Below are 72,089 nucleotides of genomic sequence, written 5' to 3'. Positions count from 1 at the left end.
TCCCATGGAGGAAAGTGCGCATGGTGACTATTGTATTCAATCCCGATGCAATTTCTGTGTTTCATCAACACACTGATAGTCCACAGATTACAGAATGCCTCCAGATGTGCATCTGAAACTACTACTGGTCTTCCAGGGAACGATAAAATCGTAGACTGATTAAGACATTACTCACATGGAGGAAAGTGCGCATTGTGACTGATGTATTCAGTACCGAAGCAATTTCTGTGTTTCATCAAAAGTTTGAAAGTCCGCATATTACAGAATGCCTCCAGATGAGCATCGGAAACTACTACTGGTCTTCCAGGGAACGATCAAAACGTAGACAGTTTGAGACATTACTCCCATGGAGCAAAGAGCGCATGGTGACTGATGTATTCCATACCGAAGCAATTTCTGTGTTTCATCAAAAGTTTGAAGGTCCACAGATTACAGATTGCCTCCAGATGTGCATCGGAAACTACTACTGGTCTTCCAGGGAACGATCAAAGCGTATGCTGTTTTAGACTATACTCCCATTTAGGAATGTTCGCATGGTGACTGTTGTATTCAATCCCGATGCAATTTCTGTGTTTCACCAACACTCTGATAGTCCACAGATTACAGCATGCCTCCAGATGTGAATCGGAAACTACTACTGGTCTTCCAGGGATCCATCAAAGCGTAGACTGTTTGAGACATTACTCCCACGGAGGAATTGCGCATGGTGACTGTTGTATTCAATCCCGAGGCAATTTCTGTGTTTCATCAACACTCAGATATTCCACAGATTACATAATACCTCCAGATTTGCATCGGAAACTACTACTGGTCTTCCAGGGAACGATCAAAGCGTAGACTGTTTGAGACATTACTCCTATGTAGGAATGTGCGCATGGTGACTGTTGTTTTGAATCCCGATGCAATTTCTGTGTGTCATCGACACTCTGATAGTCCACAGATTACAGAATGCCTCCAGATGTGCATCGGAAACTATTACAATGAATTCCAGGGAACGATCAAAGCGTAGACTGCTTGAGACATTACTCCAATTGAGGAAAGTGCGCATGGTGACTGTTATATTCAATCACGATGCAATTTCTGTGTTTCATCAAGACTCTGATAGTCCACAGATTACAGAATGCCTCCAGATTTGCATTGGAAACTACTACTGGTCTTCCAGGGAACGATCAAAGCGTAGACTGTTGAGACATTACTCTCATGGAGGAAAGTGGGCATGGTAACTGTTGTATTCAACCCCGATGCAATTTATGTGTTTCATCAACACTCTGATAGTCCACAGATTACAGAATGCCTCCAGATTTGCATCGGAAACTACTACTGGTCTTCCAGGGAACGATCAAAGCGTAGACTGTTTGAGACATTACTCCCATGGAGGAAAGTGCGCATGGTGACTGTTGTATTCAATCCCGATGCAATTTCTGTGTTTTATCAACACTTCGATTGTCCACAGATTACAGAATGCCTCCAGATGTGCATCGGAAACTATTACTGGTCTTCCAGGGAAAGATCGAAGCGTAGACAGTTTGAGACATTACTCCCGTGGAGGAAAGTGCGCATGGTGACTATTGTATTCAATCCCGATGCAATTTCTGTGTTTCATCAACACTCTGATAGTCCACAGATTACAGAATGCCTCCAGATGTGCATCTGAAACTACTACTGGTCTTCCAGGGAACGATAAAATCGTAGACTGATTAAGACATTACTCACATGGAGGAAAGTGCGCATTGTGACTGATGTATTCAGTACCGAAGCAATTTATGTGTTTCATCAAAAGTTTGAAAGTCCGCAGATTACAGAATGCCTCCAGATGAGCATCGGAAACTACTACTGGTCTTCCAGGGAACGATCAAAACGTAGACAGTTTGAGAAATTACTCCCATGGAGCAAAGTGCGTATGGTGACTGATGTATTCCGTACCGAAGCAATTTCTGTGTTTCATCAAAAGTTTGGAGGTCCACAGATTACAGAATGCCTCCAGATGTGCATCGGAAACTACTACTGGTCTTCCAATGAACGATCAAAGCGTATGCTGTTTTAGACTATACTCCCATGGAGGAATGTTCGCATGGTGACTGTTGTATTCAATCCCGATGCAATTTCTGTGTTTCATCAACACTCTGATAGTCCACAGATTACAGAATGCCTCCAGATGTGCATCGGAAACTACTACTGGTCTTTCAGGGAACGATCAAATCGTAGACTGATTGAGACATTACTCACATGGAGGAAAGTGCGCATGGTGACTGATGTATTCAGTACCGAAGCAATTTCTGTGTTTCATCAAAAGTTTGAAAGTCCACAGACTACAGAATGCCTCCAGATGAGCATCGGAAACTACTACTGGTCTTCCAGGGAACGATCAAAACGTAGATAGTTTGAGACATTACTCCCATGGAGGAAAGAGCGCATGGTGACTGATGTATTCCATACCGAAGCAATTTCTGTGTTTCATCAAAAGTTTGAAGGTCCACAGATTACAAAATGCCTCCAGATGTGCATCGGAAACTACTACTGGTCTTCCAAAGAACGATCAAAGCGTAGACTGTTTGAGACATTACTCCTATGTAGGAATGTGCGCATGGTGACTGTTGTTTTGAATCCCGATGCAATTTCTGTGTTTCATCGACACTCTGATAGTCCACAGATTACAGAATGCCTCCAGATGTGCATCGGAAAATATTACAATGAATTCCAGGGAAAAATCAAAGCGTAGACTGCTTGAGACATTACTCCAAAGGAGGAAAGTGCGCATGGTGACTGTTGTATTGAATCCCGATGCAATTTCTGTGTTTCATCAGCACTGTGTTAGTCCACAGATTAGAAAATGCCTCCAGATATGCATGTGTAACTAATACTGGTCTTCCAGGGAACGATCAAAGCGTTGACTGTTTGAGACATTACTCTCATGGAGGAAAGTGCGCATGGTGACTGTTGTATTCAATCCCGATGCAACTTCTGTGTTTTATCAACACTTTGAAGGTCCACAGCTTACAGAATGCCTCCAGATGTACATCGGAAACTACTACTGGTCTTCCAGTGAACGATCAAAGCGTAGACTGTTTGAGACATTACTCCCATTTAGGAAAGTACACATGGTGACTGTTGTATTCAATCCCGATGCAATTTCTGTGTTTCATCAACACTTTGAAGGTCCACAGTTTACAGAATGACTCAAGATGTGCATCAGAAACTACTACTGGTCTTCCAGGGAACGATCAAAGCGTAGACTGTTTGAGACATTACTCCCATGGAGGAAATTGCGCATGGTGACTGTTATATTCATTCCCGATGCAATTTTTTACGTTTCGTCAACACTCTGATAGTCCACAGATTACAAAATGCCTCCAGATGTGCATCGGAAGCTACTACTGGGCTTCCAGGGAACGATCAATGCGTAGATCGTATGAGACATTACTCCCATGGAGGAAAGTGCGCATGGTGACTGTTGTATTCAATCCCGATGCAATTTCTATGTTTCATCAACACTCAGATAGTCCACAGATTACATAATCCCTCCAGATTTGCATCGGAAACTACTACTGGTCTTCCAGGGAACGATCAAAGCGTAGTCTGTTCGAGACATTACTCCCATGGAGGAAAGTGCGCATGGTGACTGTTGTATTCAATCCCGATGCAATTTCTGTGTTTCATCAACACTCTGATAGTCCACAGATTACAGAATGCCTCCAGATGTGCATCAGAAACTAATACTGGTCTTCCAGGGATCGATCAAATCGTAGACCGTTTGAGACATTACTCACATGGAGGAAAGTGCACATGGTGACTGTTGTATTCAATCCCGATGCAATTTCTGTGTTTCATCAACACTTTGAAGGTCCACAGATTACAGAATGCCTCCAGATGTGCATCGGAAACTATTACTGGTCTTCCAGGGAAAGATCCAAGCGTGGACAGTTTGAGACATTACTCCCATGGAGGAAAGTGCGCATGGTGACTATTGTATTCAATCCCGATGCAATATCTGTGTTTCATCAACACTCTGATAGTCCACTGATTACAGAATGCCTCCAGATGTGCATCAGAAACTACTACTGGTCTTTCAGATAACGATCAAATCGTAGGCTGATTGAGACATTACTCACATTGAGGAAAGTGCGCATGGTGACTGATGTATTCCTTACCGAAGCAATTTCTGTGTTTCATCAAAAGTTTGAAGGTCCACAGATTACAGAATGCCTCCAGATGAGCATCGGAAACTACTACTGGTCTTCCAGGGAACGTTTAAAATGTAGACAGTTTGACACATTACTCCCATGGAGGAAAGTGTGCATGGTGACTGATGTATTCCATACCGAAGCAATTTCTGTGTTTCATCAAAAGTTTGAAGGTCCACAGAATACAGAATGCCTCCAGATGTGCATCGGAAACTACTACTGGTCTTCCAGGGATCGATCAAAGCGTAGACTGTTTGAGACATTACTCCTATGTAGGAATGTGCGCATGGTGACTGTTGTTTTCAATCCCGATGCAATTTCTGTGTTTCATCGACACTCAGTTAGTCCACAGATTACAGAATGCCTCCAGATCTGTATCGGAAACTACAACTGGTCTTCCTAGGGAACGATCAAAGCGTAGACTGTTTGAGGCATTACTCCCATGGAGAAAAGCCTGCATGGTGCCTGTTAAATACAATCCCGATGCATTTTCTGTGTTTCATCAATACTTCGAAAGTCCACAGATTACAGAATGCCTCCAGATGAGCATCGGAAACTTCTACTGGTCTTCCAGGGAACGATCAAAGCGTAAACTGTTTGAGACATTGCACCCATGGAGGAAAGTGCGCATGGTGACTTTTGTATTCAATCCCGATGCAATTTCTGTGTTTCATCAACATTCCGATAGTCCACAGATTACAAAATGCCTCCAGATGTGCATCGGAAACTAATACTGGTCTTCCAGGGAAAGATCAAAGCGTAGACTGTTTGAGACATTACTCTCATGGAGGAAAGTGCGTATGGTGACTGTTGTATTGAATCCCGATGCAAGTTCTGTGTTTTATCAACACTTTGAAGGTCCACAGCATACAGAATGAATCCAGATGTACATCGGAAACTACTACTTGTCTTCCAGGGAACGATTAAAGCGTAGACTGTTTGAGACATTTTTCCCATGGAGGAAAGTGCACATGGTGACTGTTGTATTCTATCCCGATGCAATTTCAGTGTTTCATCACCCCTTTGAAGGACCACAGTTTACAGAATGCCTCAAGATGTGCATCAGAAACTACTACTGGTCTTCCAGGGAACGATCAAAGCAAAGACTGTTTGAGACATTACTCCCATGGAGGAAAGTGCGCATGGTGACTGTTGTATTCAATCCCGATACAATTTCTGTGTTTCATCAACACTTTGAAGGTCCACAGTTTACAGAATGCTTCCAGATGTGCATCAGAAACTGCTACTGGTCCTCCAGGGAACGGTCAAAGCGTAGACTGTTTGAGACATTACTCTTATGGAGGAAATTGCGCATGGTGACTGTTATATTCATTCCCCATGCAATTTCTACGTTTCGTCAACACTCTGATAGTCCACAGATTACAAAATGCATCCAGATGTGCATCGGAAGCTACTACTGGTCTTCCAGGGAACGATCAAAGCGTAGACTGTTTGAGACATTGCACCCATGGAGGAAAGTGCGCATGGTGACTTTTGTATTCAATCCCGATGCAAATTCTGTGTTTCATCAACACTCCGATAGTCCACAGATTACAAAATGCCTCCAGATGTGCATCGGAAACTAATACTGGTCTTCCAGGGAAAGATCAAAGCGTAGATCGTATGAGGCATTACTCCCATGGAGAAAAGTGCGCATGGTGACTGTTGTATCCAATCCCTATGCAATATCTGTGTTTTATCAACACTCTGACAGTACACAGATTACAGAATGCCTCCAGATGTGAATCGGAAACTACTACTGGTCTTCCAGGGATCCATCAAAGCGTAGACTGTTTGAGACATTACTCCCATGGAGGAAAGTGCGCATGGTGACTGTTGTATTCAATCCCGATGGTATTTCTGTGTTTCATCAACACTCTGCTAGTCCACAGATTACAGAACGAATCCAGATGTGATGCGGAAACTACTACTGGTCTCAAAGGGAACCATCAAAGCGTAGACTGTTTGAGACATTACTCCATGGAGAAAAGCCTGCATGGTGCCTGTTGAATACAATCCCGATGCATTTTCTGTGTTTCATCAACACTCAGATATTCCACAGATTACAGAATGCCTCCAGATGTGCATCGGAAACTACTACTGGTCTTCCAGAGAACGATCAAAGCGTAAACCGTTTGAGACATTACAACCTTGAGGAAAGTGCGCATGGTAGATGTTGTATTCAATCTCGATGCAATTTCTGTGTTTCATCGACACTCTGATAGTCCACAGATTACAGAATGCCTCCAGAAGTGCATCGGAAACTACTACTGGTCTTCCAGGGAACGATCTAAGCAAAGACTGGTTGAGACATTACTCCCATGGAGGAAGGTGCGCATGGTGACTGATCTATTCCATACCGAAGCAATTTCTGTGTTTCATCAAAAGTTTGAAGGTCCACAGATTACAGAATGCCTCCAGATCTGTATCGGAAACTACAACTGGTCTTCCAGGGAACGATCAAAGCGTAGACTGTTTGAGGCATTACTCCTATGGAGAAAAGCCTGCATGGTGCCTGTTGAATACAATCCCGATGCATTTTCTGTGTTTCATCAACACTTCGAAAGTCCACAGATTACAGAATGCCTCCAGATGAGCATCGGAAACTACTACTGGTCTTCCAGGGAATGATCAAACGTAAACTGTTTGAGACATTGCACCCATGGAGGAAAGTGCGCATGGTGACTTTTGTATTCAATCCCGATGCAATTTCTGTGTTTCATCAACACTCCGATAGTCCACAGATAACAAAATGAATCCAGATGTGCATCGGAAACTAATACTGGTCTTCCAGGGAAAGATCAAAGCGCAGACTGTTTGAGACATTACTCCCATGGAAGAAAGTGCGCATGGTGACTGTTGTATTCAATCCCGATACAATTTCTGTGTTTCATCAACTCTTTGAAGGTCCACAGTTTACAGAATGCCTCCAGATGTGCATCAGAAACTACTACTGGTCTTCCAGGGAACGGTCAAAGCGTAGACTGTCTGAGACATTACTCCCATGGAGGAAATTGCGCATGGTGACTGTTATATTCATTCCCGATGCAATTTTTTACGTTTCGTCAACACTCTGATAGTCCACAGATTACAAAATGCCTCCAGATGTGCATCGGAAGCTACTACTGGGCTTCCAGGGAACGATCAATGCGTAGATCGTATGAGACATTACTCCCATGGAGGAAAGTGCGCATGGTGACTGTTGTATTCAATCCCGATGCAATTTCTGTGTTTCATCAACTCTTTGAAGGTCCACAGATTACAGAATGCCTCCAGATGAGCATCGGAAACTACTACTGGTCTTCCAGGGAACGTTCAAAATGTAGACAGTTTGACACATTACTCCCATGGAGGAAAGTGCGCATGGTGACTGATGTATTCCATACCGAAGCAATTTCTGTGTTTCATCAAAAGTTTGAAGGTCCACAGAATACAGAATGCCTCCAGATGTGCATCGGAAACTACTACTGGTCTTCCAGGGATCGATCAAAGCGTAGACTGTTTGAGACATTACTCCTATGTAGGAATGTGCGCATGGTGACTGTTGTTTTCAATCCCGATGCAATTTCTGTGTTTCATCGACACTCAGATAGTCCACAGATTACAGAATGCCTCCAGATCTGTATCGGAATCTACAACTGGTCTTCCTAGGGAACGATCAAAGCGTAGACTGTTTGAGGCATTACTCCCATGGAGAAAAGCCTGCATGGTGCCTGTTGAATACAATCCCGATGCATTTTCTGTGTTCCATCAATACTTCGAAAGTCCACAAATTACAGAATGCCTCCAGATGAGCATCGGAAACTTCTACTGGTCTTCCAGGGAACGATCAAAGCGTAAACTGTTTGAGACATTGCACCCATGGAGGAAAGTGCGCATGGTGACTTTTGTATTCAATCCCGATGCAATTTCTGTGTTTCATCAACACTCCGATAGTCCACAGATTACAAAATGCCTCCAGATGTGCATCGGAAACTAATACTGGTCTTCCAGGGAAAGATCAAAGCGTAGACTGTTTGAGACATTACTCTCATGGAGGAAAGTGCGTATGGTGACTGTTGTATTGAATCCCGATGCAAGTTCTGTGTTTTATCAACACTTTGAAGGTCCACAGCATACAGAATGAATCCAGATGTACATCGGAAACTACTACTTGTCTTCCAGGGAACGATTAAAGCGTAGACTGTTTGAGACATTTTTCCCATGGAGGAAAGTGCACATGGTGACTGTTGTATTCTATCCCGATGCAATTTCAGTGTTTCATCACCCCTTTGAAGGAGCACAGTTTACAGAATGCCTCAAGATGTGCATCAGAAACTACTACTGGTCTTCCAGGGAACGATCAAAGCAAATACTGTTTGAGACATTACTCCCATGGAGGAAAGTGCGCATGGTGACTGTTGTATTCAATCCCGATACAATTTCTGTGTTTCATCAACACTTTGAAGGTCCACAGTTTACAGAATGCTTCCAGATGTGCATCAGAAACTGCTACTGGTCTTCCAGGGAACGGTCAAAGCGTAGACTGTTTGAGACATTACTCTCATGGAGGAAATTGCGCATGGTGACTGTTATATTCATTTCCCATGCAATTTCTACGTTTCGTCAACACTCTGATAGTCCACAGATTACAAAATGCATCCAGATGTGCATCGGAAGCTACTACTGGTCTTCCAGGGAACGATCAAAGCGTAAACTGTTTGAGACATTGCACCCATGGAGGAAAGTGCGCATGGTGACTTTTGTATTCAATCCCGATGCAATTTCTGTGTTTCATCAACACTCCGATAGTCCACAGATTACAAAATGCCTCCAGATGTGCATCGGAAACTAATACTGGTCTTCCAGGGAAAGATCAAAGCGTAGATCGTATGAGGCATTACTCCCATGGAGAAAAGTGCGCATGGTGACTGTTGTATTCAATCCCGATGCAATATCTGTGTTTCATCAACACTCTGACAGTACACAGATTACAGAATGCCTGCAGATGTGCATCGGAAACTACTACTGGTCTTCCAGAGAACGATCAAAGCGTAAACTGTTTGAGACATTACAACCTTGAGGAAAGTGCGCATGGTAGATGTTGTATTCAATCTCGATGCAATTTCTGTGTTTCATCGACACTCTGATAGTCCACAGATTAAAGAATGCCTCCAGAAGTGCATCGGAAACTACTACTGGTCTTCCAGGGAACGATCAAAGCAAAGACTGGTTGAGACATTACTCCCATGGAGGAAAGTGCGCATGGTGACTGATCTATTCCATACCGAAGCAATTTCTGTGTTTCATCAAAAGTTTGAAGGTCCACAGATTACAGAATGCCTCCAGATCTGTATCGGAAACTACAACTGGTCTTCCAGGGAACGATCAAAGCGTAGACTGTTTGAGGCATTACTCCTATGGAGAAAAGCCTGCATGGTGCCTGTTGAATACAATCCCGATGCATTTTCTGTGTTTCATCAACACTTCGAAAGTCCACAGATTACAGAATGCCTCCAGATGAGCATCGGAAACTACTACTGGTCTTCCAGGGAATGATCAAACGTAAACTGTTTGAGACATTGCACCCATGGAGGAAAGTGCGCATGGTGACTTTGTATTCAATCCCGATGCAATTTCTGTGTTTCATCAACACTCCGATAGTCCACAGATAACAAAATGCCTCCAGATGTGCATCGGAAACTAATACTGGTCTTCCAGGGAAAGATCAAAGCGCAGACTGTTTGAGACATTACTCCCATGGAAGAAAGTGCGCATGGAGACTGTTGCATTCAATCCCGATACAATTTCTGTGTTTCGTCAACACTTTGAAGGTCCACAGTTTACAGAATGCCTCCAGATGTGCATCAGAAACTACTACTGGTCTTCCACGGAATGGTCAAAGCGTAGACTGTCTGAGACATTACTCCCATGGAGGAAATTGCGCATGTTGACTGTTATATTATTTCCCGATGCAATTTCTACGTTTCGTCAACACTCTGATAGTCCACAGTTTACAAAATGCCTCCAGATGTGCATCGGAAGCTACTACTGGTCTTCCAGGGAACGATCAAAGCGTAGATCGTATGAGGCATTACTCCCATGGAGGAAAGTGCGCATGGTGACTGTTGTATTCAATCCCGATGCAATATCTGTGTTTCATCAACACTCTGACAGTCCAGAGATTACAGAATGCCTCCAGATGTGAATCGGAAAATACTACTGGTCTTCCAGGGATCCATCAAAGCGTAGACTGTTTGAGACATTACTCACATGGAGGAAAGTGCACATGGTGACTGTTGTATTCAATCAAGATGCAATTTCTGTGTTTCATCAACACTTTGATGGTCCACATATTACAAAATGCCTCCAGATGTGCATCGGAAACTACTACTGGTCTTCCAGGGAACGATCAAAGCGTAGACAGTTTGAGACATTAGTCCCACGGAGGAAAGTGCGTATGGTGACTGTTGTATTCCATCCCGATGCAATTTCTGTGTTTCATCACCCCTTTGAAGGACCACAGTTTACAGAATGCCTCAAGATGTGCATCAGAAACTATTACTGGTCTTCCAGGGAACGATCAAAGCAAAGACTGTTTGAGACATTACTCCCATGGAAGAAAGTGAGCATGGTGACAGTTGTATTCAATCCCGATACAATTTCTGTGTTTCATCAACACTTTGAAGGTCCACAGTTTACAGAATGCCTCCAGATGTGCATCAGAAACTACTACTGGTCTTCCAGGGAACGGTCAAAGCCTAGACTGTCTGAGACATTACTCCCATGGAGGAAATTGCGCATGGTGACTGTTATATTCATTCCCGATGCAATTTCTACGTTTCGTCAACACTCTGATAGTCCACAGTTTACAAAATGCCTCCAGATGTGCATCGGAAGCTACTACTGGTCTTCCAGGGAACGATCAAAGCGTAGATCGTATGAGGCATTACTCCCATGGAGGAAAGTGCGCATGGTGACTGTTGTATTCAATCCCGATGCAATATCTGTGTTTCATCAACACTCTGACAGTCCAGAGATTACAGAATGCCTCCAGATGTGAATCGGAAACTACTACTGGTCTTCCAGGGATCCATCAAAGCGTAGACTGTTTGAGACATTACTCCCATGGAGGAATTGTGCATGGTGACTGTTGTATTCAATCCCGATGCAATTTCTGTGTTTCTTCAACACTCAGATAGTCCACAGATTACATAATACCTCTAGATTTGCATCGGAAACTACTACTGGTCTTCCAGGGAACGATCAAAGCGTAGACTGATTGAGACATTACTCCCATGGGGGAAAGTGCGCATGGTGACTGTTGTATTCAATCCCGATGCAATTTCTGTGTTTCATCAACACTCTGATAATCCACAGATTACAGAATGCCTCCAGATGTGCATCGGAAACTACTACTGGTCTTCCAGGGATCGATCAAATCGTAGACTGTTTGAGACATTACTCACATGGAGGAAAGTGCACATGGTGACAGTTGTATTCAATCCCGATGCAATTTCTGTGTTTCATCAACACTTTGAAGGTCCACAGATTACAGAATGCCTCCAGATGTGTATCGGAAACTATTACTGGTCTTCCAGGGAAAAATCCAAGCGTAGACAGTTTGAGACATTACTCCCATGGAGGAAGTGCGAATGGTGTGGATTGTATTCAATCCCGATGCAATTTCTGTGTTTCATCAACACTCTGACAGTCCACAGATTACAGAATGCCTCCAGATGTGAATCGGAAACTACTACTGGTCTTCCAGGGATCCATCAAAGCGTAGACTGTTTGAGACATTACTCCCATGGAGGAATTGCGCATGGTGACTGTTGTATTCAATCCCGATGCAATTTCTGTGTTTTATCAACACTCAGATAGTCCACAGATTACATAATACCTCCAGATTTGCATCGGAAACTACTACTGGTCTTCCAGGGAACGGTCAAAGCGTAGACTGTTTGAGACATTACTCCCTTGGAGGAAAGTGCGCATGGTGACTGTTGTATTCAATCCCGATGCAATTTCTGTGTTTCATCAACACTCTGATAGTCCACAGATTTCAGAATGCCTCCTGATGTGCATCGGAAACTACTACTGGTCTTCCAGGGATAGATCAAATCGTAGACTGTTTGAGACATTACTCACATGGAGGAAGGTGCACATGGTGACTGTTGTATTCAATCCCGATGCAATTTCTGTGTTTCATCAACACTTTGAAGGTCCACAGATTACAGAATGCCTCCAGATGTGCATCGGAAACTATTACTGGTCTTCCAGGAAAGATCCAAGCGTAGACAGTTTGAGACATTACTCCCATGGAGGAAAGTGCGCATGGTGACTATTGTATTCAATCACAATGAAATTTCTGTGTTTCATCAACACTCTGACAGTCCACAGATTACAGAATGCCTCCAGATGTGCATCGGAAACTACTACTGGTCTTCCAGGTATCGATCAAGTCGTAGACTGTTTGAGACATTACTCACATGGAGGAAAGTGCACATGGTGACTGTTGCATTCAATCCCGATTCAATTTCTGTGTTTCATCGACACTCTGATAGTCCACAGATTACAGAATGCCTCCAGATGTGCATTGGAAACTATTACAATGACTTCCAGGGAACGATCAAAGCGTAGACTGTTTGAGACATTACTCCCATGGAGGAAGATGCTCATAATGACTGTTGTATTCAATCCCGATGCTATTTCTGTGTTTCATCAACACTCAGCTAGTCCACAGATTACAGAACGAATCCAGATGTGATGCGGAAACTACTACTGGTCTCAAAGGGAACCATCAAAGCGTAGACTGTTTGAGACATTACTCCCATGGAGAAAAGCCTGCATGGTGCCTGTTGAATACAATCCCGATGCATTTTCTGTGTTTCATCAACACTTAGATATTCCACAGATTACAGAATGCCTCCAGATGTGCATCGGAAACTACTACTGGTCTTCCAGGGAACGATCAAAACGTAAACTGTTTGAGACATTACAACCATTGAGGAAAGTGCGCATGGTGGATGTTGTATTCAATCTCGATGCAATTTCTGTGTTTCATCGACACTCTGATAGTCCACAGATTACAGAATGCCTCCAGAAGTGCATCGGAAACTACTACTGGTCTTCCAGGGTGCGATCATAGCAAAGACTGTTTGAGACATTACTCCCATGGAGGAAAGTGCGCATGGTGACTGTTGTATTCAATCACGATGCAATTTCTGTGTTTCATCAACACTCTGATAGTCCACAGATTACAGAATGCCTCCAGATCTGTATCGGAAACTACAACTGGTCTTCCAGGGAACGATCAAAGCGTAGACTTTTTGAGGCATTACTCCCATGGAGAAAAGCCTGCATGGTGCCTGTTGAATACAATCCCGATGCATTTTCTGTGTTTCATCAACACTTCGAAAGTCCACAGATTACAGAATGCCTCCAGATGAGCATCGGAAACTAATACTGGTCTTCCAGGGAAAGATCAAAGCGTAGACTGTTTGAGACATTACTCTCATGGAGGAAAGTGCGTATGGTGACTGTTGTATTGAATCCCGATGCAAGTTCTGTGTTTTATCAACACTTTGAAGGTCCACAGCTTACAGAATGCCTCCAGATGTACATCGGAAACTACTACTTGCCTTCCAGGGAACGATTAAAGCGTAGACTGTTTGAGACATTACTCCCATGGAGGAAAGTGCACATGGTGACTGTTGTATTCAATCCCGATGCAATTTCTGTGTTTCATCACCCCTTTGAAGAACCACAGTTTACAGAATGCGTCAAGATGTGCATCAGAAACTACTACTGGTCTTCCAGGGAACGATCAAAGCAAAGACTGTTTGAGACATTACTCCCACGGAAGAAAGTGCGCATGGTGACTGTTGTATTCAATCCCGATACAATTTCTGTCTTTCATCAACACTTTGAAGGTCCACAGTTTACAGAATGCCTCCAGATGTGCATCAGAAACTACTACTGGTCTTCCAGAGAACGATCAAAGCGTAGACTGTCTGAGACATTACTCCCATGGAGGAAATTGCGCATGGTGACTGTTGTATTCATTCCCGATGCAATTTCTGTGTTTCATCAACACTCTGACAGTCCACAGATTACAGAATGCCTCCAGATGTGAATCGGAAACTACTACTGGTCTTCCAGGGATCCATCAAAGCGTAGACTGTTTGAGACATTACTCCCATGGAGGAATTGCGCATGGTGACTGTTGTATTCAATCCCGATGCAATTTCTGTGTTTTATCAACACTCAGATAGTCCACAGATTACATAATACCTCCAGATTTGCATCGGAAACTACTACTGGTCTTCCAGGGAACGGTCAAAGCGTAGACTGTTTGAGACATTACTCCCTTGGAGGAAAGTGCGCATGGTGACTGTTGTATTCAATCCCGATGCAATTTCTGTGTTTCATCAACACTCTGATAGTCCACAGATTTCAGAATGCCTCCTGATGTGCATCGGAAACTACTACTGGTCTTCCAGGGATAGATCAAATCGTAGACTGTTTGAGACATTACTCACATGGAGGAAGGTGCACATGGTGACTGTTGTATTCAATCCCGATGCAATTTCTGTGTTTCATCAACACTTTGAAGGTCCACAGATTACAGAATGCCTCCAGATGTGCATCGGAAACTATTACTGGTCTTCCAGGAAAGATCCAAGCGTAGACAGTTTGAGACATTACTCCCATGGAGGAAAGTGCGCATGGTGACTATTGTATTCAATCACAATGAAATTTCTGTGTTTCATCAACACTCTGACAGTCCACAGATTACAGAATGCCTCCAGATGTGCATCGGAAACTACTACTGGTCTTCCAGGTATCGATCAAGTCGTAGACTGTTTGAGACATTACTCACATGGAGGAAAGTGCACATGGTGACTGTTGCATTCAATCCCGATTCAATTTCTGTGTTTCATCGACACTCTGATAGTCCACAGATTACAGAATGCCTCCAGATGTGCATTGGAAACTATTACAATGACTTCCAGGGAACGATCAAAGCGTAGACTGTTTGAGACATTACTCCCATGGAGGAAGATGCTCATAATGACTGTTGTATTCAATCCCGATGCTATTTCTGTGTTTCATCAACACTCTGCTAGTCCACAGATTACAGAACGAATCCAGATGTGATGCGGAAACGACTACTGGTCTCAAAGGGAACCATCAAAGCGTAGACTGTTTGAGACATTACTCCCATGGAGAAAAGCCTGCATGGTGCCTGTTGAATACAATCCCGATGCATTTTCTGTGTTTCATCAACACTTAGATATTCCACAGATTACAGAATGCCTCCAGATGTGCATCGGAAACTACTACTGGTCTTCCAGGGAACGATCAAAACGTAAACTGTTTGAGACATTACAACAATTGAGGAAAGTGCGCATGGTGGATGTTGTATTCAATCTCGATGCAATTTCTGTGTTTCATCGACACTCTGATAGTCCACAGATTACAGAATGCCTCCAGAAGTGCATCGGAAACTACTACTGGTCTTCCAGGGTGCGATCATAGCAAAGACTGTTTGAGACATTACTCCCATGGAGGAAAGTGCGCATGGTGACTGTTGTATTCAATCACGATGCAATTTCTGTGTTTCATCAACACTCTGATAGTCCACAGATTACAGAATGCCTCCAGATCTGTATCGGAAACTACAACTGGTCTTCCAGGGAACGATCAAAGCGTAGACTTTTTGAGGCATTACTCCCATGGAGAAAAGCCTGCATGGTGCCTGTTGAATACAATCCCGATGCATTTTCTGTGTTTCATCAACACTTCGAAAGTCCACAGATTACAGAATGCCTCCAGATGAGCATCGGAAACTAATACTGGTCTTCCAGGGAAAGATCAAAGCGTAGACTGTTTGAGACATTACTCTCATGGAGGAAAGTGCGTATGGTGACTGTTGTATTGAATCCCGATGCAAGTTCTGTGTTTTATCAACACTTTGAAGGTCCACAGCTTACAGAATGCCTCCAGATGTACATCGGAAACTACTACTTGCCTTCCAGGGAACGATTAAAGCGTAGACTGTTTGAGACATTACTCCCATGGAGGAAAGTGCACATGGTGACTGTTGTATTCAATCCCGATGCAATTTCTGTGTTTCATCACCCCTTTGAAGAACCACAGTTTACAGAATGCGTCAAGATGTGCATCAGAAACTACTACTGGTCTTCCAGGGAACGATCAAAGCAAAGACTGTTTGAGACATTACTCCCACGGAAGAAAGTGCGCATGGTGACTGTTGTATTCAATCCCGATACAATTTCTGTCTTTCATCAACACTTTGAAGGTCCACAGTTTACAGAATGCCTCCAGATGTGCATCAGAAACTACTACTGGTCTTCCAGAGAACGATCAAAGCGTAGACTGTCTGAGACATTACTCCCATGGAGGAAATTGCGCATGGTGACTGTTGTATTCATTCCCGATGCAATTTCTACGTTTCGTCAACACTCTGATAGTCCACAGATTTCATAATACCTCCAGATTTGCATCGGGAACTACTACTGGTCTTCCAGGGAACGATCAAAGCGTAGACTGTTTGAGACATTACTCCCATGGAGGAAAGTGCGCATGGTGACTGTTGTATTCAATCCCGATGCAATTTCTGTGTTTCATCAACACTCTGATAGTCCACAGATTACAGAATGCCTCCAGATGTGCATCGGAAACTACTACTGGTCTTCCAGGGAACGATCAAAGCGTAGACTGTTTGAGACATTACTCCCATGGAGGAAAGTGCGCATGGTGACTGTTGTATTCAATCCCGATGCAATTTCTGTGTTTCATCAACACTCTGATAGTCCACAGATTACAGAATGCCTCCAGATGTGCATCGGAGACTACTACTGGTCTTCCAGGGATCGATCAAATCGTAGACTGTTTGAGACATTACTCACATGGAGGAAAGTGCACATGGTGACTGTTGTATTCAATCCCAATGCAATTTCTGTGCTTCATCAACACTTTGAAGGTCCAGAGATTACAGAATGCCTCCAGATGTGCATCGGAAACTAATACTGGTCTTCCAGGGAAAGATCCAAGCGTAGACAGTTTGAGACATTACTCCCATGGAGGAAAGTGTGCATGGTGACTATTGTATTCAATCCCGATGCAATTTCTGTGTTTCATCAACACTCTGACAGTCCACAGATTACACAATGCCTCCAGATGTGCATCGGAAACTACTACTGGTCTTCCAGGGAACGATCAAAGCGTAGACAGTTTGAGACATTAGTCCCACGCAGGAAAGTGCGCATGGTGGATGTTGTATTCCATCCCGATGGAATTTCTGTGTTTCATCACCCCTTTGAAGGACCACAGTTTACAGAATGCCTCAAGATGTGCATCAGAAACTACTACTGGTCTTCCAGGGACCGATCAAAGCAAAGACTGTTTGAGACACTACTCCCATGGAAGAAAGTGAGCATGGTGACTGTTGTATTCAATCCCGATACAATTTCCGTGTTTCATCAACACTTTGAAGGTCCACAGTTTACAGAATGCCTCCAGATGTGCATCAGAAACTACTACTGGTCTTCCAGGGAACGGTCAAAGCCTAGACTGTCTGAGACATTACTCCAATGGAGGAATTGTGCATGGTGAGTGTTGCATTCAATCCCGATGCAATTTCTGTGTTTCATCAACACTCTGACAGTCCAGAGATTACAGAATGCCTCCAGATGTGAATCGGAAACTACTACTGGTCTTCCAGGGATCCATCAAAGCGTAGACTGTTTGAGACATTACTCCCATGGAGGAATTGTGCATGGTGACTGTTGTATTCAATCCCGATGCAATTTCTGTGTTTCTTCAACACTCAGATAGTCCTCAGATTACATAATACCTCTAGATTTGCATCGGAAACTACTACTGGTCTTCCAGGGAACGATCAAAGCGTAGACTGATAGAGACATTACTCCCATGGAGGAAAGTGCGCATGGTGACTGTTGTATTCAATCCCGATGCAATTTCTGTGTTTCATCAACACTCTGATAGTCCACAGATTACAGAATGCCTCCAGATGTGCATCGGAAACTACTACTGGTCTTCCAGGGATCGATCAAACCGTAGACTGTTTGAGACATTACTCACATGGAGGAAAGTGCACATGGTGACAGTTGTATTCAATCCCGATGCAATTTCTGTGTTTCATCAACACTTTGAAGGTCCACAGATTACAGAATGCCTCCAGATGTGCATCGGAAACTATTACTGGTCTTCCAGGGAAAAATCCAAGCGTAGACAGTTTGAGACATTACTCCCATGGAGGATGTGCGCATGGTGTGGATTGTATTCAATCCCGATGCAATTTCTGTGTTTCATCAACACTCTGACAGTCCACAGATTACAGAATGCCTCCAGATGTGAATCGGAAACTACTACTAGTCTTCCAGGGATCCATCAAAGCGTAGACTGTTTGAGACATTACTCCCATGGAGGAATTGCGCATGGTGACTGTTGTATTCAATCCCGATGCAATTTCTGTGTTTTATCAACACTCAGATAGTCCACAGATTACATAATACCTCCAGATTTGCATCGGAAACTACTACTGGTCTTCCAGGGAACGATCAAAGCGTAGACTGTTTGAGACATTACTCCCTTGGAGGAAAGTACGCATGGTGACTGTTGTATTCAATCCCGATGCAATTTCTGTGTTTCATCAACACTCTGATAGTCCACAGATTTCAGAATGCCTCCTGATGTGCATCGAAAACTACTACTGGTCTTCCAGGGATAGATCAAATCGTAGACTGTTTGAGACATTACTCACATGGAGGAAGGTGCGCATGGTGACTATTGTATTCAATCACAGTGAAATTTCTGTGTTTCATCAACACTCTGACAGTCCACAGATTACAGAATGCCTCCAGATGTGCATCGGAAACTACTACTGGTCTTCCAGGGAACGATCAAATCGTAGACTGATTGAGACATTACTCACATGGAGGAAAGTGCGCATGGTGACTGATGTATTCCATACCAAAGCAATTTCTGTGTTTCATCAAAAGTTTGAAGGTCCACAGATTACAGAATGCCTCCAGATGAGCATCGGAAACTACTACTGGTCTTCCAGGGAACGATTAAAACGTAGACAGTTTGACACATTACTCCCATGGAGGAAAGTGCTCATGGTGACTGATGTATTCCATTCCGAAGCAATTTCTGTGTTTCATCAACACTCTGATAGTCCACAGATTACAGAATGCCTCCAGATGTGCATCGGAAACTACTACTGGTCTTCCAGGGATCGATCAAATCGTAGACTGTTTGAGACATTACTCACATGGAGGAAAGTGCACATGGTGACTGTTGTATTCAATCCCGATTCAATTTCTGTGTTTCATCGACACTCTGATAGTCCTCAGATTACAGAATGCCTCCAGATGTGCATTGGAAACTATTACAATGACTTCCAGGGAACAATCAAAGCGTAGACTGTTTGAGACATTACTCCCATGAAGGAAAGTGCGCATGGTGACTGTTGTATTCAATCCCGATGCAATTTCTGTGTTTCATCACCCCTTTGAAGAACCACAGTTTACAGAATGCCTCAAGGTGTGCATCAGAAACTACTACTGGTCTTCCAGGGAACGATCAAAGCAAAGACTGTTTGAGACATTACTCCCACGGAAGAAAGTGCGCATGGTGACTATTGTATTCAATCCCGATACAATTTCTGTCTTTCATCAACACTTTGAAGGTCCACAGTTTACAGAATGCCTCAAGATGTGCATCAGAAACTACTACTGGTCTTCCAGAGAACGATCAAAGCGTAGACTGTCTGAGACATTACTCCCATGGAGGAAATTGCGCATGGTGACCGTTGTATTCATTCCCGATGCAATTTCTACGTTTCGTCAACACTCTGATAGTCCACAGATTACAAAATGCCTCCAGATGTGCATCGGAAGCTACTACTGGTCTTCCAGGGAACGATCAAAGCGTAGATCGTATGAGGCATTACTCCCATGGAGGAAAGTGCGCATGGTGACTGTTGTATTCAATCCCGATGAAATTTCTGTGTTTCATCAACACTCTGACAGTCCACAGATTATAGAATGCCTCCAGATGTGAATCGGAAACTACTACTGGTCTTCCAGGGATCCATCAAAGCGTAGACTGTTTGAGCCATTCTCCCATGGAGGAATTGCGATTGGTGACTGTTGTATTCAATCCCGATGCAATTTCAGTGTTTCATCAACACTCAGATAGTCCACAGATTTCATAATACCTCCAGATTTGCATCGGGAACTACTACTGGTCTTCCAGGGAACGATCAAAGCGTAGACTGTTTGAGAAATTACTCCCATGGAGGAAAGTGCGCATGGTGACTGTTGTATTCAATCCCGATGCAATTTCTGTGTTTCATCAACACTCTGATAGTCCACAGATTACAGAATGCCTCCAGATGTGCATCGGAAACTACTACTGGTCTTCCAGGGATCGATCAAATCGTAGACTGTTTGAGACATTACTCACATGGAGGAAAGTGCACATGGTGACTGTTGTATTCAATCCCAATGCAATTTCTGTGTTTCATCAACACTTTGAAGGTCCACAGATTACAGAATGCCTCCAGATGTGCATCGGAAACTATTACTGGTCTTCCAGGGAAAGATCCAAGCGTAGACAGTTTGAGACATTACTCCCATGGAGGAAAGTGTGCATGGTGACTATTGTATTCAATCCCGATGCAATTTCTGTGTTTCATCAACACTCTGACAGTCCACAGATTACACAATGCCTCCAGATGTGAATCGGAAACTACTACTGGTCTTCCAGGGAACGATCAAAGCGTAGACTGTTTGAGACATTACTCACATGGCGGAAAGTGCACATGGTGACTGTTGTATTCAATCCCGATGCTATTTCTGTGTTTCATCAACACTCTGCTAGTCCACAGATTACAGAACGAATCCAGATGTGATGCGGAAACTACTACTGGTCTCAAAGGAAACCATCAAAGCGTAGACTGATTGAGACATTACTCCCATGGAGAAAAGCCTGCATGGTGCCTGTTGAAGACAATCCCGATGCATTTTCTGTGTTTCATCAACACTTAGATATTCCACAGATTACAGAATGCCTCCAGATGTGCATCGGAAACTACTACTGGTCTTCCAGGGAACGATCAAAACGTAAACTGTTTGAGACATTACAACCATTGAGGAAAGTGCGCATGGTGGATGTTGTATTCAATCTCGATGCAATTTCTGTGTTTCATCAACACTCCGATAGTCCACAGATTACAAAATGCCTCCAGATGTGAATCGGAAACTACTACTGGTCTTCCAGGGAACGATCAAAGCGTAGACTGTTTGAGACATTACTCACATGGCGGAAAGTGCACATGGTGACTGTTGTATTCAATCCCGATGCTATTTCTGTGTTTCATCAACACTCTGCTAGTCCACAGATTACAGAACGAATCCAGATGTGATGCGGAAACTACTACTAGTCTCAAAGGAAACCATCAAAGCGTAGACTGATTGAGACATTACTCCCATGGAGAAAAGTGCACATGGTGCCTGTTGAATACAATCCCGATGCATTTTCTGTGTTTCATCAACACTTAGATATTCCACAGATTACAGAATGCCTCCAGATGTGCATCTTAAACTACTACTGGTCTTCCAGGGAACGATCAAAACGTAAACTGTTTGAGACATTACAACCATTGAGGAAAGTGCGCATGGTGGATGTTGTATTCAATCTCGATGCAATTTCTGTGTTTCATCGACACTCTGATAGTCCACAGATTACAGAATGCCTCCAGAAGTGCATCGGAAACTACTACTGGTCTTCCAGTGTACGATCATAGCAAAGATTGTTTGAGACATTACTCCCATGGAGGAAAGTGCGCATGGTGACTGTTGTATTCAATCACGATGCAATTTCTGTGTTTCATCAACACTCTGATAGTCCACAGATTACAGAATGCCTCCAGATCTGTATCGGAAACTACAACTGGTCTTCCAGGAAACGATCAAAGCGTAGACTGTTTGAGGCATTACTCCCGTGGAGAAAAGCCTGCATGGTGACTGTTGAATACAATCCCGATGCATTTTTTGTGTTTCATCAACACTTCGAAAGTCCACAGATTACAGAATGCCTCCAGAAAAACTACTACTGGTCTTCCAGGGAACGATCAAAGCGTAAACTGTTTGAGACATTGCACCCATGGAGGAAAGTGCGCATGGTGACTTTTGTATTCAATCCCGATGCAATTTCTGTGTTTCATCAACACTCCGATAGTCCACAGATTACAAAATGCCTCCAGATGTGCATCGGAAACTAATACTGGTCTTCCAGGGAAAGATCAAAGCGTAGACTGTTTGAGACATTACTCTCATGGAGGAAAGTGCGTATGGTGACTGTTGTATTGAATCCCGATGCAAGTTCTGTGTTTTATCAACACTTTGAAGGTCCACAGCTTACAGAATGCCTCCAGATGTACATCGGAAACTACTACTTGCCTTCCAGGGAACGATTAAAGCGTAGACTGTTTGAGACATTACTCCCATGGAGGAAAGTGCACATGGTGACTGTTGTATTCAATCCCGATGCAATTTCTGTGTTTCATCACCCCTTTGAAGGACCACAGTTTACAGAATACCTCAAGATGTGCATCAGAAACTACTACTGGTCTTCCAGGGAACGATCAAAGCAAAGACTGTTTGAGACATTACTCCCATGGAAGAAAGTGCGCATGGTGTCTGTTGTATTCAATCCCGATACAATTTCTGTCTTTCATCAACACTTTGAAGGTCCACAGTTTACAGAATGCCTCCAGATGTGCATCAGAAACTACTACTGGTCTTCCAGAGAACGATCAAAGCGTAGACTGTCTGAGACATTACTCCCATGGAGGAAATTGCGCATGGTGACTGTTGTATTCATTCCCGATGCAATTTCTACGTTTCGTCAACACTCTGATAGTCCACAGATTACAAAATGCCTCCAGATGTGCATCGGAAGCTACTACTGGTCTTCCAGGGAACGATCAAAGCGTAGACTGTTTGACACATTACTCCTATGTAGGAGTGTGCGCATGGTGACTGTTGTTTTCAATCCCGATGCAATTTCGGTGTTTCATCAACACTCTGATAGTCCACAGGTTACAGAGTGCCTCCAGATGTGCATCGGAAACTATTACAATGACTTCCAGGGAACGATCAAAGCGTAGACTGTTTGAGACATTACTCCCATGGAGGAAAGTGCGCATGGTGACTGTTGTATTCAATCCCGATGCAATTTCGGTGTTTCATCAACACTCTGATAGTCCACAGATTACAGAATGCCTCCAGATGTGCATCGGAAACTATTACTGGTCTTCCAGGGAAAGATCCAAGCGTAGACAGTTTGAGACATTACTCCCATGGAGGAATTGCGCATGGTGACTGTTGTATTTAATCCCGATGCAATTTCTGTGTTTCATCAACACTCAGATAGTCCACAGATTGCATAATACCTCCAGATTTGCATCGGAAACTTCTACTGGTCCTCCAGGGATCGATCAAATCGTAGACTGTTTGAGACATTACTCACATGGCGGAAAGTGCACATGGTGACTGTTGTATTCAATCCCGATGCAATATCTGTGTTTCATCAACACTTTGATGGTCCACAGATTTCAGAATGCCTCCAGATGTTAATCGGAAACCTCTACTGGTCTTCCAGGGATCCATCAAAGCGTAGACTGTTTGAGACATTACTCCCATGGAGGAATTCGCAAGGTGACTGTTGTATACAATCCCGATGCAATTTCTGTGTTTCATCAACACTCAGATAGTCCACAGATTACATAATACCTCCAGATGTGCATCGGAAACTACTACTGGTCTTCCAGGGATCGATCAAATCGTAGACTGTTTGAGACATTACTCACATGTAGGAAAGTGCACATGGTGACTGTTGTATTCAATCCCGATGCAATTTCTGTGTTTCATCAACACTTTGAAGGTCCACAGATTACAGAATGCCTCCAGATGTGCATCGGAAACTACTACTGGTCTTCCAGGGAACGATCAAATCGTAGACTGATTGAGACATTACGCACATGGAGCAAAGTGCGCATGGTGACTGATGTATTCCATACCGAAGCAATTTCTGTGTTTCATCAAAAGTTTGAAGGTCCACAGATTACAGAATGCCTCCAGATGAGCATCGGAAACTACCACTGGTCTTCCAGGGAACGATCAAAACGTAGACAGTTTGACACATTACTCCCATGGAGGAAAAAGCGCATGGTGACTGATGTATTCCATACGGAAGCAATTTCTGTGTTTCATCAAAAGTTTGAAGGTCCACAGAATACAGAATGCCTCCAGATGTGCATCGGAAACTACTACTGGTCTTCCAGGGAACGATCAAAGCGAAGACTGTTTGAGATATTACTACTATGTAGGAATGTGCGCATGGTGACTGTTGTTTTCAATCCCGATGCAATTTCTGTGTTTCATCAACACTCCGATAGTCCACAGATTACAAAATGCCTCCAGATGTGCATCGGTAACTAATACTGGTCTTCCAGGGAAAGATCAAAGCGTAGACTGTTTGAGACATTACTCTCATAGAGGAAAGTGCGTATGGTGACTGTTGTATTGAATCCCGATGCAACTTCTGTGTTTTATCAACACTTTGAAGGTCCACAGCCTACAGATGCCTCCTGATGTACATCGGAAACTACTACTTGTCTTCCAGGGAACGATCAAAGCGTAGACTGTTTGAGACAATACTCCCATGGAGGAAAGTGCGCATGGTGACTGTTGTATTCAATCCCGATGCTATTTCTGTGTTTCATCAACACTCTGCTAGTCCACAGATTACAGAATGAATCCAGATGTGAATCGGAAACTTCTACTGGTCTCTAAGGGAACCATCAAAGCGTAGACTGTTTGAGACATTACTCCCATGGAGGAAAGTGCGCATGGTGACTGTTGTATTCTATCCCGATGCAATTTCTGTGTTTCATCAACACTCAGATATTCCACAGATTACAGAATGCCTCCAGATGTGCATCGGAAACTACTACTGGTCTTCCAGGGAACGATCAAAGCAAAGACTGTTTGAGACATTACTCCCATGGAGGAAAGTGCGCATGGTGACTGTTGTATTCAATCACGATGCAATTTCTGTGTTTCATCAACACTCTGATAGTCCACAGATTACAGAATGCCTCCAGATCTGTATCGGAAACTACAACTGGTCTTCCAGGGAACGATCAAAGCGTAGACTGTTTGAGGCATTACTCCCATAGAGAAAGGCCTGCATGGTGCTTGTTGAATACAATCCCGATGCATTTTCTGTGTTTCATCAACACTTCGAAAGTCCACAGATTACAGAATGCCTCCAGATGAGCATCGGAAACTACTACTGGTCTTCCAGGGAACGATCCAAGCGTAAACTCTTTGAGACATTGCACCCATGGAGGAAAGTGCGCATGGTGACTTTTGTATTCAATCCCGATGCAATTTCTGTGTTTCATCAACACTCCGATAGTCCACAGATTACAAAATGCCTCCAGATGTGCATCGGAAACTAATACTGGTCTTCCAGGGAAAGATCAAAGCGTAGACTGTTTGAGACATTACTCTCATAGAGGAAAGTGCGTATGGTGACTGTTGTATTGAATCCCGATGCAACTTCTGTGTTTTATCAACACTTTGAAGGTCCACAGCCTACAGATGCCTCCTGATGTACATCGGAAACTACTACTTGTCTTCCAGGGAACGATTAAAGCGTAGACTGTTTGAGACATTACTCCCATGGAGGAAAGTGCGCATGGTGACTGTTGTATTCAATCCCGATGCAATTTCTGTGTTTCATCAACACTTTGAAGGTCCACAGTTTACAGAATGCCTCCAGATGTGCATCAGAAACTACTACTGGTCTTCCAGGGAACGATCAAAGCGTAGACTGTTTGAGACAATACTCCCATGGAGGAAAGTGCGCATGGTGACTGTTGTATTCAATCCCGATGCTATTTCTGTGTTTCATCAACACTCTGCTAGTCCACAGATTACAGAATGAATCCAGATGTAAATCGGAAACTTCTACTGGTCTCAAAGGGAACCATCAAAGCGTAGACTGTTTGAGACATTACTCCCATGGAGGAAAGTGCGCATGGTGACTGTTTTATTCTATCCCGATGCAATTTCTGTGTTTCATCAACACTCAGATATTCCACAGATTACAGAATGCCTCCAGATGTGCATCGGAAACTACTACTGGTCTTCCAGGGAACGATCAAAGCAAAGACTGTTTGAGACATTACTCCCATGGAGGAAAGTGCGCATGGTGACTGTTGTATTCAATCACGATGCAATTTCTGTGTTTCATCAACACTCTGATAGTCCACAGATTACAGAATGCCTCCAGATCTGTATCGGAAACTACAACTGGTCTTCCAGGGAACGATCAAAGCGTAGACTGTTTGAGGCATTACTCCCATAGAGAAAGGCCTGCGTGGTGCTTGTTGAATACAATCCCGATGCATTTTCTGTGTTTCATTAACACTTCGAAAGTCCACAGATTACAGAATGCCTCCAGATGAGCATCGGAAACTACTACTGGTCTTCCAGGGAACGATCAAAGCGTAAACTGTTTGAGACATTGCACCCATGGAGGAAAGTGCGCATGGTGGCTTTTGTATTCAATCCCGATGCAATTTCTGTGTTTCATCAACACTCCGATAGTCCACAGATTACAAAATGCCTCCAGATGTGCATCGGAAACTAATACTGGTCTTCCAGGGAAAGATCAAAGCGTAGACTGTTTGAGACATTACTCTCATGGAGGAAAGTGCGTATAGTGACAGTTGTATTGAATCCCGATGCAAGTTCTGTGTTTTATCAACACTTTGAAGGTCCACAGCTTACAGAATGCCTCCAGATGTACATCGGAAACTACTACTTGTCTTCCAGGGAACGATTAAAGCGTAGACTGTTTGAGACATTACTCCCATGGAGGAAAGTGCACATGGTGACTGTTGTATTCAATCCCGATGCAATTTCTGTGTTTCATCAACACTTTGAAGGTCCACAGTTTACAGAATGCCTCCAGATGTGCATCAGAAACTACTGCTGGTCTTCCAGGGAACGCTCAAAGCGTAAACTGTTTGTGACATTACTCCCATGGAGGAAATTGCGCATGGTGACTGTTGTATTCATTCCCGATGCAATTTCTACGTTTCGTCAACACTCTGATAGTCCACAGATTACAGAATGCCTCCAGATGTGAATCGGAAACTACTACTGGTCTTCCAGGGATCCATCAAAGCGTAGACTGTTTGAGACATTACTCCCATGGAGTAATTGCGCATGGTGACTGTTGTATTCAATCCCGATGCAATTTCTGTGTTTCATCAACACTCAGATAGTCCACAGATTTCATAATACCTCCAGATTTGCATCGGAAACTACTACTGGTCTTCCAGGGAACGATCAAAGCGTAGACTGTTTGAGACATTACTCCCATGGAGGAAAGTGCGCATGGTGATTGTTGTATTCAATCCCGATGCAATTTCGGTGTTTCATCAACACTCTGATAGTCCACAGATTACAGAATGCCTCCAGATGTGCATCGGAAACTACTACTGGTCTTCCAGGGATCGATCAAATCGTAGACTGTTTGAGACATTACTCACATGGAGGAAGTGCACATGGTGACTTGTGTATTCAATCCCGATGCAATTTCTGTGTTTCATCAACACTTTGAAGGTCCACAGATTACTGAATGCCTCTAGATGTTCATCGGAAACTATAACTGGTCTTCCAGTGAAAGATCGAAGCGTAGACAGTTTGAGACATTACTCCCATGGAGGAAAGTGCGCATGGTGACTATTGTATTCAATCCCGATGCAATTTCTGTGTTTCATCAACACTCTGATAGTCCACAGATTACAGAATGCCTCCAGATGTGAATCGGAAACTACTACTGGTCTTCCAGGGATCCATCAAAGCGTAGACTGTTTGAGACATTACTCCCATGGAGGAATTGCGCATGGTGACTGTTGTATTCAATCCCGATGCAATTTCTGTGTTTCATCAACACTCAGATAGTCCACAGATAACATAATGAATCCATATGTGAATCGGAAACTACTACTGGTCTCAAAGGGAACCATCAAAGCGTAGACTGTTTGAGACATTACTCCCATGGAGGAAAGTGCGCATGGTGACCGTTGTATTCAATCCCGATGCAATTTCTGTGTATCATCAACACTTTGAAGGTCCACAGTTTACAGAATGCCTCCAGATGTGCATCAGAAACTACTACTGGTCTTCCAGGGAACGATCAAAGCGTAGACTGTTTGAGACATTACTCCCATGGAGGAATTGCGCATGGTGACTGTTGTATTCAATCCCGATGCAATTTCTGTGTTTCATCAACACTTTGAAGGTCCACAGATTACACAATGCCTCCAGATGTGCATCGGAAACTACAACTGGTCTTCCAGGGAACGATCAAAGCGTAGACTGTTTGAGGCATTACTCCCATGGAGAAAAGCCTGCATGGTGCTTGTTGAATACAATCCCGATGCATTTTCTGTGTTTCATCAACACTTCGAAAGTCCACAGATTACAGAATGCCTCCAGATGTGCATCGGAAACTACTACTGGTCTTCCAGGGAACGATCAAAGCAAAGACTGTTTGAGACATTACTCCCATGGAGGAAAGTGCGCATGGTGACTGTTGTATTCAATCACGATGCAATTTCTGTGTTTCATCAACACTCTGATAGTCCACAGATTACAGAATGCCTCCAGATCTGCATCGGAAACTACAACTGGTCTTCCAGGGAACGATCAAAGCGTAGACTGTTTGAGGCATTACTCCCATGGAGAAAAGCCTGCATGGTGCTTGTTGAATACAATCCCGATGCATTTTCTGTGTTTCATCAACACTTCGAAAGTCCACAGATTACAGAATGCCTCCAGATGTGCATCGGAAACTACTACTGGTCTTCCAGGGAACGATCAAAGCAAAGACTGTTTGAGACATTACTCCCATGGAGGAAAGTGCGCATGGTGACTGTTGTATTCAATCCCGATGCAATTTCGGTGTTTCATCAACACTCTGATAGTCCACAGATTACAGAATGCCTCCAGATGTGCATCGGAAACTACTACTGGTCTTCCAGGGATCGATCAAATCGTAGACTGTTTGAGACATTACTCACATGGAGGAAAGTGCACATGGTGACTGTTGTATTCAATCCCGATGCAATTTCTGTGTTTCATCAACACTTTGAAGGTCCACAGATTACTGAATGCCTCCAGATGTGCATCGGAAACTATTACTGGTCTTCCAGTGAAAGATCGAAGAGTAGACAGTTTGAGACATTACTCCCATGGAGGAAAGTGCGCATTGTGACTATTGTATTCAATCCCGATGCAATTTCTGTGTTTCATCAACACTCTGACAGTCCACAGATTACAGAATGCCTCCAGATGTGAATCGGAAACTACTACTGGTCTTCCAGGGATCCATCAAACATAGACTGTTTGAGACATTACTCCCATGGAGGAATTGCGCATGGTGACTGTTGTATTCAATCCCCATGCAATTTCTGTGTTTCATCAACACTCAGATAGTCCACTGATTACATAATACCTCCAGATTTGCATCGGAAACTACTACCGGTCTTCCAGGGAACGATCAAAGCGTAGACTGTTTGAGACATTACTCCCATGGAGGAAAGTGCGCATGGTGACTGTTGTATTCAATCCCGATGCAATTTCTGTGTTTCATCAACACTCTGATAGTCCACAGATTACAGAATGCCTCCAGATGTGAATCGGAAACTACTACTGGTCTTCCAGGGATCCATCAAAGCGTAGACTGTTTGAGACATTACACCCATGGAGGAATTGCGCATGGTGACTGTTGTATTCAATCCCGATGCAATTTCTGTGTTTCATCAACACTCAGATATTCCACAGATTACAGAATGCCTCCAGATGTGCATCGGAAACTACTACTGGTCTTCCAAGGAACGATCAAAGCGTAAACTATTTGAGACATTACAACCATTGAGGAAAGTGCGCATGGTGGATGCTGTATTCAATCTCGATGCAATTTCTGTGTTTCATCAAGACTCTGATAGTCCACAGATTACAGAATGCCTCCAGATGTGCATTGGAAACTACTACTGGTCTTCCAGGGAACGATCAAAGCAAACACTGTTTGAGACAATACTCCCATGGAGGAAAGTGCGCATGGTGACTGTTGTATTCAATCGCGATGCAATTTCTGTGTTTCATCAACACTCTGATAGTCCACAGATTACAGAATGCCTCCAGATCTGTATCGGAAACTACAACTGGTCTTCCAGGGAACGATCAAAGCGTAGACTGTTTGAGGCATTACTCCCATGGAGAAAAGCCTGCATGGTGCCTGTTGAATACAATCCCGATGCATTTTCTGTGTTTCATCAACACTTCGAAAGTCCACAGATTACAGAATGCCTCCAGATGAGCATCGGAAACTACTACTGGTCTTCCAGTTAAAGATCAAAGCGTAGACTGTTTGAGACATTACTCTCATGGAGGAAATTGCGTATGGTGACTGTTGTATTGAATCTCGATGCAACTTCTGTGTTTTATCAACACTTTGAAGGTCCACAGCCTACAGAATGCCTCCAGATGTACATCGGAAACTACTACTTGTCTTCCAGGGAACGATTAAAGCGTAGACTGTTTGAGACATTACTCCCATGGAGGAAAGTGCGCATGGTGACTGTTGTATTCAATCCCGATGCAATTTCTGTGTTTCATCAACACTTTGAAGGTCCACAGTTTACAGAATGCCTCCAGATGTGCATCAGAAACTACTACTGGTCTTCCAGGGAACGGTCAAAGCGGAGACTGTTTGAGACATTACTCCCATGGAGGAAATTGCGCATGGTGACTGTTGTATTCAATCCCGATGCAATTTCTGTGTTTCATCAACACTCTGACAGTCCACAGATTACAGAATGCCTATAGATGTGAATCGGAAACTACTACTGGTCTTCCAGAGATCCATCAAAGCGTAGACTGTTTGAGACATTACTCCCATGAAGGAATTGCGCATGGTGACTGTTGTAATCAATCCCGATGCAATTTCTGTGTTTCATCAACACTCAGATAGTCCACAGATTACATAATACCTCCAGATTTGCATCGGAAACTACTACTGGTCTTCCAGGGAACGATCAAACGGAGACTGTTTGAGACATTACTCCCATGGAGGAAATTGCGCATGGTGACTGTTGTATTCAATCCCGATGCAATTTCTGTGTTTCATCAACACTTTGAAGGTCCACAGATTACAGAGTGCCTCCAGATGTGCATCGGAAACTATTACTGGTCTTCCAGGGAAAAATCAAAGCGTAGACAGTTTGAGACATTACTCCCATGGAGGAAAGTGCGCATGGTGAATATTGTATTCAATCCCGATGCAATATCTGTGTTTCATCAACACTCTGACAGTCCACAGATTACAGAATGCCTCCAGATGTGAATCGAAAACTACTACTGGTCTTCCAGGGATCAATCAAAGCGTAGACTGTTTGAGACATTACTCCCATGGAGGAATTGCGCATGGTGACTGTTGTATTCAATTCCGATGCAATTTCTGTGTTTCATCAACACTCAGATAGTCCACAGATTACATAATACCTCCAGATTTGCATCGGAAACTACTACTGGTCTTCCAGGGAAAGGTCAAAGCGTAGACTCTTTGAGACATTACTCCCATGGAGAAAAGTGCGCATGGTGACTGTTGTATTCAATCCCGATGCAATTTCTGTGTTTCATCAACACTTTGAAGGGCCACAGATTACAGAATGCCTCCAGATGTGCATCGGAAACTATTACTGGTCTTCCAGGGAAAGATCCAAGCGTAGACAGTTTGAGACATTACTCCCATGGAGGAAAGTGCGCATGGTGACTATTGTATTCAATCCCGATGCAATTTCTGTGTTTCATCAACACTCTGATAGTCCACAGATTACAGAATGCCTCCAGATGTGCATCGGAAACTACTACTGGTCTTCCAGGGAACGATCAAATCGTAGACTGATTGAGACATTACTCACATGGAGCAACGTGCGCATGGTGACTGATGTATTCCATACCGAAGCAATTTCTGTGTTTCATCAAATGTTTGAAGGTCCACAGAATACAGAATGCCTCCAGATGTGCATCGGAAACTACTACTGGTCTTCCAGGGAACGATCAAAGCGTAGACTGTTTGAGACATTACTCCTATGTAGGAATGTGCGCATGGTGACTGTTGTTTTCAATCCCGATGCAATTTCGGTGTTTCATCAACACTCTGATAGTCCACAGGTTACAGAGTGCCTCCAGATGTGCATCGGAAACTATTACAATGACTTCCAGGGAACGATCAAAGCGTAGACTGTTTGAGACATTACTCCCATGGAGGAAAGTGCGCATGGTGACTGTTGTATTCAATCCCGATGCAATTTCGGTGTTTCATCAACACTCTGATAGTCCACAGATTACAGAATGCCTCCAGATGTGCATCGGAAACTACTACTGGTCTTCCAGGGATCGATCAAATCGTAGACTGTTTGAGACATTACTCACATGGAGGAAAGTGCACATGGTGACTGTTGTATTCAATCCCGATGCAATTTCTGTGTTTCATCAACACTTTGAAGGTCCACAGATTACTGAATGCCTCCAGATGTGCACCGGAAACTATTACTGGTCTTCCAGTGAAAGATCGAAGCGTAGACAGTTTGAGACATTACTCCCATGGAGGAAAGTGGGCATTGTGACTATTGTATTCAATCCCGATGCAATTTCTGTGTTTCATCAACACTCTGACAGTCCACAGATTACAGAATGCCTCCAGATGTGAATCGGAAACTACTACTGGTCTTCCAGGGATCCATCAAACGTAGACTGTTTGAGACATTACTCCCATGGAGGAATTGCGCATGGTGACTGTTGTATTCAATCCCCATGCAATTTCTGTGTTTCATCAACACTCAGATAGTCCACTGATTACATAATACCTCCAGATTTGCATCGGAAACTACTACCGGTCTTCCAGGGAACGATCAAAGCGTAGACTGTTTGAGACATTACTCCCATGGAGGAAAGTGCGCATGGTGACTGTTGTATTCAATCCCGATGCAATTTCTGTGTTTCATCAACACTCTGATAGTCCACAGATTACAGAATGCCTCCAGATGTGCATCGGAAACTACTACTGGTCTTCCAGGGATCGATCAAATCGTAGACTGTTTGAGACATTACTCACATGGCGGAAAGTGCACATGGTGACTGTTGTATTCAATCCCGATGCAATTTCTGTGTTTCATCAACACTTTGAAGGTCCACAGATTACAGAATGCCTCCAGATGTGCATCGGAAACTATTACAGGTCTTCCAGGGAAAGATCCAAGCGTAGACAGTTTGAGACATTACTCCCATGAAGGAAAGTGCGCATGGTGACTATTGTATTCAATCCCGATGCAATTTCTGTGTTTCATCAACACTCTGACAGCCCACAGATTACAGAATGCCTCCAGATGTGAATCGGAAACTACTACTGGTCTTCCAGGGATCCATCAAAGCGTAGACTGTTTAGCAAAAGTGACAAAAAGCAGATTACAGAGTACCTGACGGCTCAACACAAAAGTTTTGTCTCAAGTGCAGATAGTGTTGAGGATCAGTGGACAAAGTTCAAAACCATGATACAATATGCGTTAGATGAGTATGTGCCAAGCAAGATCGTAAGAGATGGAAAAGAGCCACCGTGGTACAACAACCGAGTTAGAAAACTGCTGCGGAAGCAAAGGGAACTTCACAGCAAACATAAACATAGCCAAAGCCTTGCAGACAAACAAAAATTACGCGAAGCGAAATGTAGTGTGAGGAGGGCTATGCGAGAGGCTTTCAATGAATTCGAAAGTAACGTTCTATGTACTGACTTGGCAGAAAATCCTAAGAAATTTTGGTCCTATGTCAAAGCGGTAGGTGGATCACAACAAAATGTCCAGACACTCTGTGACCAAAATGGTACTGAAACAGAGGATGACAGACTAAAGGCCGAATTACTAAATGTCTTCTTCCAAAGCTGTTTCACAGAGGAAGACTGCACTGTGCTTCCTTCTCTAGATTGTCGCACAGTTGACAAAATGGTAGATATCGAAGTAGACGACAGAGGGATAGAGAAACAATTAAAATCGCTCAAAAGAGGAAAGGCCGCTGGTCCTGATGGGATACCAGTTCGATTTTACACAGAGTACGCGAAGGAACTTGCCCCCCTTCTTGCAGCGGTGTACCGTAGGTCTCTAGAAGAGCGAAGCGTTCCAAAGGATTGGAAAAGGGCACAGGTCATCCCCGTTCTCAAGAAGGGACGTCGAACAGATGTGCAGAACTATAGACCTATATCTCTAACGTCGATCAGTTGTAGAATTTTGGAACACGTATTATGTTCGAGTATAATGTCTTTTCTGGAGACTAGAAATCTACTCTGTAGGAATCAGCATGGGTTTCGAAAAAGACGATCGTGTGAAACCCAGCTCGCGCTATTCGTCCACGAGACTCAGAGGGCCTTAGACACGGGTTCACAGGTAGATGCCGTGTTTCTTGACTTCCGCAAGGCGTTTGACACAGTTCCCCATAGTCGTTTAATGAACAAAGTAAGAGCATACGGACTATCAGATCAATTGTGTGATTGGATTGAGGAGTTCCTAGATAACAGAACGCAGCACGTCATTCTCAATGGAGAGAAGTCTTCCGAAGTAAGAGTGATTTCAGGTGTGCCGCAGGGGAGTGTCATAGGACCGTTGCTATTCACAATATACATAAATGACCTGGTGGATGACATCGGAAGTTCACTGAGGCTTTTTGCAGATGATGCTGTGGTGTATCGAGAGGTTGCAACAATGGAAAATTGTACTGAAATGCAGGAGGATCTGCAGCGAATCGACGCATGGTGCACGGAATGGCAATTGAATCTCAATGTAGCGAAGTGTAATGTGATGCGAATACATAGAAAGATAGGTCCCTTATCATTTAGCTACAAAATAGCAGGTCAGCAACTGGAAGCAGTTAATTCCATAAATTATCTGGGAGTACGCATTAGGAGTGATTTAAAATGGAATGATCATATAAAGTTGATCGTCGGTAAAGCAGATGCCAGACTGAGATTCATTGGAAGAATCCTAAGGAAATGCAATCCGACAACAAAGGAAGTAGGTTACAGTACGCTTGTTCGCCCAATGCTTGAATACTGCTCAGCAGTGTGGGATCCGCACCAGGTAGGGTTGATAGAAGAGATAGAGAAGATCCAACGGAGAGCAGCGCGCTTCGTTACAGGATCATTTAGTAATTGCGAAAGCGTTACGGAGATGATAGATAAACTCCAGTGGAAGACTCTGCAGGAGAGACGCTCAGTAGCTCGGTACGGGCTTTTGTTGAAGTTTCGAGAACATACCTTCACCGAAGAGTCAAGCAGTATATTGCTCCCTCCTACGTATATCTCGCGAAGAGACCATGAGGATAAAATCAGAGAGATTAGAGCCCACACAGAAGCATACCGACAGTCCTTCTTTCCACGTACAATACGAGACTGGAATAGAAGGGAGAACCGATAGAGGTACTCAGGGTACCCTCCGCCACACACCGTCAGATGGCTTGCGGAGTACGGATGTAGATGTAGATGTAGATGTAGACTGTTTGAGACATTACTCCCATGGAGGAATTGCGTATGGTGACTGTTGTATTCAGTCCCGATGCAATTTCTGTGTTTCATCAACACTCAGATATTCCACAGATTACAGAATGCCTCCAGATGTGCATCGGAAACTACTACTGGTCTTCCAAGGAACGATCAAAGCGTAAACTATTTGAGACATTACAACCATTGAGGAAAGTGCGCATGGTGGATGCTGTATTCAATCTCGATGCAATTTCTGTGTTTCATCAAGACTCTAATAGTCCACAGACTACAGAATGCCTCCAGATGTGCATTGGAAACTACTACTGGTCTTCCAGGGAACGATCAAAGCAAACACTGTTTGAGACATTACTCCCATGGAGGAAAGTGCGCATGGTGACTGTTGTATTCAATCACGATGCAATTTCTGTGTTTCATCAACACTCTGATAGTCCACAGATTACAGAATGCCTCCAGATCTGCATCGGAAACTACAACTGGTCTTCCAGGGAACGATCAAAGCGTAGACTGTTTGAGGCATTACTCCCATGGAGAAAAGCCTGCATGGTGCTTGTTGAATACAATCCCGATGCATTTTCTGTGTTTCATCAACACTTCGAAAGTCCACAGATTACAGAATGCCTCCAGATGTGCATCGGAAACTACTACTGGTCTTCCAGGGAACGATCAAAGCAAAGACTGTTTGAGACATTACTCCCATGGAGGAAAGTGCGCATGGTGACTGTTGTATTCAATCCCGATGCAATTTCTATGTTTCATCAACACTCCGATAGTCCACAGATTACAAAATGCCTCCAGATGTGCATCGGAAACTAATACTGGTCTTCCAGGGAAAGATCAAAGCGTAGACTGTTTGAGACATTACTGTCATGGAGGAAAGTGCGTATAGTGACTGTTGTATTGAATCCCGATGCAAGTTCTGTGTTTTATCAACACTTTGAAGGTGCACAGCTTACAGAATGCCTCCAGATGTACATCGGAAACTACTACTTGTCTTCCAGGGAACGATTAAAGCGTAGACTGTTTGAGACTTTACTCCCATGGAGGAAAGTGCACATGGTGACTGTTGTATTCAGTCCCGATGCAATATCTGTGTTTCATCACCCCTTTGAAGGACCACAGTTTACAGAATGCTTCAAGATGTGCATCAGAAACTACTACTGGTCTTCCAGGGAACGATCAAAGCAAAGACTGTTTGAGACATTACTCCCTTGGAGTAAAGTGCGCATGGTGACTGTTGTATTCAATCCCGATACAATTTCTATGTTTCATCAACACTTTGAAGGTCCACAGTTTACAGAATGCCTCCAGATGTGCGTCAGAATCTACTGCTGGTCTTCCAGGGAACGCTCAAAGCGTAAACTGTTTGTGACATTACTCCCATGGAGGAAAGTGCGCATTGTGACTGTTGTATTCATTCCCGATGCAATTTCTACGTTTCGTCAACACTCTGATAGTCCACAGATTACAAAATGCCTCCAGATGTGCATCGGAAGCTACTACTGGTCCTCCAGGGAACGATCAAAGCGTAGATCGTATGAGGCATTACTCCCATGGAGGAAAGTGCGCATGGTGACTGTTGTATTCAATCCCGATGCAATTTCTGTGTTTCATCAACACTCTGACAGTCCACAGATTACAGAATGCCTCCAGATGTGAATCGGAAACTACTACTGGTCTTCCAGGGATCCATCAAAGCGTAGACTGTTTGAGACATTACTCCCATGGAGTAATTGCGCATGGTGACTGTTGTATTCAATCCCGATGCAATTTCTGTGTTTCATCAACACTCAGATAGTCCACAGATTTCATAATACCTCCAGATTAGCATCGGAAACTACTACTGGTCTTCCAGGGAACGATCAAAGCGTAGACTGTTTGAGACATTACTCCCATGGAGGAAAGTGCGCATGGTGACTGTTGTATTCAATCCCGATGCAATTTCGGTGTTTCATCAACACTCTGATAGTCCACAGATTACAGAATGCCTCCAGATGTGCATCGGAAACTACTACTGGTCTTCCAGGGATCGATCAAATCGTAGACTGTTTGAGACATTACTCACATGGAGGAAAGTGCACATGGTGACTGTTGTATTCAATCCCGATGCAATTTCTGTGTTTCATCAACACTTTGAAGGTCCACAGATTACAGAATGCCTCCAGATGTGCATCGGAATCTATTACTGGTCTTCCAGTGAAAGATCGAAGCGTAGACAGTTTGAGACATTACTCCCATGGAGGAAAGTGCGCATGGTGACTATTGTATTCAATCCCGATGCAATTTCTGTGTTTCATCAACACTCTGACAGTCCACAGATTACAGAATGCCTCCGGATGTGAATCGGAAACTACTACTGGTCTTCCAGGGATCCATCAAAGCGTTGACTGTTTGAGACATTACTCCCATGGAGGAATTGCGCATGGTGACTGTTGTATTCAATCCCGATGCAATTTCTGTGTTTCATCAACACTCAGATAGTCCACAGATTACAGAATACCTCCAGATTTGCATCGGAAACTACTACTGGTCTTCCAGGGAACGATCAAATCGTAGACTGTTTGAGACATTACTCCCATGGAGGAAAGTGCGCATGGTGACTGTTGTATTCAATCCCGATGCAATTTCTGTGTTTCATCAACACTCTGATAGTCCACAGATTACAGAATGCCTCCAGATGTGCATCGGAAACTACTACTGGTCTTCCAGGGATCGATCAAATCGTAGACTGTTTGAGACATTACTTACATGGCGGAAAGTGCACATTGTGACTGTTGTATTCAATCCCGAAGCAATTTCTGTGTTTCATCAACACTTTGAAGGTCCATAGATTACAGAATGCCTCCAGATGTGCATCGGAAACTATTACTGGTCTTCCAGGGAAAGATCCAAGCGTAGACAGTTTGAGACATTACTCCCATGGAGGAAAGTGCGCATGGTGACTATTGTATTCAATCCCGATGCAATTTCTGTGTTTCATCAACACTCTGACAGTCCACAGATTACAGAATGCCTCCAGATGTGAATCGGAAACTACTACTGGTCTTCCAACGATCCATCAAAGCGTAGACTGTTTGAGACATTACTCCCATGGAGGAATTGCGCATGGTGACTGTTGTATTCAATCCCGATGCAATTTCTGTGTTTCATCAACACTCAGATAGTCCACAGATTACATACTACCTCCAGATTTGCATCGGAAACTACTACTGGTCTTCCAGGGAACGATCAAAGCGTAGACTGTTTGAGACATTACTCCCATGGAGGAAAGTGCGCATGGTGACTGTTGTATTCAATCCCGATGCAATTTCTGTGTTTCATCAACACTCTGATAGTCCACAGATTACAGAATGCCTCCAGATGTGCATCGGAAACTACTACTGGTCTTCCAGGGATCGATCAAATCGTAGACTGTTTGAGACATTTCTCACATGGAGGAAAGAGCACATGGTGACTGTTGTATTCAACCCCGATGCAATTTCTTTGTTTCATCAACACTTTGAAGGTCCACAGATTACAGAAAGCCTCCAGATGTGCATCGGAAACTATTACTGGTCTTATAGGGAAAGATCCAAGCGTAGACAGTTAAGGACATTACTCCCATGGAGGAAAGTGCGCATGGTGACTATTGTATTCAATCCCGATGCAATTTCTGTGTATCATCAACACTCTGATAGTCCACAGATTACAGAATGCATCCAGATGTGCATCGGAAATTACTACTGGTCTTCCAGGGAACGATCAAATCGTAGACTGATTGAGACATTACTCACATGGAGCAAAGTGCGCATGGTGACTGATCTATTCCATACCGAAGCAATTTCTGTGTTTCATCAAATGTTTGAAGGTCCACAGAATACAGAATGCCTCCAGATGTGCATCGGAAACTACTACTGGTCTTCCAGGGAACGATCAAAGCGTAGACTGTTTGAGACATTACTCCTATGTAGGAATGTGCGCAAGGTGACTGTTGTTTTCAATCCCGATGCAATTTCTGTGTTTCATCGACACTCTGATAGTCCACAGATTACAGAGTGCCTCCAGATGTGCATCGGAAACTATTACATTGACTTCCAGGGAACGATCAAAGCGTAGACTGTTTGAGACATTACTCCCATGGAGGAAAGTGCGCATGGTGACTGTTGTATTCAATCCCGATGCAATTTCGGTGTTTCATCAACACTCTGATAGTCCACAGATTACAGAATGCCTCCAGATGTGCATCGGAAACTACTACTGGTCTTCCAGGGATCGATCAAATCGTAGACTGTTTGAGACATTACTCACATGGAGGAAAGTGCACATGGTGACTGTTGTATTCAATCCCGATGCAATTTCTGTGTTTCATCAACACTTTGAAGGTCCACAGATTACTGAATGCCTCCAGATGTGCATCGGAAACTATTACTGGTCTTCCAGTGAAAGATCGAAGAGTAGACAGTTTGAGACATTACTCCCATGGAGGAAAGTGCGCATTGTGACTATTGTATTCAATCCCGATGCAATTTCTGTGTTTCATCAACACTCTGACAGTCCACAGATTACAGAATGCCTCCAGATGTGAATCGGAAACTACTACTGGTCTTCCAGGGATCCATCAAACATAGACTGTTTGAGACATTACTCCCATGGAGGAATTGCGCATGGTGACTGTTGTATTCAATCCCCATGCAATTTCTGTGTTTCATCAACACTCAGATAGTCCACTGATTACATAATACCTCCAGATTTGCATCGGAAACTACTACCGGTCTTCCAGGGAACGATCAAAGCGTAGACTGTTTGAGACATTACTCCCATGGAGGAAAGTGCGCATGGTGACTGTTGTATTCAATCCCGATGCAATTTCTGTGTTTCATCAACACTCTGATAGTCCACAGATTACAGAATGCCTCCAGATGTGAATCGGAAACTACTACTGGTCTTCCAGGGATCCATCAAAGCGTAGACTGTTTGAGACATTACTCCCATGGAGGAATTGCGCATGGTGACTGTTGTATTCAATCCCGATGCAATTTCTGTGTTTCATCAACACTCAGATATTCCACAGATTACAGAATGCCTCCAGATGTGCATCGGAAACTACTACTGGTCTTCCAAGGAACGATCAAAGCGTAAACTATTTGAGACATTACAACCATTGAGGAAAGTGCGCATGGTGGATGCTGTATTCAATCTCGATGCAATTTCTGTGTTTCATCAAGACTCTGATAGTCCACAGATTACAGAATGCCTCCAGATGTGCATTGGAAACTACTACTGGTCTTCCAGGGAACGATCAAAGCAAACACTGTTTGAGACAATACTCCCATGGAGGAAAGTGCGCATGGTGACTGTTGTATTCAATCGCGATGCAATTTCTGTGTTTCATCAACACTCTGATAGTCCACAGATTACAGAATGCCTCCAGATCTGTATCGGAAACTACAACTGGTCTTCCAGGGAACGATCAAAGCGTAGACTGTTTGAGGCATTACTCCCATGGAGAAAAGCCTGCATGGTGCCTGTTGAATACAATCCCGATGCATTTTCTGTGTTTCATCAACACTTCGAAAGTCCACAGATTACAGAATGCCTCCAGATGAGCATCGGAAACTACTACTGGTCTTCCAGTTAAAGATCAAAGCGTAGACTGTTTGAGACATTACTCTCATGGAGGAAATTGCGTATGGTGACTGTTGTATTGAATCTCGATGCAACTTCTGTGTTTTATCAACACTTTGAAGGTCCACAGCCTACAGAATGCCTCCAGATGTACATCGGAAACTACTACTTGTCTTCCAGGGAACGATTAAAGCGTAGACTGTTTGAGACATTACTCCCATGGAGGAAAGTGCGCATGGTGACTGTTGTATTCAATCCCGATGCAATTTCTGTGTTTCATCAACACTTTGAAGGTCCACAGTTTACAGAATGCCTCCAGATGTGCATCAGAAACTACTACTGGTCTTCCAGGGAACGATCAAAGCGGAGACTGTTTGAGACATTACTCCCATGGAGGAAATTGCGCATGGTGACTGTTGTATTCAATCCCGATGCAATTTCTGTGTTTCATCAACACTCTGACAGTCCACAGATTACAGAATGCCTATAGATGTGAATCGGAAACTACTACTGGTCTTCCAGAGATCCATCAAAGCGTAGACTGTTTGAGACATTACTCCCATGAAGGAATTGCGCATGGTGACTGTTGTAATCAATCCCGATGCAATTTCTGTGTTTCATCAACACTCAGATAGTCCACAGATTACATAATACCTCCAGATTTGCATCGGAAACTACTACTGGTCTTCCAGGGAACGATCAAACGGAGACTGTTTGAGACATTACTCCCATGGAGGAAATTGCGCATGGTGACTGTTGTATTCAATCCCGATGCAATTTCTGTGTTTCATCAACACTTTGAAGGTCCACAGATTACAGAGTGCCTCCAGATGTGCATCGGAAACTATTACTGGTCTTCCAGGGAAAAATCAAAGCGTAGACAGTTTGAGACATTACTCCCATGGAGGAAAGTGCGCATGGTGAATATTGTATTCAATCCCGATGCAATATCTGTGTTTCATCAACACTCTGACAGTCCACAGATTACAGAATGCCTCCAGATGTGAATCGAAAACTACTACTGGTCTTCCAGGGATCAATCAAAGCGTAGACTGTTTGAGACATTACTCCCATGGAGGAATTGCGCATGGTGACTGTTGTATTCAATTCCGATGCAATTTCTGTGTTTCATCAACACTCAGATAGTCCACAGATTACATAATACCTCCAGATTTGCATCGGAAACTACTACTGGTCTTCCAGGGAAAGGTCAAAGCGTAGACTCTTTGAGACATTACTCCCATGGAGAAAAGTGCGCATGGTGACTGTTGTATTCAATCCCGATGCAATTTCTGTGTTTCATCAACACTTTGAAGGGCCACAGATTACAGAATGCCTCCAGATGTGCATCGGAAACTATTACTGGTCTTCCAGGGAAAGATCCAAGCGTAGACAGTTTGAGACATTACTCCCATGGAGGAAAGTGCGCATGGTGACTATTGTATTCAATCCCGATGCAATTTCTGTGTTTCATCAACACTCTGATAGTCCACAGATTACAGAATGCCTCCAGATGTGCATCGGAAACTACTACTGGTCTTCCAGGGAACGATCAAATCGTAGACTGATTGAGACATTACTCACATGGAGCAACGTGCGCATGGTGACTGATGTATTCCATACCGAAGCAATTTCTGTGTTTCATCAAATGTTTGAAGGTCCACAGAATACAGAATGCCTCCAGATGTGCATCGGAAACTACTACTGGTCTTCCAGGGAACGATCAAAGCGTAGACTGTTTGAGACATTACTCCTATGTAGGAATGTGCGCATGGTGACTGTTGTTTTCAATCCCGATGCAATTTCGGTGTTTCATCAACACTCTGATAGTCCACAGGTTACAGAGTGCCTCCAGATGTGCATCGGAAACTATTACAATGACTTCCAGGGAACGATCAAAGCGTAGACTGTTTGAGACATTACTCCCATGGAGGAAAGTGCGCATGGTGACTGTTGTATTCAATCCCGATGCAATTTCGGTGTTTCATCAACACTCTGATAGTCCACAGATTACAGAATGCCTCCAGATGTGCATCGGAAACTACTACTGGTCTTCCAGGGATCGATCAAATCGTAGACTGTTTGAGACATTACTCACATGGAGGAAAGTGCACATGGTGACTGTTGTATTCAATCCCGATGCAATTTCTGTGTTTCATCAACACTTTGAAGGTCCACAGATTACTGAATGCCTCCAGATGTGCACCGGAAACTATTACTGGTCTTCCAGTGAAAGATCGAAGCGTAGACAGTTTGAGACATTACTCCCATGGAGGAAAGTGGGCATTGTGACTATTGTATTCAATCCCGATGCAATTTCTGTGTTTCATCAACACTCTGACAGTCCACAGATTACAGAATGCCTCCAGATGTGAATCGGAAACTACTACTGGTCTTCCAGGGATCCATCAAACGTAGACTGTTTGAGACATTACTCCCATGGAGGAATTGCGCATGGTGACTGTTGTATTCAATCCCCATGCAATTTCTGTGTTTCATCAACACTCAGATAGTCCACTGATTACATAATACCTCCAGATTTGCATCGGAAACTACTACCGGTCTTCCAGGGAACGATCAAAGCGTAGACTGTTTGAGACATTACTCCCATGGAGGAAAGTGCGCATGGTGACTGTTGTATTCAATCCCGATGCAATTTCTGTGTTTCATCAACACTCTGATAGTCCACAGATTACAGAATGCCTCCAGATGTGCATCGGAAACTACTACTGGTCTTCCAGGGATCGATCAAATCGTAGACTGTTTGAGACATTACTCACATGGCGGAAAGTGCACATGGTGACTGTTGTATTCAATCCCGATGCAATTTCTGTGTTTCATCAACACTTTGAAGGTCCACAGATTACAGAATGCCTCCAGATGTGCATCGGAAACTATTACAGGTCTTCCAGGGAAAGATCCAAGCGTAGACAGTTTGAGACATTACTCCCATGAAGGAAAGTGCGCATGGTGACTATTGTATTCAATCCCGATGCAATTTCTGTGTTTCATCAACACTCTGACAGCCCACAGATTACAGAATGCCTCCAGATGTGAATCGGAAACTACTACTGGTCTTCCAGGGATCCATCAAAGCGTAGACTGTTTAGCAAAAGTGACAAAAAGCAGATTACAGAGTACCTGACGGCTCAACACAAAAGTTTTGTCTCAAGTGCAGATAGTGTTGAGGATCAGTGGACAAAGTTCAAAACCATGATACAATATGCGTTAGATGAGTATGTGCCAAGCAAGATCGTAAGAGATGGAAAAGAGCCACCGTGGTACAACAACCGAGTTAGAAAACTGCTGCGGAAGCAAAGGGAACTTCACAGCAAACATAAACATAGCCAAAGCCTTGCAGACAAACAAAAATTACGCGAAGCGAAATGTAGTGTGAGGAGGGCTATGCGAGAGGCTTTCAATGAATTCGAAAGTAACGTTCTATGTACTGACTTGGCAGAAAATCCTAAGAAATTTTGGTCCTATGTCAAAGCGGTAGGTGGATCACAACAAAATGTCCAGACACTCTGTGACCAAAATGGTACTGAAACAGAGGATGACAGACTAAAGGCCGAATTACTAAATGTCTTCTTCCAAAGCTGTTTCACAGAGGAAGACTGCACTGTGCTTCCTTCTCTAGATTGTCGCACAGTTGACAAAATGGTAGATATCGAAGTAGACGACAGAGGGATAGAGAAACAATTAAAATCGCTCAAAAGAGGAAAGGCCGCTGGTCCTGATGGGATACCAGTTCGATTTTACACAGAGTACGCGAAGGAACTTGCCCCCCTTCTTGCAGCGGTGTACCGTAGGTCTCTAGAAGAGCGAAGCGTTCCAAAGGATTGGAAAAGGGCACAGGTCATCCCCGTTCTCAAGAAGGGACGTCGAACAGATGTGCAGAACTATAGACCTATATCTCTAACGTCGATCAGTTGTAGAATTTTGGAACACGTATTATGTTCGAGTATAATGTCTTTTCTGGAGACTAGAAATCTACTCTGTAGGAATCAGCATGGGTTTCGAAAAAGACGATCGTGTGAAACCCAGCTCGCGCTATTCGTCCACGAGACTCAGAGGGCCTTAGACACGGGTTCACAGGTAGATGCCGTGTTTCTTGACTTCCGCAAGGCGTTTGACACAGTTCCCCATAGTCGTTTAATGAACAAAGTAAGAGCATACGGACTATCAGATCAATTGTGTGATTGGATTGAGGAGTTCCTAGATAACAGAACGCAGCACGTCATTCTCAATGGAGAGAAGTCTTCCGAAGTAAGAGTGATTTCAGGTGTGCCGCAGGGGAGTGTCATAGGACCGTTGCTATTCACAATATACATAAATGACCTGGTGGATGACATCGGAAGTTCACTGAGGCTTTTTGCAGATGATGCTGTGGTGTATCGAGAGGTTGCAACAATGGAAAATTGTACTGAAATGCAGGAGGATCTGCAGCGAATCGACGCATGGTGCACGGAATGGCAATTGAATCTCAATGTAGCGAAGTGTAATGTGATGCGAATACATAGAAAGATAGGTCCCTTATCATTTAGCTACAAAATAGCAGGTCAGCAACTGGAAGCAGTTAATTCCATAAATTATCTGGGAGTACGCATTAGGAGTGATTTAAAATGGAATGATCATATAAAGTTGATCGTCGGTAAAGCAGATGCCAGACTGAGATTCATTGGAAGAATCCTAAGGAAATGCAATCCGACAACAAAGGAAGTAGGTTACAGTACGCTTGTTCGCCCAATGCTTGAATACTGCTCAGCAGTGTGGGATCCGCACCAGGTAGGGTTGATAGAAGAGATAGAGAAGATCCAACGGAGAGCAGCGCGCTTCGTTACAGGATCATTTAGTAATTGCGAAAGCGTTACGGAGATGATAGATAAACTCCAGTGGAAGACTCTGCAGGAGAGACGCTCAGTAGCTCGGTACGGGCTTTTGTTGAAGTTTCGAGAACATACCTTCACCGAAGAGTCAAGCAGTATATTGCTCCCTCCTACGTATATCTCGCGAAGAGACCATGAGGATAAAATCAGAGAGATTAGAGCCCACACAGAAGCATACCGACAGTCCTTCTTTCCACGTACAATACGAGACTGGAATAGAAGGGAGAACCGATAGAGGTACTCAGGGTACCCTCCGCCACACACCGTCAGATGGCTTGCGGAGTACGGATGTAGATGTAGATGTAGATGTAGACTGTTTGAGACATTACTCCCATGGAGGAATTGCGTATGGTGACTGTTGTATTCAGTCCCGATGCAATTTCTGTGTTTCATCAACACTCAGATATTCCACAGATTACAGAATGCCTCCAGATGTGCATCGGAAACTACTACTGGTCTTCCAAGGAACGATCAAAGCGTAAACTATTTGAGACATTACAACCATTGAGGAAAGTGCGCATGGTGGATGCTGTATTCAATCTCGATGCAATTTCTGTGTTTCATCAAGACTCTAATAGTCCACAGACTACAGAATGCCTCCAGATGTGCATTGGAAACTACTACTGGTCTTCCAGGGAACGATCAAAGCAAACACTGTTTGAGACATTACTCCCATGGAGGAAAGTGCGCATGGTGACTGTTGTATTCAATCACGATGCAATTTCTGTGTTTCATCAACACTCTGATAGTCCACAGATTACAGAATGCCTCCAGATCTGTATCGGAAACTACAACTGGTCTTCCAGGGAACGATCAAAGCGTAGACTGTTTGAGGCATTACTCCCATGGAGGAAAGTGCGCATGGTGACTGTTGAATACAATCCCGATGCATTTTCTGTGTTTCATCAACACTTCGAAAGTCCACAGATTACAGAATGCCTCCAGATGAGCATCGGAAACTACTACTGGTCTTCCAGTTAAAGATCAAAGCGTAGACTGTTTGAGACATTACTCTCATGGAGGAAATTGCGTATGGTGACTGTTGTATTGAATCTCGATGCAACTTCTGTGTTTTATCAACACTTTGAAGGTCCACAGCCTACAGAATGCCTCCAGATGTACATCGGAAACTACTACTTGTCTTCCAGGGAACGATTAATGCGTAGACTGTTTGAGACATTACTCCCATGGAGGAAAGTGCGCATGGTGACTGTTGTATTCAATCCCGATGCAATTTCTGTGTTTCATCAACACTTTGAAGGTCCACAGTTTACAGAATGCCTCCAGATGTGCATCAGAAACTACTACTGGTCTTCCAGGGAACGATCAAAGCGGAGACTGTTTGAGACATTACTCCCATGGAGGAAATTGCGCATGGTGACTGTTGTATTCAATCCCGATGCAATTTCTGTGTTTCATCAACACTCTGACAGTCCACAGATTACAGAATGCCTATAGATGTGAATCGGAAACTACTACTGGTCTTCCAGAGATCCATCAAAGCGTAGACTGTTTGAGACATTACTCCCATGAAGGAATTGCGCATGGTGACTGTTGTAATCAATCCTGATGCAATTTCTGTGTTTCATCAACACTCAGATAGTCCACAGATTACATAATACCTCCAGATTTGCATCGGAAACTACTACTGGTCTTCCAGGGAACGATCAAAGCGGAGACTGTTTGAGACATTACTCCCATGGAGGAAATTGCGCATGGTGACTGTTGTATTCAATCCCGATGCAATTTCTGTGTTTCATCAACACTTTGAAGGTCCACAGATTACAGAGTGCCTCCAGATGTGCATCGGAAACTATTACTGGTCTTCCAGGGAAAAATCCAAGCGTAGACAGTTTGAGACATTACTCCCATGGAGGAAAGTGCGCATGGTGAATATTGTATTCAATCCCGATGCAATTTCTGTGTTTCATCAACACTCTGACAGTCCACAGATTACAGAATGCCTCCAGATGTGAATCGAAAACTACTACTGGTCTTCCAGGGATCAATCAAAGCGTAGACTGTTTGAGACATTACTCCCATGGAGGAATTGCGCATGGTGACTGTTGTATTCAATCCCGATGCAATTTCTGTGTTTCATCAACACTCTGACAGTCCACAGATTACAGAATGCCTCCAGATGTGAATCGGAAACTACTACTGGTCTTCCAGGGATCCATCAAACATAGACTGTTTGAGACATTACTCCCATGGAGGAATTGCGCATGGTGACTGTTGTATTCAATCCCCATGCAATTTCTGTGTTTCATCAACACTCAGATAGTCCACTGATTACATAATACCTCCAGATTTGCATCGGAAACTACTACCGGTCTTCCAGGGAACGATCAAAGCGTAGACTGTTTGAGACATTACTCCCATGGAGGAAAGTGCGCATGGTGACTGTTGTATTCAATCCCGATGCAATTTCTGTGTTTCATCAACACTCTGATAGTCCACAGATTACAGAATGCCTCCAGATGTGAATCGGAAACTACTACTGGTCTTCCAGGGATCCATCAAAGCGTAGACTGTTTGAGACATTACTCCCATGGAGGAATTGCGCATGGTGACTGTTGTATTCAATCCCGATGCAATTTCTGTGTTTCATCAACACTCAGATATTCCACAGATTACAGAATGCCTCCAGATGTGCATCGGAAACTACTACTGGTCTTCCAAGGAACGATCAAAGCGTAAACTATTTGAGACATTACAACCATTGAGGAAAGTGCGCATGGTGGATGCTGTATTCAATCTCGATGCAATTTCTGTGTTTCATCAAGACTCTGATAGTCCACAGATTACAGAATGCCTCCAGATGTGCATTGGAAACTACTACTGGTCTTCCAGGGAACGATCAAAGCAAACACTGTTTGAGACATTACTCCCATGGAGGAAAGTGCGCATGGTGACTGTTGTATTCAATCGCGATGCAATTTCTGTGTTTCATCAACACTCTGATAGTCCACAGATTACAGAATGCCTCCAGATCTGTATCGGAAACTACAACTGGTCTTCCAGGGAACGATCAAAGCGTAGACTGTTTGAGGCATTACTCCCATGGAGAAAAGCCTGCATGGTGCCTGTTGAATACAATCCCGATGCATTTTCTGTGTTTCATCAACACTTCGAAAGTCCACAGATTACAGAATGCCTCCAGATGAGCATCGGAAACTACTACTGGTCTTCCAGTTAAAGATCAAAGCGTAGACTGTTTGAGACATTACTCTCATGGAGGAAATTGCGTATGGTGACTGTTGTATTGAATCTCGATGCAACTTCTGTGTTTTATCAACACTTTGAAGGTCCACAGCCTACAGAATGCCTCCAGATGTACATCGGAAACTACTACTTGTCTTCCAGGGAACGATTAAAGCGTAGACTGTTTGAGACATTACTCCCATGGAGGAAAGTGCGCATGGTGACTGTTGTATTCAATCCCGATGCAATTTCTGTGTTTCATCAACACTTTGAAGGTCCACAGTTTACAGAATGCCTCCAGATGTGCATCAGAAACTACTACTGGTCTTCCAGGGAACGATCAAAGCGGAGACTGTTTGAGACATTACTCCCATGGAGGAAATTGCGCATGGTGACTGTTGTATTCAATCCCGATGCAATTTCTGTGTTTCATCAACACTCTGACAGTCCACAGATTACAGAATGCCTATAGATGTGAATCGGAAACTACTACTAATCTTCCAGAGATCCATCAAAGCGTAGACTGTTTGAGACATTACTCCCATGAAGGAATTGCGCATGGTGACTGTTGTAATCAATCCCGATGCAATTTCTGTGTTTCATCAACACTCAGATAGTCCACAGATTACATAATACCTCCAGATTTGCATCGGAAACTACTACTGGTCTTCCAGGGAACGATCAAACGGAGACTGTTTGAGACATTACTCCCATGGAGGAAATTGCGCATGGTGACTGTTGAATTCAATCCCGATGCAATTTCTGTGTTTCATCAACACTTTGAAGGTCCACAGATTACAGAGTGCCTCCAGATGTGCATCGGAAACTATTACTGGTCTTCCAGGGAAAAATCCAAGCGTAGATAATTTGAGACATTACTCCCATGGAGGAAAGTGCGCATGGTGAATATTGTATTCAATCCCGATGCAATATCTGTGTTTCATCAACACTCTGACAGTCCACAGATTACAGAATGCCTCCAGATGTGAATCGAAAACTACTACTGGTCTTCCAGGGATCAATCAAAGCGTAGACTGTTTGAGACATTACTCCCATGAAGGAATTGCGCATGGTGACTGTTGTAATCAATCCCGATGCAATTTCTGTGTTTCATCAACACTCAGATAGTCCACAGATTACATAATACCTCCAGATTTGCATCGGAAACTACTACTGGTCTTCCAGGGAACGATCAAACGGAGACTGTTTGAGACATTACTCCCATGGAGGAAATTGCGCATGGTGACTGTTGTATTCAATCCCGATGCAATTTCTGTGTTTCATCAACACTTTGAAGGTCCACAGATTACAGAGTGCCTCCAGATGTGCATCGGAAACTATTACTGGTCTTCCAGGGAAAAATCCAAGCGTAGACAATTTGAGACATTACTCCCATGGAGGAAAGTGCGCATGGTGAATATTGTATTCAATCCCGATGCAATATCTGTGTTTCATCAACACTCTGACAGTCCACAGATTACAGAATGCCTCCAGATGTGAATCGAAAACTACTACTGGTCTTCCAGGGATCAATCAAAGCGTAGACTGTTTGAGACATTACTCCCATGGAGGAATTGCGCATGGTGACTGTTGTATTCAATTCCGATGCAATTTCTGTGTTTCATCAACACTCAGATAGTCCACAGATTACATAATACCTCCAGATTTGCATCGGAAACTACTACTGGTCTTCCAGGGAAAGGTCAAAGCGTAGACTCTTTGAGACATTACTCCCATGGAGAAAAGTGCGCATGGTGACTGTTGTATTCAATCCCGATGCAATGTCTGTGTTTCATCAACACTTTGAAGGGCCACAGATTACAGAATGCCTCCAGATGTGCATCGGAAACTATTACTGGTCTTCCAGGGAAAGATCCAAGCGTAGACAGTTTGAGACATTACTCCCATGGAGGAAAGTGCGCATGGTGACTATTGTATTCAATCCCGATGCAATTTCTGTGTTTCATCAACACTCTGATAGTCCACAGATTACAGAATGCCTCCAGATGTGCATCGGAAACTACTACTGGTCTTCCAGGGAACGATCAAATCGTAGACTGATTGAGACATTACTCACATGGAGCAACGTGCGCATGGTGACTGATGTATTCCATACCGAAGCAATTTCTGTGTTTCATCAAATGTTTGAAGGTCCACAGAATACAGAATGCCTCCAGATGTGCATCGGAAACTACTACTGGTCTTCCAGGGAACGATCAAAGCGTAGACTGTTTGAGACATTACTCCTATGTAGGAATGTGCGCATGGTGACTGTTGTTTTCAATCCCGATGCAATTTCGGTGTTTCATCAACACTCTGATAGTCCACAGGTTACAGAGTGCCTCCAGATGTGCATTGGAAACTATTACAATGACTTCCAGGGAACGATCAAAGCGTAGACTGTTTGAGACATTACTCCCATGGAGGAAAGTGCGCATGGTGACTGTTGTATTCAATCCCGATGCAATTTCGGTGTTTCATCAACACTCTGATAGTCCACAGATTACAGAATGCCTCCAGATGTGCATCGGAAACTACTACTGGTCTTCCAGGGATCGATCAAATCGTAGACTGTTTGAGACATTACTCACATGGAGGAAAGTGCACATGGTGACTGTTGTATTCAATCCCGATGCAATTTCTGTGTTTCATCAACACTTTGAAGGTCCACAGATTACTGAATGCCTCCAGATGTGCACCGGAAACTATTACTGGTCTTCCAGTGAAAGATCGAAGCGTAGACAGTTTGAGACATTACTCCCATGGAGGAAAGTGGGCATTGTGACTATTGTATTCAATCCCGATGCAATTTCTGTGTTTCATCAACACTCTGACAGTCCACAGAATACAGAATGCCTCCAGATGTGAATCGGAAACTACTACTGGTCTTCCAGGGATCCATAAAACGTAGACTGTTTGAGACATTACTCCCATGGAGGAATTGCGCATGGTGACTGTTGTATTCAATCCCCATGCAATTTCTGTGTTTCATCAACACTCAGATAGTCCACTGATTACATAATACCTCCAGATTTGCATCGGAAACTACTACCGGTCTTCCAGGGAACGATCAAAGCGTAGACTGTTTGAGACATTACTCCCATGGAGGAAAGTGCGCATGGTGACTGTTGTATTCAATCCCGATGCAATTTCTGTGTTTCATCAACACTCTGATAGTCCACAGATTACAGAATGCCTCCAGATGTGCATCGGAAACTACTACTGGTCTTCCAGGGATCGATCAAATCGTAGACTGTTTGAGACATTACTCACATGGCGGAAAGTGCACAAGGTGACTGTTGTATTCAATCCCGATGCAATTTCGGTGTTTCATCAACACTCTGATAGTCCACAGATTACAGAATGCCTCCAGATGTGCATCGGAAACTACTACTGGTCTTTCAGGGATCGATCAAATCGTAGACTGTTTGAGACATTACTCACATGGAGGAAAGTGCACATGGTGACTGTTGTATTCAATCCCGATGCAATTTCTGTGTTTCATCAACACTTTGAAGGTCCACAGATTACTGAATGCCTCCAGATGTGCACCGGAAACTATTACTGGTCTTCCAGTGAAAGATCGAAGCGTAGACAGTTTGAGACATTACTCCCATGGAGGAAAGTGGGCATTGTGACTATTGTATTCAATCCCGATGCAATTTCTGTGTTTCATCAACACTCTGACAGTCCACAGATTACAGAATGCCTCCAGATGTGAATCGGAAACTACTACTGGTCTTCCAGGGATCCATCAAACGTAGACTGTTTGAGACATTACTCCCATGGAGGAATTGCGCATGGTGACTGTTGTATTCAATCCCCATGCAATTCCTGTGTTTCATCAACACTCAGATAGTCCACTGATTACATAATACCTCCAGATTTGCATCGGAAACTACTACCGGTCTTCCAGGGAACGATCAAAGCGTAGACTGTTTGAGACATTACTCCCATGGAGGAAAGTGCGCATGGTGACTGTTGTATTCAATCCCGATGCAATTTCTGTGTTTCATCAACACTCTGATAGTCCACAGATTACAGAATGCCTCCAGATGTGCATCGGAAACTACTACTGGTCTTCCAGGGATCGATCAAATCGTAGACTGTTTGAGACATTACTCACATGGCGGAAAGTGCACATGGTGACTGTTGTATTCAATCCCGATGCAATTTCTGTGTTTCATCAACACTTTGAAGGTCCACAGATTACAGAATGCCTCCAGATGTGCATCGGAAACTATTACAGGTCTTCCAGGGAAAGATCCAAGCGTAGACAGTTTGAGACATTACTCCCATGAAGGAAAGTGCGCATGGTGACTATTGTATTCAATCCCGATGCAATTTCTGTGTTTCATCAACACTCTGACAGCCCACAGATTACAGAATGCCTCCAGATGTGAATCGGAAACTACTACTGGTCTTCCAGGGATCCATCAAAGCGTAGACTGTTTAGCAAAAGTGACAAAAAGCAGATTACAGAGTACCTGACGGCTCAACACAAAAGTTTTGTCTCAAGTGCAGATAGTGTTGAGGATCAGTGGACAAAGTTCAAAACCATGATACAATATGCGTTAGATGAGTATGTGCCAAGCAAGATCGTAAGAGATGGAAAAGAGCCACCGTGGTACAACAACCGAGTTAGAAAACTGCTGCGGAAGCAAAGGGAACTTCACAGCAAACATAAACATAGCCAAAGCCTTGCAGACAAACAAAAATTACGCGAAGCGAAATGTAGTGTGAGGAGGGCTATGCGAGAGGCTTTCAATGAATTCGAAAGTAACGTTCTATGTACTGACTTGGCAGAAAATCCTAAGAAATTTTGGTCCTATGTCAAAGCGGTAGGTGGATCACAACAAAATGTCCAGACACTCTGTGACCAAAATGGTACTGAAACAGAGGATGACAGACTAAAGGCCGAATTACTAAATGTCTTCTTCCAAAGCTGTTTCACAGAGGAAGACTGCACTGTGCTTCCTTCTCTAGATTGTCGCACAGTTGACAAAATGGTAGATATCGAAGTAGACGACAGAGGGATAGAGAAACAATTAAAATCGCTCAAAAGAGGAAAGGCCGCTGGTCCTGATGGGATACCAGTTCGATTTTACACAGAGTACGCGAAGGAACTTGCCCCCCTTCTTGCAGCGGTGTACCGTAGGTCTCTAGAAGAGCGAAGCGTTCCAAAGGATTGGAAAAGGGCACAGGTCATCCCCGTTCTCAAGAAGGGACGTCGAACAGATGTGCAGAACTATAGACCTATATCTCTAACGTCGATCAGTTGTAGAATTTTGGAACACGTATTATGTTCGAGTATAATGTCTTTTCTGGAGACTAGAAATCTACTCTGTAGGAATCAGCATGGGTTTCGAAAAAGACGATCGTGTGAAACCCAGCTCGCGCTATTCGTCCACGAGACTCAGAGGGCCTTAGACACGGGTTCACAGGTAGATGCCGTGTTTCTTGACTTCCGCAAGGCGTTTGACACAGTTCCCCATAGTCGTTTAATGAACAAAGTAAGAGCATACGGACTATCAGATCAATTGTGTGATTGGATTGAGGAGTTCCTAGATAACAGAACGCAGCACGTCATTCTCAATGGAGAGAAGTCTTCCGAAGTAAGAGTGATTTCAGGTGTGCCGCAGGGGAGTGTCATAGGACCGTTGCTATTCACAATATACATAAATGACCTGGTGGATGACATCGGAAGTTCACTGAGGCTTTTTGCAGATGATGCTGTGGTGTATCGAGAGGTTGCAACAATGGAAAATTGTACTGAAATGCAGGAGGATCTGCAGCGAATTGACGCATGGTGCACGGAATGGCAATTGAATCTCAATGTAGCGAAGTGTAATGTGATGCGAATACATAGAAAGATAGGTCCCTTATCATTTAGCTACAAAATAGCAGGTCAGCAACTGGAAGCAGTTAATTCCATAAATTATCTGGGAGTACGCATTAGGAGTGATTTAAAATGGAATGATCATATAAAGTTGATCGTCGGTAAAGCAGATGCCAGACTGAGATTCATTGGAAGAATCCTAAGGAAATGCAATCCGACAACAAAGGAAGTAGGTTACAGTACGCTTGTTCGCCCAATGCTTGAATACTGCTCAGCAGTGTGGGATCCGCACCAGGTAGGGTTGATAGAAGAGATAGAGAAGATCCAACGGAGAGCAGCGCGCTTCGTTACAGGATCATTTAGTAATTGCGAAAGCGTTACGGAGATGATAGATAAACTCCAGTGGAAGACTCTGCAGGAGAGACGCTCAGTAGCTCGGTACGGGCTTTTGTTGAAGTTTCGAGAACATACCTTCACCGAAGAGTCAAGCAGTATATTGCTCCCTCCTACGTATATCTCGCGAAGAGACCATGAGGATAAAATCAGAGAGATTAGAGCCCACACAGAAGCATACCGACAGTCCTTCTTTCCACGTACAATACGGGACTGGAATAGAAGGGAGAACCGATAGAGGTACTCAGGGTACCCTCCGCCACACACCGTCAGGTGGCTTGCGGAGTACGGATGTAGATGTAGATGTAGATGTAGACTGTTTGAGACATTACTCCCATGGAGGAATTGCGTATGGTGACTGTTGTATTCAGTCCCGATGCAATTTCTGTGTTTCATCAACACTCAGATATTCCACAGATTACAGAATGCCTCCAGATGTGCATCGGAAACTACTACTGGTCTTCCAAGGAACGATCAAAGCGTAAACTATTTGAGACATTACAACCATTGAGGAAAGTGCGCATGGTGGATGCTGTATTCAATCTCGATGCAATTTCTGTGTTTCATCAAGACTCTAATAGTCCACAGACTACAGAATGCCTCCAGATGTGCATTGGAAACTACTACTGGTCTTCCAGGGAACGATCAAAGCAAACACTGTTTGAGACATTACTCCCATGGAGGAAAGTGCGCATGGTGACTGTTGTATTCAATCACGATGCAATTTCTGTGTTTCATCAACACTCTGATAGTCCACAGATTACAGAATGCCTCCAGATCTGTATCGGAAACTACAACTGGTCTTCCAGGGAACGATCAAAGCGTAGACTGTTTGAGGCATTACTCCCATGGAGAAAAGCCTGCATGGTGCCTGTTGAATACAATCCCGATGCATTTTCTGTGTTTCATCAACACTTCGAAAGTCCACAGATTACAGAATGCCTCCAGATGAGCATCGGAAACTACTACTGGTCTTCCAGTTAAAGATCAAAGCGTAGACTGTTTGAGACATTACTCTCATGGAGGAAATTGCGTATGGTGACTGTTGTATTGAATCTCGATGCAACTTCTGTGTTTTATCAACACTTTGAAGGTCCACAGCCTACAGAATGCCTCCAGATGTACATCGGAAACTACTACTTGTCTTCCAGGGAACGATTAATGCGTAGACTGTTTGAGACATTACTCCCATGGAGGAAAGTGCGCATGGTGAATGTTGTATTCAATCCCGATGCAATTTCTGTGTTTCATCAACACTTTGAAGGTCCACAGTTTACAGAATGCCTCCAGATGTGCATCAGAAACTACTACTGGTCTTCCAGGGAACGATCAAAGCGGAGACTGTTTGAGACATTACTCCCATGGAGGAAATTGCGCTTGGTGACTGTTGTATTCAATCCCGATGCAATTTCTGTGTTTCATCAACACTCTGACAGTCCACAGATTACAGAATGCCTATAGATGTGAATCGGAAACTACTACTGGTCTTCCAGAGATCCATCAAAGCGTAGACTGTTTGAGACATTACTCCCATGAAGGAATTGCGCATGGTGACTGTTGTAATCAATCCCGATGCAATTTCTGTGTTTCATCAACACTCAGATAGTCCACAGATTACATAATACCTCCAGATTTGCATCGGAAACTACTACTGGTCTTCCAGGGAACGATCAAAGCGGAGACTGTTTGAGACATTACTCCCATGGAGGAAATTGCGCATGGTGACTGTTGTATTCAATCCCGATGCAATTTCTGTGTTTCATCAACACTTTGAAGGTCCACAGATTACAGAGTGCCTCCAGATGTGCATCGGAAACTATTACTGGTCTTCCAGGGAAAAATCCAAGCGTAGACAGTTTGAGACATTACTCCCATGGAGGAAAGTGCGCATGGTGAATATTGTATTCAATCCCGATGCAATTTCTGTGTTTCATCAACACTCTGACAGTCCACAGATTACATAATACCTCCAGATTTGCATCAGAAACTACTACTGGTCTTCCAGGGAACGGTCAAAGCGTAGACTCTTTGAGACATTACTCCCATGGAGAAAAGTGCGCATGGTGACTGTTGTATTCAATCCCGATGCAATTTCTGTGTTTCATCAACACTTTGAAGGGCCACAGATTACAGAATGCCTCCAGATGTGCATCGGAAACTATTACTGGTCTTCCAGGGAAAGATCCAAGCGTAGACAGTTTGAGACATTACTCCCATGGAGGAAAGTGCGCATGGTGACTATTGTATTCAATCCCGATGCAATTTCTGTGTTTCATCAACACTCTGATAGTCCACAGATTACAGAATGCCTCCAGATGTGCATCGGAAACTACTACTGGTCTTCCAGGGAACGATCAAATCGTAGACTGATTGAGACATTACTCACATGGAGCAACGTGCGCATGGTGACTGATGTATTCCATACCGAAGCAATTTCTGTGTTTCATCAAATGTTTGAAGGTCCACAGAATACAGAATGCCTCCAGATGTGCATCGGAAACTACTACTGGTCTTCCAGGGAACGATCAAAGCGTAGACTGTTTGAGACATTACTCCTATGTAGGAATGTGCGCATGGTGACTGTTGTTTTCAATCCCGATGCAATTTCTGTGTTTCATCGACACTCTGATAGTCCACAGGTTACAGAGTGCCTCCAGATGTGCATCGGAAACTATTACAATGACTTCCAGGGAACGATCAAAGCGTAGACTCTTTGAGACATTACTCCCATGGAGGAAAGTGCGCATGGTGACTGTTGTATTCAATCCCGATGCAATTTCGGTGTTTCATCAACACTCTGATAGTCCACAGATTACAGAATGCCTCCAGATGTGCATCCGAAACTACTACTGGTCTTCCAGGGATCGATCAAATCGTAGACTGTTTGAGACATTACTCACATGGAGGAAAGTGCACATGGTGACTGTTGTATTCAATCCCGATGCAATTTCTGTGTTTCATCAACACTTTGAAGGTCCACAGATTACTGAATGCCTCCAGATGTGCATCGGAAACTATTACTGGTCTTCCAGTGAAAGATCGAAGCGTAGACAGTTTGAGACATTACTCCCATGGAGGAAAGTGCGCATTGTGCCTATTGTATTCAATCCCGATGCAATTTCTGTGTTTCATCAACACTCTGACAGTCCACAGATTACAGAATGCCTCCAGATGTGAATCGGAAACTACTACTGGTCTTCCAGGGATCCATCAAACGTAGACTATTTGAGACATTACTCCCATGGAGGAATTGCGCATGGTGACTGTTGTATTCAATCCCCATGCAATTTCTGTGTTTCATCAACACTCAGATAGTCCACTGATTACATAATACCTCCAGATTTGCATCGGAAACTACTACCGGTCTTCCAGGGAACGATCAAAGCGTAGACTGTTTGAGACATTACTCCACTGGAGGAAAGTGCGCATGGTGACTGTTGTATTCAATCACGATGCAATTTCTGTGTTTCATCAACACTCTGATAGTCCACAGATTACAGAATGCCTCCAGATGTGCATCGGAAACTACTACTGGTCTTCCAGGGATCGATCAAATCGTAGACTGTTTGAGACATTACTCACATGGCGGAAAGTGCACATGGTGACTGTTGTATTCAATCCCGATGCAATTTCTGTGTTTCATCAACACTTTGAAGGTCCACAGATTACAGAATGCCTCCAGATGTGCATCGGAAACTATTACAGGTCTTCCAGGGAAAGATCCAAGCGTAGACAGTTTGAGACATTACTCCCATGGAGGAAAGTGCGCATGGTGACTATTGTATTCAATCCCGATGCAATTTCTGTGTTTCATCAACACTCTGACAGTCCACAGATTACAGAATGCCTCCAGATGTGAATCGGAAACTACTACTGGTCTTCCAGGGATCCATCAAAGCTTAGACTGTTTCGGACATTACTCCCATGGAGGAATTGCGCATGGTGACTGTTGTATTCAGTCCCGATGCAATTTCAGTGTTTCATCAACACTCAGATATTCCACAGATTACAGAATGCCTCCAGATGTGCATCGGAAACTACTACTGGTCTTCCAAGGAACGATCAAAGCGTAAACTATTTGAGACATTACAACCATTGAGGAAAGTGCGCATGGTGGATGCTGTATTCAATCTCGATGCAATTTCTGTGTTTCAGCAAGACTCTGATAGTCCACAGACTACAGAATGCCTCCAGATGTGCATTGGAATCTACTACTGGTCTTCCAGGGAACGATCAAAGCAAACACTGTTTGAGACATTACTCCCATGGAGGAAAGTGCGCATGGTGACTGTTGTATTCAATCACGATGCAATTTCTGTGTTTCATCAACACTCTGATAGTCCACAGATTACAGAATGCCTCCAGATCTGTATCGGAAACTACAACTGGTCTTCCAGGGAACGATCAAAGCGTAGACTGTTTGAGGCATTACTCCCATGGAGAAAAGCCTGCATGGTGCCTGTTGAATACAATCCCGATGCATTTTCTGTGTTTCATCAACACTTCGAAAGTCCACAGATTACAGAATGCCTCCAGATGAGCATCGGAAACTACTACTGGTCTTCCAGGGAACGATTAAAGCGTAGACAGTTTGAGACATTACTCCCATGGAGGAAAGTGAGCATGGTGACTGTTGTATTCAATCCCGATGCAATTTCTGTGTTTCATCAACACTTTGAAGGTCCACAGTTTACAGAATGCCTCCCGATGTGCATCAGAAACTACTACTGGTCTTCCAGGGAACGATCAAAGCGGAGACTGTTTGAGACATTACTCCCATGGAGGAAATTGCGCATGGTGACTGTTGTATTCATTCCCGATGCAATTTCTACGTTTCGTCAACACTCTGATAGTCCACAGATTACAAAATTCCTCCAGTTGCGAATCGGAAACTACTACTGGTCTTCCAGAGATCCATCAAAGCGTAGACTGTTTGAGACATTACTCCCATGGAGGAATTGCGCATGGTGACTGTTGTATTCAATCTCGATGCAATTTCTGTGTTTCATCAACACTCTGATAGTCCACAGATTACAGAATGCCTCCAGATCTGTATCGGAAACTACAACTGGTCTTCCAGGGAACGATCAAAGCGTAGACTGTTTGAGGCATTACTCCCATGGAGAAAAGCCTAAATGGTGCCTGTTGAATACAATCCCGATGCATTTTCTGTGTTTCATCAACACTTCGAAAGTCCACAGATTACAGAATGCCTCCAGATGAGCATCGGAAACTACTACTGGTCTTCCAGTTAAAGATCAAAGCGTAGACTGTTTGAGACATTACTCTCATGGAGGAAATTGCGTATGGTGACTGTTGTATTGAATCTCGATGCAACTTCTGTGTTTTATCAACACTTTGAAGGTCCACAGCCTACAGAATGCCTCCAGATGTACATCGGAAACTACTACTTGTCTTCCAGGGAACGATTAAAGCGTAGACTGTTTGAGACATTACTCCCATGGAGGAAAGTGCGCATGGTGACTGTTGTATTCAATCCCGATGCAATTTCTGTGTTTCATCAACACTTTGAAGGTCCACAGTTTACAGAATGCCTCCAGATGTGCATCAGAAACTACTACTGGTCTTCCAGGGAACGATCAAAGCGGAGACTGTTTGAGACATTACTCCCATGGAGGAAATTGCGCATGGTGACTGTTGTATTCAATCCCGATGCAATTTCTGTGTTTCATCAACACTCTGACAGTCCACAGATTACAGAATGCCTATAGATGTGAATCGGAAACTACTACTGGTCTTCCAGAGATCCATCAAAGCGTAGACTGTTTGAGACATTACTCCCATGAAGGAATTGCGCATGGTGACTGTTGTAATCAATCCCGATGCAATTTCTGTGTTTCATCAACACTCAGATAGTCCACAGATTACATAATACCTCCAGATTTGCATCGGAAACTACTACTGGTCTTCCAGGGAACGATCAAAGCGGAGACTGTTTGAGATATTACTCCCATGGAGGAAATTGCGCATGGTGACTGTTGTATTCAATCCCGATGCAATTTCTGTGTTTCATCAACACTTTGAAGGTCCACAGATTACAGAGTGCCTCCAGATGTGCATCGGAAACTATTACTGGTCTTCCAGGGAAAAATCCAAGCGTAGACAGTTTGAGACATTACTCCCATGGAGGAAAGTGCGCATGGTGAATATTGTATTCAATCCCGATGCAATATCTGTGTTTCATCAACACTCTGACAGTCCACAGATTACAGAATGCCTCCAGATGTGAATCGAAAACTACTACTGGTCTTCCAGGGATCAATCAAAGCGTAGACTGTTTGAGACATTACTCCCATGGAGGAATTGCGCATGGTGACTGTTGTATTCAATCCCGATGCAAAATCTGTGTTTCATCAACACTCAGATAGTCCACAGATTACATAATACCTCCAGATTTGCATCGGAAACTACTACTGGTCTTCCAGGGAACGGTCAAAGCGTAGACTCTTTGAGACATTACTCCCATGGAGAAAAGTGCGCATGGTGACTGTTGTATTCAATCCCGATGCAATTTCTGTGTTTCATCAACACTTTGAAGGGCCACAGATTACAGAATGCCTCCAGATGTGCATCGGAAACTGTTACTGGTCTTCCAGGGAAAGATCCAAGCGTAGACAGTTTGAGACATTACTCCCATGGAGGAAAGTGCGCATGGTGATTATTGTATTCAATCCCGATGCAATTTCTGTGTTTCATCAACACTCTGATAGTCCACAGATTACAGAATGCCTCCAGATGTGCATCGGAAACTACTACTGGTCTTCCAGGGAACGATCAAATCGTAGACTGATTGAGACATTACTCACATGGAGCAACGTGCGCATGGTGACTGATGTATTCCATACCGAAGCAATTTCTGTGTTTCATCAAATGTTTGAAGGTCCACAGAATACAGAATGCTTCCAGATGTGCATCGGAAACTACTACTGGTCTTCCAGGGAACGATCAAAGCGTAGACTGTTTGAGACATTACTCCTATGTAGGAATGTGCGCATGGTGACTGTTGTTTTCAATCCCGATGCAATTTCTGTGTTTCATCGACACTCTGACAGTCCACAGGTTACAGAGTGCCTCCAGATGTGCATCGGAAACTATTACAATGACTTCTAGGGAACGATCAAAGCGTAGACTGTTTGAGACATTACTCCCATGGAGGAAAGTGCGCATGGTGACTGTTGTATTCAATCCCGATGCAATTTCGGTGTTTCATCAACACTCTGATAGTCCACAGATTACAGAATGCCTCCAGATGTGCATCGGAAACTACTACTGGTCTTCCAGGGATCGATCAAATCGTAGACTGTTTGAGACATTACTCACATGGAGGAAAGTGCACATGGTGACTGTTGTATTCAATCCCGATGCAATTTCTGTGTTTCATCAACACTTTGAAGGTCCACAGATTACTGAATGCCTCCAGATGTGCATCGGAAACTATTACTGGTCTTCCAGTGAAAGATCGAAGCGTAGACAGTTTGAGACATTACTCCCATGGAGGAAAGTGCGCATTGTGACTATTGTATTCAATCCCGATGCAATTTCTGTGTTTCATCAACACTCTGACAGTCCACATATTACAGAATGCCTCCAGATGTGAATCGGAAACTACTACTGGTCTTCCAGGGATCCATCAAACGTAGACTGTTTGAGACATTACTCCCGTGGAGGAATTGCGCATGGTGACTGTTGTATTCAATCCCCATGCAATTTCTGTGTTTCATCAACACTCAGATAGTCCACTGATTACATAATACCTGCAGATTTGCATCGGAAACTACTACCGGTCTTCCAGGGAACGATCAAAGCGTAGACTGTTTGAGACATTACTCCAATGGAGGAAAGTGCGCATGGTGACTGTTGTATTCAATCCCGATGCAATTTCTGTGTTTCATCAACACTCTGATAGTCCACAGATTACAGAATGCCTCCAGATGTGCATCGGAAACTACTACTGGTCTTCCAGGGATCGATCAAATCGTACACTGTTTGAGACATTACTCACATGGCGGAAAGTGCTCATGGTGACTGTTGTATTCAATCCCGATGCAATTTCTGTGTTTCATCAACACTTTGAAGGTCCACAGATTACAGAATGCCTCCAGATGTGCATCGGAAACTATTACATTTCTTCCAGGGAAAGATCCAAGCGTAGACAGTTTGAGACATTACTCCCATGGAGGAAAGTGCGCATGGTGACTATTGTATTCAATCCCGATGCAATTTCTGTGTTTCATCAACACTCTGACAGTCCACAGGTTACAGAATGCCTCCAGATGTGAATCGGAAACTACTACTGGTCTTCCAGGGATCCATCAAAGCGTAGACTGTTTGAGACATTACTCCCATGGAGGAATTGCGCATGGTGACTGTTGTATTCAGTCCCGATGCAATTTCTGTGTTTCATCAACACTCAGATATTCCACAGATTACAGAATGCCTCCAGATGTGCATCGGAAACTACTACTGGTCTTCCAAGGAACGATCAAAGCGTAAACTATTTGAGACATTACAACCATTGAGGAAAGTGCGCATGGTGGATGCTGTATTCAATCTCGATGCAATTTCTGTGTTTCATCAAGACTCTGATAGTCCACAGACTACAGAATGCCTCCAGATGTGCATTGGAAACTACTACTGGTCTTCCAGGGAACGATCAAAGCAAACACTGTTTGAGACATTACTCCCATGAAGGAATTGCGCATGGTGACTGTTGTAATCAATCCCGATGCAATTTCTGTGTTTCATCAACACTCAGATAGTCCACAGATTACATAATACCTCCAGATTTGCATCGGAAACTACTACTGGTCTTCCAGGGAACGATCAAAGCGGAGACTGTTTGAGATATTACTCCCATGGAGGAAATTGCGCATGGTGACTGTTGTATTCAATCCCGATGCAATTTCTGTGTTTCATCAACACTTTGAAGGTCCACAGATTACAGAGTGCCTCCAGATGTGCATCGGAAACTATTACTGGTCTTCCAGGGAAAAATCCAAGCGTAGACAGTTTGAGACATTACTCCCATGGAGGAAAGTGCGCATGGTGAATATTGTATTCAATCCCGATGCAATATCTGTGTTTCATCAACACTCTGACAGTCCACAGATTACAGAATGCCTCCAGATGTGAATCGAAAACTACTACTGGTCTTCCAGGGATCAATCAAAGCGTAGACTGTTTGAGACATTACTCCCATGGAGGAATTGCGCATGGTGACTGTTGTATTCAATCCCGATGCAAAATCTGTGTTTCATCAACACTCAGATAGTCCACAGATTACATAATACCTCCAGATTTGCATCGGAAACTACTACTGGTCTTCCAGGGAACGGTCAAAGCGTAGACTCTTTGAGACATTACTCCCATGGAGAAAAGTGCGCATGGTGACTGTTGTATTCAATCCCGATGCAATTTCTGTGTTTCATCAACACTTTGAAGGGCCACAGATTACAGAATGCCTCCAGATGTGCATCGGAAACTGTTACTGGTCTTCCAGGGAAAGATCCAAGCGTAGACAGTTTGAGACATTACTCCCATGGAGGAAAGTGCGCATGGTGATTATTGTATTCAATCCCGATGCAATTTCTGTGTTTCATCAACACTCTGATAGTCCACAGATTACAGAATGCCTCCAGATGTGCATCGGAAACTACTACTGGTCTTCCAGGGAACGATCAAATCGTAGACTGATTGAGACATTACTCACATGGAGCAACGTGCGCATGGTGACTGATGTATTCCATACCGAAGCAATTTCTGTGTTTCATCAAATGTTTGAAGGTCCACAGAATACAGAATGCTTCCAGATGTGCATCGGAAACTACTACTGGTCTTCCAGGGAACGATCAAAGCGTAGACTGTTTGAGACATTACTCCTATGTAGGAATGTGCGCATGGTGACTGTTGTTTTCAATCCCGATGCAATTTCTGTGTTTCATCGACACTCTGACAGTCCACAGGTTACAGAGTGCCTCCAGATGTGCATCGGAAACTATTACAATGACTTCTAGGGAACGATCAAAGCGTAGACTGTTTGAGACATTACTCCCATGGAGGAAAGTGCGCATGGTGACTGTTGTATTCAATCCCGATGCAATTTCGGTGTTTCATCAACACTCTGATAGTCCACAGATTACAGAATGCCTCCAGATGTGCATCGGAAACTACTACTGGTCTTCCAGGGATCGATCAAATCGTAGACTGTTTGAGACATTACTCACATGGAGGAAAGTGCACATGGTGACTGTTGTATTCAATCCCGATGCAATTTCTGTGTTTCATCAACACTTTGAAGGTCCACAGATTACTGAATGCCTCCAGATGTGCATCGGAAACTATTACTGGTCTTCCAGTGAAAGATCGAAGCGTAGACAGTTTGAGACATTACTCCCATGGAGGAAAGTGCGCATTGTGACTATTGTATTCAATCCCGATGCAATTTCTGTGTTTCATCAACACTCTGACAGTCCACATATTACAGAATGCCTCCAGATGTGAATCGGAAACTACTACTGGTCTTCCAGGGATCCATCAAACGTAGACTGTTTGAGACATTACTCCCGTGGAGGAATTGCGCATGGTGACTGTTGTATTCAATCCCCATGCAATTTCTGTGTTTCATCAACACTCAGATAGTCCACTGATTACATAATACCTGCAGATTTGCATCGGAAACTACTACCGGTCTTCCAGGGAACGATCAAAGCGTAGACTGTTTGAGACATTACTCCAATGGAGGAAAGTGCGCATGGTGACTGTTGTATTCAATCCCGATGCAATTTCTGTGTTTCATCAACACTCTGATAGTCCACAGATTACAGAATGCCTCCAGATGTGCATCGGAAACTACTACTGGTCTTCCAGGGATCGATCAAATCGTAGACTGTTTGAGACATTACTCACATGGCGGAAAGTGCTCATGGTGACTGTTGTATTCAATCCCGATGCAATTTCTGTGTTTCATCAACACTTTGAAGGTCCACAGATTACAGAATGCCTCCAGATGTGCATCGGAAACTACTACTGGTCTTCCAAGGAACGATCAAAGCGTAAACTATTTGAGACATTACAACCATTGAGGAAAGTGCGCATGGTGGATGCTGTATTCAATCTCGATGCAATTTCTGTGTTTCATCAAGACTCTGATAGTCCACAGACTACAGAATGCCTCCAGATGTGCATTGGAAACTACTACTGGTCTTCCAGGGAACGATCAAAGCAAACACTGTTTGAGACATTACTCCCATGAAGGAATTGCGCATGGTGACTGTTGTAATCAATCCCGATGCAATTTCTGTGTTTCATCAACACTCAGATAGTCCACAGATTACATAATACCTCCAGATTTGCATCGGAAACTACTACTGGTCTTCCAGGGAACGATCAAAGCGGAGACTGTTTGAGATATTACTCCCATGGAGGAAATTGCGCATGGTGACTGTTGTATTCAATCCCGATGCAATTTCTGTGTTTCATCAACACTTTGAAGGTCCACAGATTACAGAGTGCCTCCAGATGTGCATCGGAAACTATTACTGGTCTTCCAGGGAAAAATCCAAGCGTAGACAGTTTGAGACATTACTCCCATGGAGGAAAGTGCGCATGGTGAATATTGTATTCAATCCCGATGCAATATCTGTGTTTCATCAACACTCTGACAGTCCACAGATTACAGAATGCCTCCAGATGTGAATCGAAAACTACTACTGGTCTTCCAGGGATCAATCAAAGCGTAGACTGTTTGAGACATTACTCCCATGGAGGAATTGCGCATGGTGACTGTTGTATTCAATCCCGATGCAAAATCTGTGTTTCATCAACACTCAGATAGTCCACAGATTACATAATACCTCCAGATTTGCATCGGAAACTACTACTGGTCTTCCAGGGAACGGTCAAAGCGTAGACTCTTTGAGACATTACTCCCATGGAGAAAAGTGCGCATGGTGACTGTTGTATTCAATCCCGATGCAATTTCTGTGTTTCATCAACACTTTGAAGGGCCACAGATTACAGAATGCCTCCAGATGTGCATCGGAAACTGTTACTGGTCTTCCAGGGAAAGATCCAAGCGTAGACAGTTTGAGACATTACTCCCATGGAGGAAAGTGCGCATGGTGATTATTGTATTCAATCCCGATGCAATTTCTGTGTTTCATCAACACTCTGATAGTCCACAGATTACAGAATGCCTCCAGATGTGCATCGGAAACTACTACTGGTCTTCCAGGGAACGATCAAATCGTAGACTGATTGAGACATTACTCACATGGAGCAACGTGCGCATGGTGACTGATGTATTCCATACCGAAGCAATTTCTGTGTTTCATCAAATGTTTGAAGGTCCACAGAATACAGAATGCTTCCAGATGTGCATCGGAAACTACTACTGGTCTTCCAGGGAACGATCAAAGCGTAGACTGTTTGAGACATTACTCCTATGTAGGAATGTGCGCATGGTGACTGTTGTTTTCAATCCCGATGCAATTTCTGTGTTTCATCGACACTCTGACAGTCCACAGGTTACAGAGTGCCTCCAGATGTGCATCGGAAACTATTACAATGACTTCTAGGGAACGATCAAAGCGTAGACTGTTTGAGACATTACTCCCATGGAGGAAAGTGCGCATGGTGACTGTTGTATTCAATCCCGATGCAATTTCGGTGTTTCATCAACACTCTGATAGTCCACAGATTACAGAATGCCTCCAGATGTGCATCGGAAACTACTACTGGTCTTCCAGGGATCGATCAAATCGTAGACTGTTTGAGACATTACTCACATGGAGGAAAGTGCACATGGTGACTGTTGTATTCAATCCCGATGCAATTTCTGTGTTTCATCAACACTTTGAAGGTCCACAGATTACTGAATGCCTCCAGATGTGCATCGGAAACTATTACTGGTCTTCCAGTGAAAGATCGAAGCGTAGACAGTTTGAGACATTACTCCCATGGAGGAAAGTGCGCATTGTGACTATTGTATTCAATCCCGATGCAATTTCTGTGTTTCATCAACACTCTGACAGTCCACATATTACAGAATGCCTCCAGATGTGAATCGGAAACTACTACTGGTCTTCCAGGGATCCATCAAACGTAGACTGTTTGAGACATTACTCCCGTGGAGGAATTGCGCATGGTGACTGTTGTATTCAATCCCCATGCAATTTCTGTGTTTCATCAACACTCAGATAGTCCACTGATTACATAATACCTGCAGATTTGCATCGGAAACTACTACCGGTCTTCCAGGGAACGATCAAAGCGTAGACTGTTTGAGACATTACTCCAATGGAGGAAAGTGCGCATGGTGACTGTTGTATTCAATCCCGATGCAATTTCTGTGTTTCATCAACACTCTGATAGTCCACAGATTACAGAATGCCTCCAGATGTGCATCGGAAACTACTACTGGTCTTCCAGGGATCGATCAAATCGTAGACTGTTTGAGACATTACTCACATGGCGGAAAGTGCTCATGGTGACTGTTGTATTCAATCCCGATGCAATTTCTGTGTTTCATCAACACTTTGAAGGTCCACAGATTACAGAATGCCTCCAGATGTGCATCGGAAACTATTACATTTCTTCCAGGGAAAGATCCAAGCGTAGACAGTTTGAGACATTACTCCCATGGAGGAAAGTGCGCATGGTGACTATTGTATTCAATCCCGATGCAATTTCTGTGTTTCATCAACACTCTGACAGTCCACAGGTTACAGAATGCCTCCAGATGTGAATCGGAAACTACTACTGGTCTTCCAGGGATCCATCAAAGCGTAGACTGTTTGAGACATTACTCCCATGGAGGAATTGCGCATGGTGACTGTTGTATTCAGTCCCGATGCAATTTCTGTGTTTCATCAACACTCAGATATTCCACAGATTACAGAATGCCTCCAGATGTGCATCGGAAACTACTACTGGTCTTCCAAGGAACGATCAAAGCGTAAACTATTTGAGACATTACAACCATTGAGGAAAGTGCGCATGGTGGATGCTGTATTCAATCTCGATGCAATTTCTGTGTTTCATCAAGACTCTGATAGTCCACAGACTACAGAATGCCTCCAGATGTGCATTGGAAACTACTACTGGTCTTCCAGGGAACGATCAAAGCAAACACTGTTTGAGACATTACTCCCATGAAGGAATTGCGCATGGTGACTGTTGTAATCAATCCCGATGCAATTTCTGTGTTTCATCAACACTCAGATAGTCCACAGATTACATAATACCTCCAGATTTGCATCGGAAACTACTACTGGTCTTCCAGGGAACGATCAAAGCGTAGACTGTTTGAGGCATTACTCCCATGGAGAAAAGTCTGCATGGTGCCTGTTGAATACAATCCCGATGCATTTTCTGTGTTTCATCAACACTTCGAAAGTCCACAGATTACAGAATGCCTCCAGATGAGCATCGGAAACTACTACTGGTCTTCCAGGGAACGATTAAAGCGTAGACAGTTTGAGACATTACTCCCATGGAGGAAAGTGAGCATGGTGACTGTTGTATTCAATCCCGATGCAATTTCTGTGTTTCATCAACACTTTGAAGGTCCACAGTTTACAGAATGCCTCCACATCTGTATCGGAAACTACAACTGGTCTTCCAGGGAACGATCAAAGCGTAGACTGTTTGAGGCATTACTCCCATGGAGAAAAGCCTGCATGGTGCCTGTTGAATACAATCCCGATGCATTTTCTGTGTTTCATCAACACTTCGAAAGTCCACAGATTACAGAATGCCTCCAGATCTGTATCGGAAACTACAACTGGTCTTCCAGGGAACGATCAAAGCGTAGACTGTTTGAGGCATTACTCCCATGGAGAAAAGCCTGCATGGTGCCTGTTGAATACAATCTTGATGCATTTTCTGTGTTTCATCAACACTTCGAAAGTCCACAGTTTACAGAATGCCTCCCGATGTGCATCAGAAACTACTACTGGTCTTCCAGGGAACGATCAAAGCGGAGACTGTTTGAGACATTACTCCCATGGAGGAAATTGCGCATGGTGACTGTTGTATTCATTCCCGATGCAATTTCTACGTTTCGTCAACACTCTGATAGTCCACAGATTACAAAATTCCTCCAGTTGCGAATCGGAAACTACTACAGGTCTTCCAGAGATCCATCAAAGCGTAGACTGTTTGAGACATTACTCCCATGGAGGAATTGCGCATGGTGACTGTTGTATTCAATCGCGATGCAATTTCTGTGTTTCATCAACACTCTGACAGTCCACAGATTACAGAATGCCTCCAGATGTGAATCGAAAACTACTACTGGTCTTCCAGGGATCAATCAAAGCGTAGACTGTTTGAGACATTACTCCCATGGAGGAATTGCGCATGGTGACTGTTGTATTCAATCCCGATGCAATTTCTGTGTTTCAACAACACTCAGATAGTCCACGGATTACATAATACCTCCAGATGTTCATCGGAAACTATTACTGGTCTTCCAGGGAAAGATCCAATCGTAGACAGTTTGAGACATTACTCCCATGGAGGAAAGTGCGCATGGTGACTATTGTATTCAATCCCGATGCAATTTCTGTGTTTCATCAACACTCTGATAGTCCACATATTACAGAATGCCTCCAGATGTGCATCGGAACCTACTACTGGTCTTATAGGAAAAGATCCAAGCGTAGACAGTTAAGGACATTACTCCCATGGAGGAAAGTGCGCATGGTGACTATTGTATTCAATCCCGATGCAATTTCTGTGTATCATCAACACTCTGATAGTCCACAGATTACAGAATGCCTCCAGATGTGCATCGGAAATTACTACTGGTCTTCCAGGGAACGATCAAATTGTAGACTGATTGAGACATTACTCACATGGAGCAAAGTGCGCATGGTGACTGATGTATTCCATACCGAACCAATTTCTGTGTTTCATCAAAAGTTTGTAGGTCCACAGATTACAGAATGCCTCCAGATGAGCATCGGAAACTACCACTGGTCTTAGATGGAACGATCAAAACGTAGACAGTTTGACACATTACTCCCATGGAGGAAAGTGCGCATGGTGACTGATGTATTCCATACCGAAGCAATTTCTATGTTTCATCAAAAGTTTGTAGGTCCACAGAATACAGAATGCCTCCAGATGTGCATCGGAAACTACTACTGGTCTTCCAGAGAACGATCAAAGCGTAGACAGTTTGAGACATTACTCCCATGGAGGAAATTGCGCATGGTGACTGTT

Source organism: Schistocerca gregaria, chromosome 9, assembly GCF_023897955.1.
Source record: "Schistocerca gregaria isolate iqSchGreg1 chromosome 9, iqSchGreg1.2, whole genome shotgun sequence".
NCBI classification, from domain to species: domain Eukaryota; kingdom Metazoa; phylum Arthropoda; class Insecta; order Orthoptera; family Acrididae; genus Schistocerca; species Schistocerca gregaria.
Note: the sequence above shows the minus strand (reverse complement) of the source record.